The 72089-nt window shown below is 41.2% G+C and overlaps 2 protein-coding genes across 2 annotated transcripts; both read right to left on the bottom strand.

The window, feature by feature from the left end:
• Window positions 1-33747: 33747 nt before the first annotated feature.
• LOC118569000 (arylamine N-acetyltransferase 2) lies at window positions 33748-43708 on the bottom strand. Its single transcript, XM_036166619.1, has 2 exons — window positions 43672-43708; window positions 33748-35408 (listed from the first exon to the last, which is right to left on the bottom strand). The coding sequence occupies exon 2, from the start codon at window positions 35400-35402 to the stop codon at window positions 34530-34532; it is 873 nt and encodes a 290-aa protein (XP_036022512.1). The 5' UTR covers window positions 35403-35408; window positions 43672-43708; the 3' UTR covers window positions 33748-34529.
• A 1985-nt stretch (window positions 43709-45693) lies between these two features.
• On the bottom strand, window positions 45694-51448 carry LOC118597652 (arylamine N-acetyltransferase 1). Its single transcript, XM_036209275.1, has 3 exons — window positions 50600-51448; window positions 49923-50000; window positions 45694-47340 (listed from the first exon to the last, which is right to left on the bottom strand). Exon 3 carries the CDS (start codon window positions 47332-47334, stop codon window positions 46462-46464), a length of 873 nt encoding a protein of 290 aa, XP_036065168.1. The 5' UTR covers window positions 47335-47340; window positions 49923-50000; window positions 50600-51448; the 3' UTR covers window positions 45694-46461.
• Window positions 51449-72089: the final 20641 nt, after the last annotated feature.

Genomic DNA, 72089 nt, shown 5'->3' with positions numbered 1-72089 from the left:
CTGAAAAAACCTGTGCTTCACAAAACTGGAAAATCTAAATGAAATAGACAAATTCATAATAGATACTACTTACTAAAGTTAAATCAAAATCAGATTTAAATAGACCTATAATCCCTAATAAAATAAAAGCTGTCATTAAAAGTCTCCCAACCAAAAAAAACAAAACAAAACAAAAACAAAAATAAACAACAACAACAAAAACAAAACAAAACAAAACCCAGGGCCTGACAGTTTTAGCACAGAATTATACCAGACTCTTTTTTTTTTTTTAAGATTTATTTATGTATTATGTCTGCATGTGTCCCTGCAGGCCAGAAGAGGGCACCAGATCTCATTACAAGTGGTTATAAGCCACCATGTGGTTGCTGGGAATGGAACTCAGGACCTTTGGAAGAGCTGTTGATGCTCTTAACCACTGACATCTCTCCAGCCCTATACCAGACTCTTAAAGAAGAGCTAATACCAATATTCCTCAAATTATTCCACAAATTAGAAACAGAAGGAACATTGCCAAATTCATTTTATGAGATCATAGTCACCCTGATACCCAAGCCACATGAAGATTCAACAAAAAAAGAGAATTACATGCCAGTTTCCCTCATGAACACTGATGTAGAAAATATTCAATAAAATACTTCCAAACTGAATCCAATAACATACTAATCCACCACGATCAAGTAGGCTTCATCCCAGAGATGCAGGGATGGTTCAACATACCAAAGAAGTCTGTGATTATAATCCACCACATAAATAAACTGAAAAACAAACAAACAAACAAACACTATCATTTCACTAGATGCTGAAAAAGACTTTGACAAAATCTAACACCCCTTCATGATAAAAGCCTTGGAGAGATCTGGGATACAAGTGACATACCTAAACATAATAAAGGTAATTTACAGCAAGCCAACAGCCAACATCCAATGAAATGGAGAGAAACTCAAAGCAGTTCCACTAAAATCAGGAACAAGACAAGGCTGTTCGCTCTCTCAATATCTATTCAATATAGAACTGAAGTTCTAGCTAAAACAATGAAACAACTAAAGGAGATCAAGGGGATACAAATTGGAGAGAATTCAAAGTATCTCTGTTCTCAGATTATATGATAGTATACCTAAGTGACTCCAAAGTACCAGGGAACTCCTACTGATGATAAACAACCTTTTGCAAAGTGCTGGATACAAAATTAACTAAGAAAAAAAGAATCAGTAGCCCTCCTATATACAAACAACAAATGGGCTAAGAAAGAAATCAGGGAAACAATAGCCACAAATAATATAAAATATCTTGGGGTAACTTTAACCAAGCAAGTGAAAGACCTAAAAGACAATAACTTCAAGTCTGTGAAGAAATAATTGAAGTTATCAGAAGATGAAAAGATCTCCCATTCTCATGGATCAATAGGATTAGCATAGTAAAAATGGCCCTTTTTCCAAAAGCAATCTAAAGATTCAATGCAGTCCCCATCAAAATTCCAACAGTTCTTTACAGACCTTGAAAAAACAATGCTAAACTTCATATGGAAAAACAAAAAACTCAGGATAGCTAAAACAATCCTGTACAATAAAAGAACTTCCAGACTTGCATTAATGGCATACATCTTTAAGAGGCACAGGCAGACAGATTCGAGGCCAACCTGGTCTACAGAGCAAGTTCCAGGACAGCTAGGCCTGTTACACAGAGAAACCCTATCTCAAAAAGACTAAACAAAACCAAAACAACACCCCCCCAAACACACACACAAAAGAACTTCCAGAGGTATCACCATGCCTGATTTCAAGCTGTACTACACAGTTATAGTAATAAAAATAGGCATAAAAACAGACAGGAGAATTGATGAAATTAAATCAAAGACCCAGACATAAATTCACACACCATGGACACCTGATTTTTGATAAAGAAGCCAGAAATATACAGTGGGAAAAAGGAAGCATCTTGAACAAATGGTGCTGGTGTAACTGGATGCCAGCCTGTAAAAGAATGCAAATAGATCCATATCTATCACCCTGTACAAAACTCTAGTCTATGTAGCTCAAAGACTTAAACATAAAACCAGACACACTAAACTTGATAGAAGAGAAAGTGGGGAATAGCCTTGATCGCGTTTGCACAAGAGAAAACTTCCTGAACAGAGTGCAGCACAGGCACTATGACTGATGATTAACAAATGGGAAAGCCATAAAACTGAAAAACTTCCGTAGGGCAAAGGACACCATCAACAGGACAACACAGCCGCCTACAGAATGGGAAAAGATCTTTCTTCACCAGCTCCACATCTGACAGAGGGCTAATCTCCAAAATTTATGAAGAACTCAAGAAACTAGACATCAGAAAACCAAATAATCCAATTAAAAAATGGGATACAGATCTAAATGGAATTCTTAACATAGGAGTTTCAAATGGCCGAGAATCACTTAAAGAAATGTTAAACATCCTTAGCCATCAGGGAAATACAAATCAAAATTACTCTGAGATTCCATTTTATACCTGTCAAAATGGCAGTTCACATATGGCAGTTCACACTAGTAAGGATGTGGAGCAAAGGGAACACTCCTCCATTGCTGGTGGGAGTGCAAACTTGTACAGCCACTTTGGAAATCAATATGACAGTTTCTTAGAAAATTGGGAATCAATCTACCTCAAGACCCAACTATATCACTCTTGGGCATATACCCAAAGGATGCTCAATCATACCACAAGGACACTTGCTCAACTATGTTTATAGCGGCTTTATTCATAATAGCTAGAAACTGGAAACAACCTAGATGTCCCTCAACAGAAGAATGGATAAAGAAAATGTGTTATATTTACACAATAGAGTATTACTTAGCTGTTAAAAAAAATAACATCGTGAACTTTTCAGGCAAATGGGTGGAACTAGAAAAATATCATCCTGAGACAAGGTAACCCAGATCCAGACAGACCAACATGATACTCTTACAAGTGGATATTAGCTGTCAAGTAAGGTGTAATCATGCCACTATCCACAGACCCAGAGAGGCTAAGTAACAAAGATGACCCAAGGGAGGACACATGGAGCTCCCTGGGAAGGGGAAATAGAGTAGATTTCTAGGGTGGACTGGGAGCAGGTGGGGATGGGAACAGGAACGATTGAGCCAGGGGTGTGGAGGGAGAGTGCTGGGAGAGATGACTGACAGTGGGGGTGTTTAGGGACGAGGTAGAAACCTAGTGCAATGGAAACTCCCTGCAATCTACGAGCATGACCCTAGCAACTCCTAGTAATGGGGGATGCGGTGCCTGAACTGGTCATCTTCTGTCACCAGGCGAGGCTTCCAGAGGAGTGACTGGGACACCAAAGCAGCAACAAAACCTTCTACCTACAAATTGTCCTGTCTGCAAGCTATGCTGGGATAAAGGATGGCTCAGAACCTGTAGGAGTGGCCAACTAAATAATGACTGGTTCATTTTGAGACCCACACCATGAGAGGGATCCCATGCCTGGAGGACCAGGAACCAGAAGCTGAATATCCTGGAGATCTAGGATAGAACCAAACATGACTGACAAAAAAAAAATGTCAGTGAAATGATCTTGATTCCTAATGACATTCTATTATACTCATAGACAGGAGCCTAACATAATTGTCACCAGAGAGGTTTCATCCAGCAACTGATGGGAGCAAAAGCCAAACACTAGGAGGGGCCAGAGAAACCCCACAGAAGAAGGGGAGAAAAGGACTATAGGAGCCAGAGGGGTCAAGGGCACCACAAGAACAGGGCCCACAGAATCAATGAGCCAGGGCTCATAGAGACTAACAGAGACTGAAGCAACAATTCCAGAGCCTTCGTGGGTCTGACCTCGGCCTTCTAAATGTATATTAAGGTTGTGTAGAAATGAAGAAGAAGAAGGAGGGAAATATCTCACCACCCCTTTCACTTTTCTGGAGAAGTATGGACTATAACATGAAGATAAGCTACTTGAGAGAATAAGCATTTTTCCAGGAACTTGAGTGTGAGAATCTGGGTCCCTCCACCCCAGGAATGTTATACTTGTCATGAACAGGGTTTTCTTTTCTTGAGAACACAGCATTCTCTTTTCTAGCCAGGCTTATGGTCAGTTACTGACTCCTGGAATCAGATAATAATGATGATGACGATGATGATGATGATGATGATGATCATCATCATCATCATAATAATAATAATAATTTTTAAAAGCTCACAGGACTGCAGGGTGACAGCCAGGCTCTGAGTATGAGAAAGAGAACAGAATAAAACCGGATGGAGCCACAGCACACACTGAACTTTCACCTCGTGCTCACTCTGTTGACCTCTCTACCCAAAGGCAATTTGTAATGATTGAAATGGGTTCTTGGATGTGAGAGGAACATGCCATACCATTCTGTTTAGCTTGTGGTTTGGGTTAACATTTGTGATATTGCTCTTTAACTATTGATGTTCCATAGAGGCTTCCCTTTACACTATTTTAAAGCTTGTCTTCATGATGCAGCTGACGCCTTGTGCTAACCCTCTGGCACCTACTATTCCAGTACACCTCTCTGCTCTGTAGCCTGGGACGTTCTAGAACAGTGGTTCTCAACCTTCCTAATGCTCTGACCCTTTAATACAGTTCCTCATGTTGTGGTGACCTCCAACCATTAAATTATTTTTATTGCTATCTCATAACTGTAATTTTGCTGCTGTTGTGGATCACAGTGTAAATATTTTTGGACATAGAGGTTTGTCAAATGGGTTGCACCCCACAGGTTGAGAACCACTGCTCTAGATGAAGGTGCATATTGCTACATTCTTGAACAGGCTGGATAAGCCTTCAAATTATGCTCCCTGGGATGGCACTGCAACCAGTGATGAGAATTTTACCTGCTCCAGTTGGGCAGCCCAAGGCATGCCCCAGCATTGTCTCCCAGTGTTGTTCAGACTTATTTTGCTGCCTTTGTTCACAGGTAACCTGCCAATCATGCACCCTTTGTGTATCCTGGGACTATCTTAAACCTTTTATTCCTTCTACTCAGACCAGGTGTTTTATGTATAATTACTTCTCCCTAGGATCCCCACCCACACACCAGTATTGCCCAAATGTTATGTAAATGCATCAATACCCACACTGGCAACGTAACCTGTTCTCTGAGGAATATTTCATTATTCCAGTATCTGCTTTTATTTTTTTCTTTATGATGCTCAGAGGTTGGAGAGAAGATGTTATCCGATAGCAAGCCTGCATTTTAACATGCAGGAGCTTGGATAATGAAATCCACAAAGAGAAAATCTGGGCAATAGGTAAGCGAGACTCAGTTTATGAAGCAGAAGTCATGTTCTTAGGTTGTAGGCATTTGATATGTTATCAAAGGATGAAACAAGAAACTGATCATAGAGTCAGAATTTTAGGCTCAAGAGAAATAAAACACAATGGGAGAAAGTTGCCATTAGCTGCTCATCTGCTACCCAATGCCCTACTGACCCCATCCATTCAGACGTAGAACAGAGTTTCCATCTCCTGAGGAATCAAGGCTACAGACTTTCTCCAGAAGACGCAGTAACGAACGGATATACACGAAAACATCACCTTTCCCGTCGAATAACAATATACCAAAATAAGTCAAAGGATTTAAAAGAAAACATGAGAATGATGGGAAGTTTTGAATCTACGATTGTGCTTGCATAGGTGAATTGACAATAGGCATGACTCAGCAGAAGGACACAAAGCCCAGTCCGAGCCGCTTCTGCTTCCGCTTCCGGAGAGGAGTGGAAGCCAAGGGCAGCACTGTAGCCGATTCTTCCAGAGTTTAAGGGTTCCAAAGCTCGAGCTTCTAGAGAAGGGGAGTTGACCCAGGCCCTCTAAGAGGGTGAACTGCACAACAGGTAGATGTGGGCGTGTCACATGCAGGGCTTCCCAGGTAACAGATAACCATGATGGCCTCGACTTTTTCCCAATGTCAGACCCCCTATTCTCCGTGCTGGGAATGGCTGGGAGAAAGACAGGCAATGTCTAGAGCGCTGACCAGGAAGACAGAAAGCAGAATCAAGGGCGGCAGGAGGCAAGGAAGACGGGAAACACCTTGGTTGTTGAATTGTCAAGACACGGAATCAGTTTTGATAAGCAGGAGAAGCGGAGATTAAAGACATCTTACTGTGGGTGACTGTGAGAAGATGCTGCTGTTGGGACAGGTTTGTGGGGAGGAACAGCTAGCTTGGGGCAAGTTGATGAAGTGCTGGCTTTTAGACATGACATGGTGGATATTCAGGTTTGTATGGGTGACAGATTTGTAAGTTACATGTCCCAAGTTAGGGATTTAAGATTAACGCTTGGGACATGCGTTTGAGTCCACCTCATTCAAAATCTCTGTGGGAGAGAATGGCATGGTGGGGTCCCAAGTCAGGAGGTAAGAGAAGGGATTACTATAAACAACCATCTGGTGTGGTTTCCGGCTGCTTGGCCCAACAACATGAAACAGAGGTCACAACAGATGGTGATCTGTTGGTGTTGCTGTGGACATAAAAATGAACAAATTTATTTTCCTTCGTCTATAATGATATTAAAAGGAATAATATCATCTGGAACATCACTGCTCTCTACGTTTTTACTTTGCAAAGTTAGATGCTGTTTCTCAAGACAACAGTTACAGTAGGAATTATAGTGTCCAGTGATATTTTTAGAGATAACGAACATTCTACCCTTACACATAAAGAAAGGAAACCCATATAATCCCTGAAATTTGGATTCTGTAAAAATCTTTGACAGACCTTCTCCAAAATACTACGTTCTTACAAGAAAAGCAAACTTGTGCACATATGCAAATAAAATAGCCTCAATGCTTCAGCAGGCAAGACATTATGTGTGGCTATGGTCATCTGCAAAGCTCCGAGAAGCAGAAAAATGTACAGTCTATGAAGACTTCCCTCATCCTCCTCCCCGTTACCTGTTCTCTGACGTTCTACTCTGTGTTCTGAACATGCCTTCCTTTCCAGAAGTTTCCAAATGTTGGCAGTATTGACATTTGAGGATGTAATAGACATTCTGAGAGGCCATCTTGTAGATTGTGGGACATTTTGCATGATCCCCAATCCCTGTCTTCTGAATGCCAGTAACACTGTCTTTCCTCCATGCCCTGTGCCAACTAAAGTGTCTGTACACATTATCAACTGTCCCAGTGGAGGCTGCTTTCTACCATTAAGGAATGGCTGCCTTAACAATGAATAGCCTGTGGGCTGCTTCTTGTCTCTGTGCAGAAAGGAACAGAGAAGGAACACATGGTCAAAGCACTGATGCCTATGGGAGTATTCATATAGGAATATAGTGGAGAAGGTAAGAGCAGGAAGATCCACACTGGCTGTGGAGAACAAGGGGACACCACACATCTTGCTATGGGTTGAGGCAGGGGCATTGGCATTTGTAGACAATTCTGTCCTGTGTGGGGGCATAATGACTACATTTATACTACCTCAGCTTCCCCCTGGGTGGGACTGGTGAGGATTTCTTGGCTTACTTACATGTCTCTTTCACTGTGACAAGAGGAGTACATTTCATGAAGGATGAACTCTGAGTGGTAAACTTGGCCATTTCTTGGAGGAGATTTGTTTTTGTTTTTGTTTTTTCAAGACAGAGTTTCTCTGTGTAGCTTTGCACCTTTCCTGGAACTCACTCTGTAGCCCAGGTTGGCCTCGAACTCACGGAGATTCACCTGCCTCTGCCTCCCAAGTATTGGGATTAAAGGTGTGTGCCACCACCGCCCAGCATCTTAGAGGAGATTTGAAGCTGAGAGTTGAGGATGAGCTAAGAGTATGATGTATCACAAATCTTAAAAGGTCTTATTAATAAAAACAAACCTAGAGCTAGGCATTAGGGTAAATGTTGAAAGATCAGAGAAACAGAAGAGACCACAGCCAATCTCATCTGGCTAATTCCTCAGCTGATCCTGTTTCCTCTAACTGGAAGCCTCTGTGTCCTCATTCCAAATGGATCTCAGCTGAACTGCTGCTCAAAAGTCTAAAAGCTTAACCAGCCTAGCTCCTGGTCCTCACAATTTATATACCTTTCTGCTTCCTGCCATCACTTCCTGGGATTAAAGGTGTGTGCCACCATGTCTGGCTCAGTTTCCAGTGTGGCTTTGAACTCACAGAGATCCAGATGGATCCCTGCCTCCAGAATGTTAGGATTAAAGGTGTGTGTACCACCATTTTCTGACCTCTATGTCTATCTAGTGGCTGTTCTGTTCTCTGAGCCCAGATAAGTTTATTAAGATGCACAATATATTGGGGGACACAATATATCATCACAGTATGAGTTGCTTTTTTTTTTTTTTTCTCTTTTGTGCTTAGTAACACAGGAGAGGACAGAGATAACTTGAAGAAGCTACTGTGAGGTGAAAAAGAACCAGAATGCGAGGATTTGGGAATTCTTTGCCTATTCATACTGAGAAAGATGAGGAAGTATGTTCTGGAAAGAACACAAAGGATATGCCCAGATAACTGTGTGATAAGGAAATAATGACTGTAACTCACAGATACAATCAATATCTCAGTACCACTTTCTTAATGTCAGTGGACCCAGTAACAGCCTATAGGATAGGCAACATTCTGGTGAACTACAGGTTAGTGATGTGACCATTAATGATGCTGAAGGACAGAAAACAGAGAAAAGAAGAGGATTCATTTTTGAAGCATCAAACCCAACGGAGTTTGCTTTGGCTTTGAATTTGCTTAAGGTACATTTGTTCTTTCTGATCCTCCTTTTTAAAATGGGAGTGTCTACATTGTCACCCTTTGTGTAGCAAACAGTCTGTCTGATTTTATGGGTTTACAACTGAAGTGGAATTTTGTGTCAGGTAGAATCATGCCTCGATGCTACCATATTTTAGATGGTAGTTCCTTACATGATACATTGGACTTAGCTTTGATTTGGGCATGTGTTGAGAATTCTGTGGCTGTTAGAATATGGTGAATAGGTTTTGTAAACAAGAAGATAATGAGGTTTTTTGGGGGGTGGGCACTAGAAGGCAAACTGTTATGTGTGGAATTACGACCGTGCTCAAATACACGTGCTGAAGTCGAATCCAGGCCACCTCAGAACCTAATGTTCTTTGATTTAGGTCTTGAAAGAGAAAACTAAGGCAGAAGAAGGTGATATTCTGGACTGTAGTCCAATGCCACATGTGTCCTTAGAAGAGGAGATTAGGATGCAGACCACACCTGGATTGGCAGTGATGACGTGAGGGCAATGAGAAGTAAAACAGTCCAAACACAGCAAAGAAACCTCAGGAGATCAAGCCTGCCAATGCCCAGGTCTTGGACTTGTATTGTCTAGAACAATGTGCTAATGTATTTCATTTACTTTAGCTGTCGTGTGTGTGTGTGTGTGTGTGTGTGTGTGTGTGTGTGTGTGTGTGATGCCTGCCTGCAGGCAGACATGGTGCTGGAGAGGTAGCTGGGAGTTCTACATGCAACAGGAAGGGGACTGAGACTCTGGATATGGCTTGAGCATACATGAGACCTCAAAACCCATCCCCACAGTGACACACTTTCTCCAATAAGACCACACCTACTCCAACAAGGCCACACACCCTAGTAGTGCCATTCCTCTTGGGGGTCATTTTCTTTTAAACCACTGTACATGTATAATAGCAAACTACCATTTGAAATAACCACCGGATCTGACTTATCAGAACAATGCATAGCTTGTTCTGAATATGGGGCTTCACATGATCATCTAGGCCCTAAGATACTATTGATATCCAACTTTTTCATAAAATCAGCCCATTAGCATTCTTTCCTGAAATCTCAGCATACAGAGAAGTTGTGTACAGAAGAGAAGGCCAACTCAGAGTTTGCTTTAGAAATGGCAGCTGGTCCTTCCATCAGTAAACATGCCGACACCTTGATATTGATGTTGTCAGGCATCTGCTCATTATGTCATTGATATCTCATGGCCTGATTAACCATGAAAAGATTTAAATGAGTTCCAGACTCCAATTAATGAGAATATAGCATTTTAAAGTCTTTACTTAGAAAAAAAAAAAGAGAGAGAGACAACATCCAAGGATCGGAAAGCAAGCAGTAAGCTTAGCTACTGTTCAGACAAGTATTCATGTGGATGAAGAACTTACTGGCAGCTTCCTAGAGGGAAAGTGCTAGGAACTGGTATGGCTGAGAAGGGGTGGATGGCTTTGACTGTGAATCAGGTTTTGACCCTTTCTGGCTGGCTAACATCAAAACATTTTGCGAGTCTTCATTTCGTTGGTTAAAGCAAGCTCTCTGATTATTCATCTATAAAATTAATCCATTTTGGTGCTCCTTAGCATGGAGACGGCAGGGTTTGTTTAAGGTTTGAGGCAGAGTTCACAGTGGTTTATCATTGTCAGCTGACTAGAACCAGCTTGTATAGGTGCTGTTTCTTTCACTGGCAATTGTTGCTCTGAGTGTAATGCTCATTTCTTAAGTTCACTAACCCGGCAAGTGAGGAATGTGTGCTCATTTTTTACAGTGTCCTTCAGTTTTGTGCCACAGATTAAGTACTTTTCTACATTCAATACAGATAGAATCACGTGTGATTTTTATTTGTGTGTGTGTGTGTGTGTGTGTGTGTGTGTGTGTGTGTGTGTGTGCAAATGCTCACCGTGGCCAGAAGAGGGCATCAGATCCTCTGGAGCTGGAGTTACAGGCAGTAGTGAACTGCTTGACATGGGTGTTGGGAACTGAACACAGGTCCTCTGGATAGCAGTAAGGGCTCTTAAGTTCTGATCCATCTCCCCAACCTCCATATATGATTTTTGTTCACTTAGATTAATGTTTGGAAGTTCAACCACAGTGTAGCTAGTATATCACATTCTTCTTACTGACAAAAAGGCATTGAAGTATATAGTGCGTTTGGTCTTATATCCATGTAAGGAAGATGCATTCATTTTTCTAGTCTTCAGCCAAGTACATGCTAGATATATGGTTGGCACTCAGTAAGTGCCAATCAACAGAATCTATTCATATAGGAGTGACAGATCACATAAAGCAAGCAAGTCCATAGCAGACCAGGACAGATCTGCAATCACCACACATATCAAGTGCAATTGGAGGACCAGCTGAAGAAGGAGCTTCTATTTCTGCCTGGGAGACCTGGAAAGTGTTTCTGTAGGAAATATACATTTTGGTGTAAAGACGAAAAAGACTTTGAATTTGGTTGTATTTTTCTGTGCCAGTGATGCCTTTTTTATGACTCTAGAGAAACAAATTAGAATCAAGGCTGAGGACTGATTTGGGGTGAGTAGAGATGGGTGGAGGGGTTGCAGTATGGAGGCGGCATTCTGTGAGGTTATAAGCAAGGATATAAATGTGGGTCCAGGCCAGATTGGATTTCAGCCAAACAGCTTGGACCATAGTAATCCTCGGGGCTCAGATGTCACATTTCTGTAGAGCCACCTCTGAAGTACCAGTCAGAAGTAATCCTTGTTGTCTGCTGGGGAGGGGATAAGGCTGTGTGTGTTCCAATAAGCAGCAAACAGAATGCGTTCTGAGGCAGCAGAGCTGCTGGTCTCCCTGTCGGCTTCCTCGCTGGAGAAGTGGCGCATCCTCCTCAAACTCTCATCTCTCACAGGACCCCCCAACACGGGAAGGTACCATCCATCACGGACTGCTGAAATAACGTGAAGAATGAGCATTGCTCTGAGAGAGGCGGTCTTTGTGTGTTCCTTAGATTTGCCAACTGTGTTCTCTCCAACGATGTGATGGCCAAGCCCGTCCATCTGGCTCTGTGCTTCCAGGTCTGGGTTCCCTGAAAGCTGATAATTCCCGTGACAAGAAGCAGAAGCAAAGAGCAACCCCAGGGGCTCTTTGCCTTTTCTTCTTGTCTATATAATACTTGTATACAGTATAATCTCCAATCTTTAGACTAAAAGCCTGTTACACGGTGTCTACTGACTCCTTTACTTCAAAATTTGGAGTTCGCCACAGTTAGGCACCTTGGAGTCTGTTTCCTCTGGTGAGAACTCCCAGGGGAGGTTGACTTTGTTTACCCTGTGGCCCAAGGAGGTCCCCCTCCTTCACTATTCTTCCCCAGCTTTAGGTCTCCCTTTCCCACCAGCGATGTCATACAGAGCATGGTGAGGAGCCTGGGGTGTGCCAGCCGTGTCCTATACGGTGGCGTGATCAAGCAGCCTCAGCCCAGACTTCATTTCATCCTCTACCTGCTTAGGGACAGAATTCTCTTGCTGGCTCTGGCCTGGGTTTGTGGAAAGAGCAGAAGTGACAGGGTCCAACCCCATCAAGGTAAGGGCGCAGCCTGGCGATCTCGGAATAGGAAGACTTATTTATTCATTTGCAAACTGGTGGATTAGGATCATTTATGCCTAGAAAAATCTCCCTTTCACATTTGCTCCCATTCTGTGGTACAACAAGAAGAAACTACAGGGCAGCAACAGAAAGTCAGCAGGTCCTGCCCGGGCAGAACTGTCTGCAGATACAGATGTGCTTTATTGTCAGGAGGCTGAGTTCAGGCAAGATACTGCTTTATAACAGGTGCCTCCTTTGCTATCTTATTTATGCGCATGCATGATCATTTCTGCCTTATCCTGCACAAGCTGCAAGGACTAGAGGCCCCACATTGCTGACAGGTTGTGAGATGTTTTAGGAGTGGCCGGACAGGTTGGTAATGGATGCAGACATTTCAGAACTATATGTTGTAATGGATGACAGCTGATTGTTCTGATGGCTCTTCAGAGGATTTGTCTTCTGAGTTGTCTTGTTTTCCTGGGTCCCTGGGAATCCATGTGCTAGGACACTCCTCTGACATTGGTTGGCAAGTAAGTCAACTTGTAATAATTGGGGAGCTGGCTTGAGTTTGAGTTACCTGTAATAATCGGTGAGCTGGCTTGAGCTTGAGTTACCTTTGTGGCTACATTACTAATGATACCTATGTAATCCTCTGTTTCACTCCTTGACCAAAATGAAGAGGTCCCTTTCCTGGCAAGTGTTCCTTACCTCCCTGAGCCAAACCATCCCCTGCTCCTGGGGTGCTGTGGTGGGCTGATGGTGCACTGGGAACACAGATCCGCCCACCCTGCTTTGCCCACACCTTCTTCAGCCAGCAGACTATTCATTGTCTCAACCTCTTTCAAGCCCTTCATTTGAATTCCTGTCACTAGCTGATTCCAGAAACCTCATTTTTATTTTGCCAACCACATAAAAAAACCCCACTACATTCACTAGAACTCTTTCTTTCTGTACCTGATTCTTTCACTTCTTCTAAAATTACCAATCTAGTGGTTGGAGATCAAGGGGGCATGCTGTGTCTTGAGGATAATGGATACAGATTGTCTTCTCTGGTCAGTGGGGATGTTGGAGTGGAAGGTGAGTATAGCAACCCTGTTTGTGCATTGTTGAGGAGGAAGAAATGAAAAATGAAATGCCCACTTGCATCTAGAATCCAATTGGTTTAACTGGTCTTTTGTTCTAAATAGCTTGAATGGCTGATTGTGATGGAGATGGTGGCTTCCCTGTAGGCTGTTAGAAGTATGCCCACACATCAGAGGTGACCTATCCCTGACTAGCCTTGATTATGGAAAGCAACACACTGTGACTATGCAGCTTCCTTGCTGACATGGCTGAGATGCTTTCATATTGACAGAGATCAGATGTCTCCTCAAGTAGCAGAGACAATAGCAATGGGCAGCTGCATCTGTGTATGTCCAAAAATCATGCCTGACCGAGAGACAAAATGAGAACTTGGATTTTTTTTTTTTTTTAGAAAGGAGATTTTTGTCAATATATTCTAAGTGCTTGTACAAAAGGAATGCTGAGAATCAACCTCACTTGTAAATAAAACTCGAGTATTGGAATGTGGGGACATTGGCAAGGGGAAGGCCATTTCTTCGGGTGTCTCTCTGGTCTGCACAATAAACTTTTCTCTCAGAAAGTGTTGGACAATAAGCATTCTAAGTAGCAATTGAAATTCACATCTCACCAGAATGATAGATTCTAGAGGCTGAGAGCTGGCTCAGCTAGTGAACTGCAAAGAAAAAATTTACATACTCAGAATTAGCATTTCATTCATGCATCTGTGGCCAAAACTATTAATCAACAGACTGCATTTATTAAGTACCTGGGTTTTATTTTTTCGTAGAAGGCTTGCTTCTTCCCTGACTTACAGCATAAATCAAGGCAGTCAGTCACACTGGCCACCTTTCCTGTCATTTCCATAGTATTAGCATCACTCCGGATCATTGCGACTATGATGCAGTTTATCCTTGCCTTGGTGAGGATTGTTTTTTTTTTTTTTGTTTTTTGTTTTTTTTTGTTTTGTTTTTTTTTTTTTTGTCTTGGAGGAAAGCAAAAATAGAAGGAAAAAAATAGACAGGAGATGAGGTTCAGTCACAGAGTGCTTTCCTAGTATGCAGGAAGCCCTAGGGTCAATCCCCAGCACTACAAACAACCAACAAAGATTCCCCCAACAACAGCAGTAACAGCAAATAGCACTTCTGCTGTGCACACAACAGGATTTTGACTTTTCTTATTATTGGTAGTGGAGAGTTTTGGCCTTGTCAATCACCCCTATGGGGAGCTCCCCTCCTCATCCTGTTGGAGTAGGTGGAGACTGTAGACATGCTGACTGACGGGTTGCATAGAGCACCTAACACTATGGTGGGGATGTGGAATGGAGAAAGGTTGGTGCCATTAAGTGCAGGCTCCCTTCCACCAGCAAAGCATGCATTTATTTCTATCTCATGCATCATTCAACAAGCATATTGTGAACACTGCTATCTGTCAAGCACTGCTAGTCAGAACTGGGTGCATTCATCCATTTGTTTAGCAAATATTTGCTTAACATCTATAAGCTCAAGGATGAATAAGGCAGAGTCCCGGCTTGATGTGAACCTAGTTGATGCTCCCTTGAGAGGAGAAACTCTTTCCTTGCTTAGCAATCTTCCCAGAGCTCTGCTTGCTGTACTTGAATTATGTGTGAACTGCATATACTTATGAAGCCCCTTGAAGACTGTATGTATATGCTCAGCAGGCAAAGTCATTCTACCCTTCCTATACCCCATGTTTTAAAGCTTATATGTAGGCATTTTGTCATCTCCACCAATTTTGGTGGTTAAGATAGTCATCCATTCCAGCTCGAACCTCCCGCTCCTCTAAGCTATCAAGCCCTGTTCCTTGCCCTCCATTATGCCCCCTTTACCCCCAGTTTGCTCATGTAGGTCTCATCCATTTCTCCATCGCTGGGCAATCCATGCACTCTTCCTAGGGTCTCCTTACTAACTAGCCTCCCTGGATCTGTGGGTTGCCATCTTGTTATTCCTTGCTTTACATCTAGTATCCACTTATGAGTGAGTACATGCCATGTTTGTCTTTCTGAATCTGGGTTACCTCACTCAGAGTGATATTTTCTAGTTCCATCCATTTGCCTGCAAACCTCATGATGTCATTGTTTTTCTCAGCTGAATAGTACTTCATTGTGTGTATGTACCACATTTTCTTTATCCATTCTTCAATTGAGGGGCATCTAGGAACAGAGTGGGAGAGCAAGGAAAGAGATACCATGATAAAATGAAGACACCATAAGAATATGGAGAAGCAGAGTGCTAGGGAGGTTCCCAGGAATCCATAAGGATAACTCCATAGACTACTGGCAATAGTCGAGAGGGTGCCTGAGCTGACCTACTCTGGTGACTGGATGGCTGAATACCCTAAATGTCATCATAGAAGCCTCATCCAGTGACTGATGGAAGCAGATGCAGAGATCCATGGCCATGTCCCAGGTGGAGCTCCAGGAGTCCAATCCATGAGAGAGAGGAGGGATTCTGTGAGATATTGAGACCATGGTTGGAAAAAGCACAGGGACAAATAGCCAAACTAGTGGAAACACATGAACTATGAACCAATAGCTGAGGAGTCCCCAACTGGATCAGGCCCTCTGGATAAGTGAGACAGTTGATTAGCTTCAACTGTTTGGGAGGCACCCAGGCAGTAGGACTGGGACCTGTCCTTAGTGCATGAGCTAGCTGGGACTTATGCAGGGACACTTTGCTCAGCCTAGGTGAAGGGAGGAGGCATCTGGACCTGCTTCAACTGAATCTACCAGGCTGAGCTGAATCCCCAGGGGAGTGCTTGCCCTGGAGGAGATGGGAATGGGGAATGGATTGAGGGGAGGAGGGGTTGTGAGGAGGGAGGACAGGGGAATTTGTGGCTGATATGTAAAATTAAATTAATTTAATTATAAAATTAAAAAAAATAAAAGCCTCACAGGATAAGGCCTGTGTAGTTTGAATAAGTGGTGGGAAAAGAAAGAAAGAAAAGTAAAGAAAAAAAAGGAAAAAAAAAGAAAATAGAGAAAAAAGATAGTCCTCCAGAATCTTCTATGCAGCTCAGTGGTTTGGGCTAGTGTCCCATTAGTTAGTGCTACAATAAGATTAAGCTACCAAGTTAGATCCTGTGGAAGAAGAAAGAGATAAAAAAGAACAACAACAGCAACAACGACAACAGAAAAAAACCCCACAGATTCAATGCCCCATTCGGGAATTTACCCCCTTCAATGTAGATCTGGACTATGTTGAATTTTTTGCAAAGCACTTTCAGGATAAGTTCAAAATGTGAAAAGAACTACATAATTTAGAAGGTAGCACGGTGACAGTATAGTACTAATGACTCAAGGACAACTATCAGAGCCAGTCTGAAAAACACCCAGAAGCACAGCAGCTGAGTGATGGACAGGCAGAGCCATTGGGTGTTACAGGGGTCCCAGAACAGAAGAAACTCTGGTTTTGTGAGGACTTAAAGACAGATCTTTTTCAGGCCATAATCCCTACCCAAAAGCAAAATGGCAGCCCCGAGAGAAGTTCACAGGCTCCTTTTATACAGTTAAATGAATTCTAAAGGAAGTGAGGTCATTCTATTCAGGATTGTCTTATACTAGTGACAGTCATATTAGTATGTTCCTGATTGGTTAGGGCTAGCAGACGTTGGCTAAGGGTATAGTTTTAATATTTGGGGGCAAGTCTGGACAAGTCCCTGGCTCTGTCCTTATTTGTTTATTGCCTTGGCATACTGTTGGGGCTGGCAGGCTTGGTATGTGTAGTTCCCCTCATCTTTACTGTGTGTGGGGATGGGGGGATGATTGATTGATTGCTCTTTGTTTGTGGTTCTTTAAGAAATTACTTACTCAGTCTCAGGAAACTGAAACTGAGGCCTGATCTCTAACAGAAGACTGAGCAGCCTGTTATGGCATCTACTTGGCCCTCTCATTCCCCCCTTGAGTAGTGTATCGTCTCAAATCCTGGAGGTGTTTCTTCTTGATTTACAGGCTTGTATTGTTGCCTTAAAACCATGAGTTGGACTGTGGAGATATATCCTTTGAGAAGCCCGACCAAGGCATTAATTATACATGGTCCATAGGTCAGAGCCAACAGTAAGAGGACTAAGGACCCAGCTAAGGCTGATGGGAGGTAGTTAACCATGATGACAAGTTAAAGGGATTCGTGCTATCCTTCATTTTGTTGTCTTTCTTGTTGTTTGTCTTGCAACCTCTTTCTAAGCAGGGCCATGGAGTTCTTAGTAACCCCAGAATAATTAACACAAAACGAGCGTTGCTCTCCTAAGGCCTTGCCTAGGCCCCCTTGTTGAAGGAACAATAGGACAAGGCCTCTTCTATTTTGGAGAATGACTTCAGCTAGAGAGGAGAGTGGTTCTTCTAAATGTTCAACAGATTTTAGTAGGGCAGCAACATTGGCATCTGTTGCCATTCTCAAGGCTCTGTAGTCCTGATCTTGAAATACCAAGGCTGAAGTTCTGGTACCTATGGCCTCAGCCAAGCCGATACTCAGGAGAGTGGATACCAAGATGGCTGTGATGATTTCTAGTTTTTCCCATCCTGGTGATGTTTCTAACAGGTAAAAGCTTTTATTATCAGGGTAGTAGACTATTCTGGGGTCCAAATGGATAGCACAGAAATCTTTGATTTGATTTAAAACCTGAATGTTAACACAGGGGGTCAAGCCAGAGGCAAATGCCCAGGTATTGTCTGTCCAGTGGGATCACAAAATCTGGGTGAGAGTACAAATAGTCATGTGGAGGTTGGTCTAACAGGGACCATTTCCTGTTACTAACGACAGAGTGAACCTCCCTGTATTCGGTTGTTGCCATCTGCATGTTTGTGTGTCATGGGTTTGGTCCAGGGGCTGATATTGGGATTTTAGCATCACCAGCTTAGTGGCACTCAGACAGGAATTATCATTTAGTGAGGACATCAGTGATGCAAGAGCTAATAGCAATTAGCAGAAACAGAAGGGCCAAAGGCCCTGTGATGGTTGACAGAGTTTCTTATCTCGAAGGAACCTGGTTGTTGTTGTCAGGGCTCTAGAAAGCCTGAATGTTAGTCAAAGGCAAAGAGGGAATTTAGAAAGATCTGGTTCACTGACCATCTGAAAAGACAGCATTTACATCAACTGGATTGGTCCATATCAGCTTTCAGCAAGTTCAGGGTTCACAGTCATTTGGAGCAGGCTGTAGTCAGCAACTGATGCTTGGATGTGTCTGTCAGCCAAGTGGAAATCTGCGGAGAAAGATATAGACTATGGACAGAAGTTACAACTTAGGAACTTACAAACCTTATAGTAAACACACAAAGGAATTCACAGAGGTGGTCTGGCAGGGCCAGGACAGTGACACCCCAGGAGGAACTCCCAATGGGAGCTCTCCATCGCTGGTAATTAGGCGCTGATGGGTGCCTCCTATGGGCAGACAATCCCAGAAGGCACTCATTTATACTCCTCATAAATCCCAGTGGAAGATAGCCCATGTCATCAATAACCACAGGCCTACTAAACACTCTTACTGGTTTTTTTCTTCCCTGTCCCTAGCCTGCCTATCAGTATCATTTCCCAAACTACCATGTCCAAGTCTCTATATGTTACTATATCTACCCCCTATTTCCCCCAGTAAGCTTAGTTTCTTGGCTGGCATCCCAAATCCCACTCCCTGCTTTCCACTGAAGCAGAAGGTGGTTTGGGTCCCAGGGCACTAATCTCTGCAAAACAATGCCTCACTCTGTCACTACGCCTGTTTACTTGCATAACCTTTTAGTCATTCTGTTTGTGATCAAACTCATTTTTGTGACTTGGTGTCTGGGATAGCTTGCTATCTCCTTGGTTTGTGGATGGAAATGTCCTCACACTAGGGGTGTCATTTGACAAGTCACTCATCCTATTAGCTCCCACTGAATTGGAACCTCCTAATTAGAAAATAGTTGTGGCATTATCTTTACCACCCAAAAAGAATGTGACAGGGCACATGCGGTGAATCCTGAAGCCCAGCAGGAGTTGGAGTGACAGCCATGGAAACAACCCCCAGAGATTAAGAGTCAGTTCTAATCAAGGAATGACCACATGGACCCAACTGGACTTCAGAACTATTATGGGCTGGTGGGTAACAGATGCTCCTGGGTTGGTTCTTGTATGAATGAAAGTGTATGTGGTAGTTACGCTTGTTTTATTATTGTATTTTGGGTGTTTGGAGGGAAAGTAATTTGTGCCAATAGGTGACAAGGTCTGAGGTCAAGAATAATGGCACTTAAGGTTTGAACTGACATTACCACATTGGAGAAGTCTCCTTCTCTCCTTTACCTGGTGATGAGATCCTGGCCTTCCAACCTGAGTCTCCAGCCATAATGCAAGGGAAGGGACATTTTAGAGCTTGAAATGAACAAAAAATATCTTGCATATAAAAGGAATGTAAATTGTTTTTCTGAGTAGATGATTATGGCAGGTTATCCCAAATATGATCTGAAAAATGAAGAATCTAGAACCTTCTACTTGCACATCTAGAATCTGAAACAGCTTATGGACGTAAATCCAACAAGAATGTAACAGAGAAGGTACATTGTGATTTTGAAGCTAGGTTGTAAAAGGTGTCCAAACTCTTCATGGGCAAAGAATGGAGGCAGCGGGGAATCCTAGGTGCTTTAAATATTTTGATTTTCCAAATAAGAATAGATTAGGTTCTTCTATAAAATAAGTAATGAAATGGTTTTCTGGGATGTGAGCTTTATCACAAATTAAAGCTAAAATTGTAAGTGTTAGAGAGATGGTTCAGTGCTTAAGAGTATGTACTGCTCTTTGAGACAACCCAGGTTCAGTTACCAGCACCCACACTGGCAGCTCACAACTGATTGTAACTCCAGATTGAGGGAATCTGATATCTTCTTCTGCCTCTATGAGCTTCTGAGCCCATGTGCAAATACCACATAAAGACAAATATAACATAATTAAAAATAAAAAATAAAAAATTATCAATTACAAAACAGGATAGAAAAGTAGAAGGTGTAATAGTTGAGGAAAAGAGGAGAGCAGGAGTGGGCAGAAGAAAAGAGAGAGCCGTTGGGATAGGTGCAGTACAGTATACATTGATGACATAGTCCAAGATAATTAAAAATGTGATTTATTTTCCACATTGTAGGTAGAAGCCTCACACCCAGAATCTAGAGTTTCCCTGCAAGAAAATCCAACCAGCCTGGGGCCAACATGGAGTGAGGACCCACACTAGTCTCATCCAGTTCCACTAATGTCTCTACAGATGCTTGCAGACAATTAACAGCTCACTCTTACCACAGAAATCCTCTGCCTACAAAAAGCTACTAGGGCACAAAAGTGATGTTCTTTGTGTTCTTTGAAATTTCAGACTCAAATTAAAAAAAAAAATGTGTGAGGGAAAACAATAGTTGTTTCAAGATACCAAATTCCAGGGCAACTTGTTAAGGATCAGAAGTAACTGGATTCAGAATCATTCATCTGTTTGATCACTCATTTACTTGTTAAAGTTTTATTTTATTGTAAAATGATAATAATTGTGCACATTTATTGGGCAAAGGTACTATTGTATTAAATAGACGTTGTGGAGTTATTAAATCAAACTAATACACATCTTCATCTCAAATATGTATCATTTCTTTGTGATAAAAAGATTTAAAATATCTTCTAGCTATTTAGAAATATATAATACAAGGTAGGTATGGTGATTTGAATAAAAATGACCCCCATAGGCTCACAGAGAGTGCCACTACTAGGAGGTGTGGCCTTGTTGGGGGTGTGGCCACATTGTAGAAGGTGTGGCCTTGTTGGAGAAGATGTGTCATTGGGTGAGGGCTTTGAGCTTCCAATGCTCAAGCCAGGCCCAGTGTCTATCTATCTTCCTGCTGCCTGCTGATCCAGATGTAGAACCCTCAGCTACTTCTCCAGCACCATGTCTGCCTGCATAATGTCATGATCCTGCCATGATGATAACAGACCTCTGAACTTGTAAGCCATCCCCAGTGATATGTTTTTCTTATTAAGAGTTGCTGTGGCCACAGTGTCTCTTCACAGCACTAGAAACCCTAACTAAGACAGTAGGCTAACTGCAGCTCTTCACCTTTCTCTCCTCTCCTCCAAATCCAGTCCCCAGTCTTATCCCCAGTTCTGTAGCAGAACACTTGCTGCAGTCACCCCTTACTCTTGACCCCAATGGGTCACTTAAACATCCTCCCCTGAACTTCCAGTACCCAGCCCATCCCATTATCCCAGCCTCCAACAGCAACAGGCATTCTTTGGGAATCCTTAGGCCAGTCCTGCCAGGGAAGCAGGGAGGCTAACTGCAGATCCTCACCTTTCTCTCCTCTCCCTCAAATCCATTTCTAGTTTGGTCACAGCTTTGCAGCAAACCGCCTACTGCTTCCTCCCTTTCCTCCCTGCCCCCACCACATATCATCTTCTCCAAACTTCTTTCCCTTGACTCATCCCTTTATTACAGGACATATGACCCAAACACAAAAGAATATACTTCCTTTCAGTACCTCATGGAACTTTCTCCAAAACTGACCACATACTCAGAAACAAAGCAAGCCTCAACAGATACAAGAAAATTGAAACACCACCCTACATCCTATCTGACTGCCATGGATTAAAGCTATATACCAACAACAGAAACCACAGAAAGCCTACTCATGGAAATGGAATGACTAATACTGAATGAAAACTGGGTCAATACAGAAATTAAGCAAGCAACTAAAGAGTTTCTAGAATCAAATGAAAATTAATACAAAATATACCCAAACTTATGGGACACAACGAAAGGGATTCCAAGAGACAAGTTTGTAGCACTAAATGCCTACAAAAATAAAACTGGAGAGATCTCATATTTGTAACTTAAGACCATGCCTCAAAACTCTAGAACATAAATGAAGAAATCACACCCAAAAGGAGTAGGTGGTAAGAAATAACCAAACTCAGGGCTGAAATCAGTAAAATGGGAACAAAGAAAAATACAAAGAATCAATAGAACAAAGAATTTGGTTTTTGAAAAATCAATAAGATTAACAAACCCTTATAAAATGCCAGGAGAAATGTCTGAACTAACAAAAGTAGAGATGAAAGAGGGACATAACAGCAAACACAGAGGAAGTCCATAAAAATTCTATCATAAAACTCCTACAACTGATAAACATTTTCAGCAAAGCATCTGGATACAAAATTAGCTCACAAAAATCAGTAGCACTCCTATATACAAATGACAAACAGACTGAGAAAGAAATCAGGGAAAACAACATCTTTCACAATAGCCTCAAATAATATAAAACATCTTGGGGTAACTCTAACCAAACGTAAAAGACTTGTATGACTTTAAGACACTTAAAAAGAAATTGAAGAAGACATCAGAAGATGGGAAACTTTCCCATGCTCATGGATAAGTAGGATTAATATTCTAAAAATGACCACCCTACCATGACTATTGTATAGATTCAATGCAATCCCCATGAAAACAAAATTCTTCACAGAGCTTGTGATAATTTTCACCTTCATATGGAAACACACACACAAAGAGAATAGTTAAAACAATCATATTGCTAAAGGTATCACTATCCCCAATTTCGAGTTATACTACAGAGCTATAGTGACAAAAACAGCATGGTAATGGCACAAAAACAAACACCTTGAGCAATGGAATTTAACTGAAAATTCAGGTGTCAAACATACCTACTGACTCCTGATTTTTTATAAAGAAGCCAGAAATACACACTGGAAAAAAGAAAGCATCTTCAACAAATAGTGCAGGTTAAACTGGATGTTAGCATGTAGAAGAATGCAAACAGATCCATACTTAACATCCTCCACAAAACTCAACTTCAAATGGATCTCAACAAACAACTAGATATACCTGATAGAAGAGAAAGTGGGGAACAGGCTTGAATACATTGACATGGGAAAAGACTTTCTGAACTCAGGCACTAAGATCAACATTTAATAAATGGGACCTCATGAAACTGAAAAGCTTCTATAAGGCAAAGGACACTGTCAATAAGACAAAGCAGTAGCCTATAGAATGGGAAATTTTATTTTAAACCAACTCTACATCTGATAGAGGACTAATATCCAAATATATATAATAAATGCTAAAAAACTAGATATCAAGAAAACAAATAATCCAATTAAAAGTAGGGTACAGATCTAAACAGAAAATTCTCAACAGGGAAAACTGATATGGCTGAGAAAAACTTAAAGAAATGTTTAGCATCTTTAGCCATCAGGAAAAGGCAATTCAAAACTGCTTTGAGATTTCATCTTATGCCTGTCAGAATGGCTAAGATCAATAACAGATGTGACAGCTCATGCTGGTGAGGAAGTGGAGCAAGGGGAACACTCATCCATTGCTGGTGGAAGCACAAACTTGTACACCACTATGGCAATAAGTGTGATGGTTCAGGAAGATGGGAAATGACCTACCTGAAGACCCAGCTATTCCACTCCTGGCCATATATCCAAACAATACTTCATCCTACCACAGAGATACTTGGTTAGCAATGCTGCTCTATTCATAATAGCCAGACATTGGAAACAACATAGAAATCTCAGATGAATAGATCTAGAAAATGTGGTAGATTTACACAATGGAATATTACTCAGCCATTTAAAAAATGAAATCATAAAATTTACATGCAAGTGGATGGAACTAGAAAAAAATTATCCTGAGATAGGCCCAGACCCAGAAAGACAAATACGTTATATTCGCTTACCTGTGGATATTATCTGTTAAGTTAATGATAATCATCCTATAAACTGTAGAACCACAGAAGTTAGGTATAAAGTAAGAGAGTAGTGGGGGGCAGATCTCACCAGATAGGAGATATGGAATAGATAGTTATGAATGTGGGGGAGCTGGAAAGTGAGGATCAAGTGAGGAGAGGGAGAGGAGAGGGGTATGAAGGAGGGAATATGGGAAGCAAAAGCTAAACTTAAGAGCCATTTGAGTGGTAGTGTGGACACTTAATACAGTAGAAGCTTCCTGAAAACATATACACATATAAAGTTGATCTAAATGAAATTGCCTAGTTATGGGGGAGACAAACATCCAACTGGACATCTCTTCATCTCTTGTCACCAAATGAAGATTCCAGTACTGGGACTGTGTTATATATAATTGAGTTTTTGGCCAGAGGGGTCCTGTGGGAATCCCAAAACAACCCAGGCTACTTCCAAGGCTAGAAGTTGTTCTCCACAAACAGATGGCAAGGCCCCATTGCTGAAGATAACACTGCACAACTCATTGAACATGGAAAAGTTAATCTGGTGCCCACATAGAGCCTTCATCCCTATGTGCTAGTCTTTGGTACAGGAAGGTACTTTGCATGCTACCAAAGGAGAAATGTAAACAACAATTCAGCCAAAAATCCTTTGATCTACAATGATGTCCTCCCTGCAAGGTATGCTAGTACAATTGTGGCACAAAGCTTGGGGGAATAACCAGTCAATATGATTTGACTTAAGGCCTACTCCATGAGATGGAACCTGTGCCTGACAATGCTTGAGTGATCAAGAACCTGAGATTAGATATCCCAGGGACCTATGGCAAAACTGTAGTTGAAAGTTTTCCTGTGTTCTGCCCCATGTGCAGCTGCTCAGACACAAGTAAACATACAGAGGCTTATATTAATTAAAACTACTTGGCCATTAGCTCAGGCTTACTACTGACTAGTTCTTACACTTAAACTCAGCCCATTTCTGTTAATCTATATGTTGCCATGTGTTCTGTGGCTTTATCTGTGTACCATTACATGCTGCTCCCTGGACGGTGGGCTGGCACGTCTCTTCATTCAGCCTTCCTCTTCCCAGAATTCCTCTCGTCTGCTTATCCCACATATACTTCCTGACTGGCTACTGGCCAATCAGTATTTTATTAAACTAGTGTACAAGGGCATTTTCCCACAGCACAAAACCAAATACTACAGTTGTAAAAGAAACAAACCAAAACAAACAATAATGTAGTACTTTTAATGACGTTCTGTACCCATAGATCAGTGCCTTGCTCAGGCATCATCAAATAGCCTTCCTCCTACAGTAGATGGGAACAAATACAGAGACTCACAACAATACATTATGCACAGAGTGAGGGACCTTGGAACACTCAGCCCTGAATGAGATGTGTCCATCAAATCCTTCCCCTCAAGGATCAGGGTGCCCTGCAGAAGAGAAGGTTGAGGAGTGTACGAGCCAGAAATGATGAGAGATACCAAAAGAACAAGGCCTTCTAAACCAACAGGATTGGTACACATATGAACTCACAAAGACTGTGACAGTATGCACAGGACCTGCACAGTCCTGCACCAGCTGGGGTCCTAGAGCTAATAGGAGAAGTGAACATATGCCTCAAGCCCTAACCTAGAAGACATTTCCAAATAGTAACCACTTGCCAATGAATATTTAGTTTCATCAGTGTGATCTCCCTGGGGAAACAAACTACTCTTAATTTGTTGCATGCCCAGCAGTAGAGGGCCACTAGAAAATGAACTCAACAGCATCTTTGAAGGTTCTTTTTCTCATAATATCATGTCAGTGCTTTTCTTTTGTCATTTTTTTTCTTAATTTTTACATTTTTATTCTTTCTTTTACTTCTCTCCTTTTACTGTAGAGGTCAGTTTAGTGTTTTTATGGGAGTCATTAGAGTGGAAATGTGTGAATCTCTTATGTCTTTTCTTGGGATCTCTATGTTTGTTTTGTCCTGTTCTTCTTAGTTTTTGTTTTCTCTTGTTGTTATATTGCATTATATTTTGTTATTATCTGTAAGATGCCTGTTGGTTCTCTAATGAGACAGAAAGGGGTAGATATAGATGGGAGCAGAGATTGGGAGGACCTGGGAGGAATAGAGGTAAGAGAAACCCTACCAGGTTATATTATGTGAGAAAAAATTCTGTTTTAAATAAAAGGGAAAAGAGAAATTACAGCACAATGTTATTAGCTATGATCACCACTCTATGCAATAGTTCCCCATCACCAGAGTCTATTTTTCTTCTCTGAAACTTTGATGATTGGTATCCCATCTCTCCTGACTCTCAGCACCTGAAAATTAGCATTCTATTCTATTTCTATGCATTTAACTATTGTGTATGTTTATTTTTAGTTTGTGAAGACATAATCTTACCATATTGCTCAAGTTTAGCTCCAACTTGCCCTGTATCCCAGGCTGGCCTCCAATGTGTGACCTTCCTGCCTCAACATCCAGAGTGCTGGGAATATAAATGTATGCCATTATGACTCTCTTGACTTTCTTAGATTCCATAGATTAAGTGAGATAATAAATGTTGTTTGTCTGTTCTTGGCTTATTTTGCTTAGACAGTGTCTTTAAGGTTCATCCATAATGTAGCAAGTAATAGAATTTTCTTTTTCTGTAAAGGCTGGACAGTATTTGTCTATGCATGCCACATTCTAAAGGTTCATTTGTCAATGAATGGGCACTTGGTTGTTCATTTTTTTGGCTATTGTGAATAACACTGTAATGAACATGAGAGTGCAGACATTTTTACAGCAGACCAATTTCAATTCCTTTGGGTATGTATGCAGAAATGGCATTACTGAATCCTAGAATAACACAATTTTCAGTTTTTTGAATTGTATTTCTCTGATGTCTTCTTTTGAGCTTGCCCAAGTCATTTGCAAGTTTTTTTAAATAGGGTTATCATTGATCTTGTTGTTGAATAGTTTGCCTTCTTTATATATGTTGGATATTAGTCCATTATATGACATGTGATTTGCAAATCCTTTATTCCATTGTGTGTGTTGTCTCTTTACTTCGCCAGTTGCTTTTTTGCACTGTGAAGTCTAAAAATCCAATATTAGCTTATAGAGATGCTATTAAGTTTTTTGAATTTAAAGAGAAAATATTGCGTTTATCATTTTTCCCCTTTTAAAGAATTTATGGACACTTGAATGCCTCCTTCCCCATTTGTCATAGTGCTGTGATGCTATATGTCAAATCTAATTACAGTAAGCACTATTACTTCTTTTCTTTCCTTTCCTTTTTTTTTTTTTTTTTTTTTTTTTACATTTTGGTCACTTTATTAAATGACATTAAATAGTTTAAGTTTCAGCTACTAAACAGCACTTTGGATGGTGATTACACAGACAGTATATTGTCATACTTGAATGTTTTCCTTTTAAAAACACTATTACAGTCCTTATATATATTACAAAGGAGGCTTAAAGGAAGAAGTGACATCTTCTCTACAGTATGTAAGATACTCAATACAGAACTGAAAAGCAGTCTGACAGGAACCAAGGCAAGTCTTCACAGCTGTATGATTTCAGCAGCCCAAGCTGGATGATGGACTGAAACATTACTATACAACTGGGACAAACCATATACAATATCACAATTCTAGGCCAAAACGCTTTACACCCAAAGAAATAAAACAGGTTATAAAATGTGGAGAATTTAGCAGGCAAAACTGTATTACAAGCAACATTATAAATCGTCATTTTAAGCCATTACAACTATTTAAAACATCTAAAACAAATATAAAAATGAGCTTTTTAGTATCTTATGTGATTTTTGTCTTTAAATATTTGTTAAAAGTTGATGGGGCTTACTTAATAGATATATTATATAACCAACTGTAAAACTGGGATGGTGTTTGGAATTTATTTTTTCACTTTTATTAAAAATAGATTCTTCCCTTGTTGTAGGATCCTAACTGCTCCTGATGTTGCTGGATCCTATGATGGGTCCCTCGGGGGAGTGGGTTAGAAGGCATGGCATCAACGACACAGACACTGGGGGGCCAGTTGAAGGCAAACAGCAGACTTGTTTATTCAATAACAGAGAGGACCTTATATACCCTCCTCCCAGCACCCAAGCTGTGTCCCAATCTGGTGGCATTGTGTGTTCATTCCTCATTCACTGAGCATAATCAGAAACTCTGACAACACCTGTTGCTAGGCCCTCAGGCAGACTCTGCATGATCAGGAACTCTGACAGCACCTATTGTTAGGTGCTCAGGTAGACTCCACATTGGCTCATAAGGAAGTACATTACATACATGCTTTGGCAACTGGTTTAAGCCAATTTCCTTGACCCTATGGGCCTGTCCTACTTACTACATTTTGTCATACAATATATCCTGATTACAGTTTCTCCTCCATCTACTCCTCCCAGTTTCTCTCCACCTGCCCTTCTATCAGGATCCACTCCCTTTCTGTCTCTTGTTAGAAAAGAAAAAGCTTCTAAGGGATAATAACAAAGCATAACAAAACAAAATACAAGTTAAAACAAAAACCATTACATCGAATTTTAACAAGCCAAATTGGCAGAAGTAAATGAGCCCCAAGAACAGGCACAAGAATCAGAAAATCACTCTTTCACACACTCAGGAGTTCCATAAAAACACTAAACTGAAAACTATAATATATATGCCAAAGACCTGGTGCCACCCCATGTGGGCCTTGTGCTTGTTGTTTCAATCTCTGTGAGTTCCTGTGAATTTTGCTCAGTGGATTTTGAAGGACTTGTTCTCCTGGTGTCCTTCATCCCCTTTGGCTCATACACTCTTTCTGTCTTCTCTTCTATGGGTTTCCCTGAACTCTGGGGATGGAGTGGGGAGATTTTGATGGAGGTACCACATTTACAGCTGTATGTTCTAAGTCTCTCTCTGTCTATTGTCTGGTTGTCAGTCTCTGTATTCATTCCCACCTGCTACAGAAGGAAGTTTCTCTAATGATGGCTGAATAAGCACTGGAGATGCTATTGATTTTTAAAGATTACTATAATATCACACAAATTTACTGAGTTTATTTCTAAGAGTCTCAGCTGGGTATGATGATACACATCTTTAATCACAGCTTTTAGGAGGCACAAGAAGGCAGATCTCTGAGTTCAAAGCCAGCCTTGTCTACAAATCAAGTCCCAGGCCAGCTATGGCTACTGTGAAACCCTTTCTCAAAACAAAACAAAACAAAAAACATTTTTTGTTTGTATGTGTGTAGAATGAAGAAGAAGAAAGAGAAGGTGAAGAAGAAAGACAAAACTCTTTTGTGGAGGATTTCATATATGATCACACTTAGCAAAGACAAAGGATTTCACTTCTTGCATTCTCATTGAAACTTTCTCCTTTCCTCTGGGACTATAGTACCCCACAGTAGGTTGAACAGAATGGGAGTGAGCATGCTTGTCTCACTGTTGACCTGAGAGAGGAGGCTGTTAACGTTTCACCTTACGTTGTAATGTTATCTGTGAGTTTGTCACATGTGACTTTTCTTCTTTAGAGGAACATTCTTTCTGTGCCAAAAGTCATTGAGGAGTTTTCAATCAGGAAAGTAAGTGAAGTTTTAACAGACATTCTTTATACATCTCTTTCGGTGATTATATAGCTTGTATACTGTTAGTATGGAAAATCACATTAACTGATTTTGTGTGTATTGAGCCTTTCTCTCATCTAGAGGATAAACCCTACGTATCATGTTAATGACCCTTTGATATGCTATTGGAAACAGTGTCCTTGAGGGTTTTGCAACTGTCATTAGGAATACTGGACTGTTGTTTTCTTTTCTGGGAACATTATTGGCTTTGGTCGGTGACATAGGATTAGAAATGTGCCTCCTTCCTTCTTCTGTTTGCAGGAAGAGATTGAGAAGTACTTTTACTAATTTTTCTTCAAATGATTCAGCTATCAAGCCCTATGGTTCTGAGTTTTTCCTCAGTTAGTGACTTTTAATGAGTAGTTCAATGCTCCTTCTCATTATTGGTCTATTCAAATATCCTATTTCTTTCTGGTTCAGTCTCAGTACATTATATGTTTCTACAACCTTTTCTTTAGTTGTCTAATTTGTTCACTCATTCATTGTTCATGATAATAATTAGAAACCTTTGTGGTTATTGTTAGTTATATGGTCTCCCCCTCACTTGTCAGTTTTAGTACTTTTAAATTTCTATGTAGTCAAGATAATAGTTTCCCAGTACATCTAACTTTTCCAAAGTCCAACTCTGTTGCTGATCTTTTCTACTGCTCTGTTATTGTGCATTCTGATATTTTGCTCTTATCTTCACACCTGCTTCTATTTAACTTTGAAGTTAGATAGCTCCTGCTTTTCTAGTACCTGAGAATGTAGTGTTAGATTATTTATTTGATATTTGCTCCTCATTCAATGTAGACATGTTACTATAAATATCACTCATAGAACTGCTTTGGCTGACCAGGGCTTTTCATCCTCAGTGGTCCTAGACCACAGAAAATGCAGATGTAAATATGCAATGAACCTACTTCCTGTGGTTTCCTCTCAAGAATTAAAAGGTGAACACTTAATAAAACTAAAGGGACAGTGGTATTTGACACAGTTCTTCTGTCTGCATAGTACAGAATAGGATATGGGCTTCACTTGGCTCCATCTTAAAGACAGAAGGTACACTTCATTATTGAGAACTGTTCCAGACATATCCATGGGGTCAGGCTTCTTTTACCTTATTAGCCTAGAAACTTTGACAGAAGCTGGCATATCCTAAGCTCTATGGGGTTGCCAGAAGGACAGACAACAGTTTGGGGAACCACAAAGAATGGAGATTAAATCTCTGGCTATACATTTTGGTGAGATTCTCCTTTCTTTATTCATTTAAATTTTATTTGATAGAAACTAACAGTGTGAAATCTGCACTCAAGTCTTGATGGCTACATTTTGTTTCTATCTCTATCTTTTGATATATTTTTGCTTTCCCACATAGTGGAAAGCTTTAAGGAAAAGCAGCTGGATGGGGATTAGGGCACTCACTGTACAGATAACTCCACTGAGAGTGTTCTAATACCTCATTGTTCTCCATGGGCCACATTTGGATTGGTTCTGTGTGTTGTGTCCATGCCATGATCTCAATCAACTTGTGGAATTCTCTTCTGCTCAGAAGTACCAGAAAGACTTGATACTGGCAATGAGAGCAGGGGAGGAAAACAAAGCTGTAATTGAAGTTTTTTTCTGTGTCCTGCCTGGTCTGCAGCCACTCAGATGCAAGTAAACACACAGAGGCTTATAGTAATTAAAACTGCTCAGCCATTAGCTCAGGCTAACTATCGACTAGCTCTTACACTTAAACCCAGCCCATTTCTGTTAATCTATATGTTGCCATGTGATTCGTGGCTTTACCTGTGTGCCATTACATACTGTTCCCTGGATGGTGGGCTAGTGTGCCTGATTCAGCCTTCCTCTTCCCAGAATTCTCCTTGTCTGCTTATCCCACCTATACTTCCTGCCTGGCTACTGGCAGTGTTTTATTTATCAACCAATCAGAGCAACACACATTCACAGCATACAGAGCGATATCCACAGCACAAAGCCGAAGAAGGGAAGCGGGAAAGCCTCATCAACTGAATCATTATTTCATTATTCACTTTTACTCAGGGTAGGCCTCTTGTCACACGCTACCTAGAACACACACAACTCCCCTGTATCTCCATCACTACATAAACTATATCCGTGGAAACCTGCTAGCTTAAAGAATTTTCCTCTACTCTAATACTGCTTCTCACAGCACATTTCCTTGATAGCTGAAGAGAGAAAACTTCTCTCACAAGTATGAATTTTACATTCTATCCCCAATAGTGGGGAAACACAATAGAAAATGTGAGATATAGAAAAGTCAACACTCGAAGCTTGATGTGCTAGTCATACTCATAGGTCTCTAGGTCTGCTATCAATCTTCCATCAGGGATAAAGCCACTGGTGATAGAGGGACAGGATTTCAAGCTAGAGGGAAATCACACCAAACAGAAGACAGGACATTTGTGGGGTACACTAAAGCAAGATGGAAGAGCTTTCATTAAAACTCTCCAAATATACATACACACAGATACATATGCACACTCACCGACACAGATGCACACACACATTTTCAAAAATTTAGAATACAGAAGTCTCAAAAATATCCAGAAGCATGTCCTGACATATTGATATGTCCTGACAGCTGGGAACTGCCTGTGATTAAGAATTATGCTAGTGCCAATGGGGCAGCCTGCCCCAGGCACTGAGTAGAAAACACAGGCCCACCTGGCACCTTGTGGCTGCTGGGTTGTCAGACACTGTTGTAGAGAGCAAATGTATGGTGTGGTATGGGAGAGAGAGACACAGAGAGACAGACAGACAGAGAGACAGACAGAGAGAGACAGACAGAGAGAGGGAGACAGAGAGAGACAGAGAGAGAGAGAGAGAGAGAGAGAGAGAGAGAGAGAGAGAGGGAGAATGGTTCAATTCCTGTGGGGAGAGGCAGATCTGAAGGGATGACAGCAGTGAGGAACAGGCTGAGGTGGCTTCTTGTCTCCCACACAGGGCTGTGATGTCCAGGCCTGGGACCTCTGCACCCACTCCTCACCATGGGCATGGGCCTCTTGTCTGAGAGTAGGATAATCCCAGTGGCCTCGACTGACCAACTCAGCTACCACCCAGACCCACATCTTAGGCCTTGGGTTGGCCCACCATAACATCTACCCCATCTATGACTTGCTGGAGTGAGTGAAGGGACTACTGGTCAAGAGGAGTTTCGGTGAGGGTCCAGTGATGATGGTGTGCCAGATACCTTGAACCAGACCAATGAGCCATTGAAATGGACTTTTTTTTTTTTTTCTGGTGCTGACTGGATCAAAGTGTATACTGTGTGACACACTGCAGCTCCTGATGTCACTAGGATGAATGAAGGGATGTTGGAAAGATGGAGAAGCAAGGTGGTTTTGTCGTTTTGAGTTAATTTTAGAAGAGTTCTTTTGGAGGGACATGTTGCAGGGATGAGGTGTAGATATGGAAGGACTGGGAGGTGAGTGGGATTGGGGTGCATGATATGAAATTCCCAAAGAATCAATAAAGAATTATGTTTAAAAAGCTTCCTTACTGTCATAATTATTGACTTAATAACATTATTCATGCACCCATCTAAAAGATATTTACAGATATTTATTTAGTATTTGCTATAGGCTTGGAACTTTCTCTTTCTCTCTCTCTCTTACACACACACACACACCCCTAAATCTGTGGCTGATTTGTCACAGATAAACAAGTACCACCCATGTATACTTTAGCTCATAGTTTGAAGGCTCAGTGATAGCTATAGATGTGAGAACACGAGGCAGCTGGTCACACTGTGTCATAGTCAGAGAACAACTGAATAAACATTGCTCAGCTCACTTTCTCATCTTTCCCCATTTTGTTCAGTCCTGGATCTAAACAAGGGCATGGTGCCACCCACATTCCTTCATCAGCTGGGTCCTCCCTCTTCAGTCAACCGTCTCTGAAAATACTCACAGGGATGCCTAGAAGTCGTCCATGTGATTACAAGTCTAGTCAAATCAGGAGGAAAGATTAATCAGCATGACTGAGGAATAAAATAAATAGAAGACTCCCCTGGAGAAGACACCAAGTTATGTCCTAACTCCTCCAGACAAAACCTTTCATTCACACTACATTAGTCAACGTGTTTTAATATACCTCTTTGAAAATGTTTTACATACATATTTCATCATTTATATTATTTTAGACATACATTTTTATATGGAAGCTCAAATTTCTAAATATTGGTGTTTGTTTCCACAGTAAGAAAAACAGCATAAAAGGAACTGAATACAAAAACAACACAGAAGGAAATCATTAGGTGTGACTGGTCCTCTTTAGTCCTAACCACATATCCCTAAGTACTGGGATAAGTCATATACTGAAGACTACATAGTTAATTGGAACCAGCATTAACACCCATTCTTCTTTGCTGCAAACAAATCCTAAATTATACAGATAATATCTCATAAAAATTAGATATTGGATTCACGCTGGTTAAATTAAGGGGAATGCTTTTCTCACTACTTCTTTTATGCAACTATTAGCACAAATTCCGCATGAATTTAGCAGTAAGCCAATGTTGGGTGTTTTCTTGTACACATCGGCATGGTCACCAGTGTATGCATGTCATCAATAAAGAACTCTTTGAATGGCTAGTTTCTAGCTATGTCTCATTCAAAAGCCATGTAACCAGAAGTGCTGATATTTTATGAATGAAATGTCTAGTTTTCTTTTGTTAAAATATAGGCACAGTGGCAGTATCATAGCCAATGAGGTTTATCCAAGATGCAATTATTGCTGTTTAAAATATAGGAGTAGAGAGGATACAACAAATTATTAGTTACCAGTAACTGGTAAGCTAGGGTATGAATGCAAAAAGACTCACGTGATTACATATACCATACATATGCTTGAAAATTTATCATAAAAAGTCCAAGTACATCGAGAGACACTGAAAACTTGTACTGCTGCTTATTCTAAATGGTAAAAAATTTATCACCATGCCTGGGCACAAGTTTTCTCTCTAAAGAAACACCAAATATAGTTTTCAGTATGTCTTCTATTTCTTCCTCCTTCAGACTCTTAAATTCCACAAGATCTACATTGTCTTTATAACTGAATCTCCTATAGGTGAGGGTGGAACCCACCAAACAGTGAACCCCTTCTGGGGTTTGCAAGGAACAAAATGATTTGCTTGTAAACACAGATGCTGGCGATGTCTGAAGGTAGGTATTCATGGACTCAAAGTCCTCAATAGTGCGGGGTTCAAGAGTAAAAGAATAGATTTTTCTGTATTTGTTTTTCTCAAGGAGATCTGAGTTAACAAATTCTTGGTTTGGGACATCCTGTTCTCTTCTGATTTGGTCCAAGTACCAGGTTCCGTTCTCTTCTGTCAAACGGAAGATAGCCGGCACCTGAGGTTGATCCTTCCCTGATGCTAATTCCAGAGGCTCCCACATCTGGTAGGAACGTCCAAACCCAGCATCAACAATGTAGTCCTTGTCACTGATGGTCACCTGTACTAGTAGGTGAATCATACCACTGCTGTACTTGTTAGCTGGAGTGTTAAAGACATATCCTCCCAACATTGTGGTTTCAAAGCCCATTTTGGTCAGAGCCCAGTACAGGAGATGATTAACCTGGAGACACCACCCACCCCTCTTCTTCCTCACAATTTGATCAAAGATGGCCTCTAAGCTCAGCTCCATGGATTCCCCACAATGGATGTTCAAGTTTTCAAAGGGAATAGCTCGTATCTGGTGCTGAAGGATTTCAGTTAATGTTTGCAAGTCCAGTTTGTTCCTGGAGTTCTGATAGCCAATTCTTTCAAAGTATGCTTCAATGTCCATGGTCCCCTAAGGCAAGGAAAACAATGTGAATTAAATATTACTGCTTTTGCTTGTGGATTTACTGGAGTGAGATAACTACAGTTGAAATTCATTTCAACATATAAACACAGACAATGCTAACAACTATCTATGTCAATTTTGCCCCTATTATATGAACTGACATACAATCAATGTTCATAACACTTAGACAAGTGCTGAATAGTCTCAGTGACCCAGGAGGAATGTTTTCTCATTTCCTTGAAATACAGGTTAAATGGCGATCCAGATACATAAAGATAATAAAATGTACGACGCTCTGTAGTCTTTCCTGTATATACTCAGTTCAGGGACCAAGTAAAAAGCCAGACAAGATTAAGTAACTATAAGATTCCAATCAGAATCCATTAAAATAGGCTTCTCAGCAGTTGCTTACAGAATCAGAACTGTGCAATACAGTACACAGTTGTCAGGTACCATTTATACAAGTATTAAGCATCTCACACTCAGAAAGAACAAATGGAATTTAGATGTCCCCAGCACCTGTTTGGCTCCTTACTCGGTATTTGCATTGAATCGATGGGGAAGAGAGCAGCAGAGTGGTGGTTTATACGGACGGGACTAGTCTCCTGACTGCTGCTTCCCCTGGGAAGCAGAGTGAAACAATAACACAGAGGATGGACTGGGATAAACACCTGCAGCCAAATTACAGGCATTACAGTGAAGAAACCAAAATATTGCTATAAGCAACAGTCAGACTTTGTGTTTGTTTGAAGACCAAGTTTTGAGTTGGAATTTAGATTATCTGTAGATTCATTATAAATAAGTCAGTTTTTGCTATGGGGCTCAATACTAGCCATACATGGTAAGCAAATCATACCTGGGTATTCTGTGGCTAAATATATTTCAACTGTATACTGATGAAGTTGGGTAAAATTCTGTGAGTTCCTGGAACATAGTTGGCAGGGAAGGAGATGAGTGAAAATATGATTAGTTTCACACACAGGCTAGCCGAGTCTCTATGTGAGGATAGACCCTCTCTTCAGCATGATCATCAATATAGACAAGACTTAGATAAGGCTGGTGAATATAGTTAGATCCTTTGAGATTTCTTAGAAAGTAATTTTGTATATGTGTCAGTTCAAGAAAGTTGTTGGCTTTAATTCAAAGGTATTAGAAAGTTTCTTCTTCCTTGTACAAACTCAGAAAGGAAAGTTTAAAAATGAAATATAACATGGGCTGGGAGGATGTCTTAGGAGAGTACTTGACTCCAAGCTTGAAAACCTGAATTTGATCCTCATAACTTGGAAGGTGGATGAAGAAAAGAAGTTCCCATAAATTTTCAGCCCTACACACCATAGAACACAATTCCCAAATAAACATAAAATACTAAATATAATACTACTTTTCTTGAAAGAAAAAGGGTAGTTATATGTACCATAAATTATGAGGAGTCACAGGACATCACAAACACAGGAAGCAGACTGCACAGAAGTGAACATTTGAGCTACCCAGGGAAGTCTATAGAAAGTATGAAGTTGAGAGATGGTAGCATCCTGATAGGTTCTAAGCCTGGGACTTCCAGAAGTAGCTGCATGTTCTCGTAAGTACAAGGCCCAGAAGCAACAATACACATCATTAGTTGCCACAGGAACAGCAAGGTGTGATGAACCATGTTTGACATCCCTGGTTACTATCTAAATATAGACTGCACACAGAAAGCAGTTTTTATAGGAGCCTTCCTTAAGGTAACAACTACAGCAGGGGACTAAGGGCAGGAAAAGAAAGTGGCAGTCTTAATGTGGACTGCTGGTGGTGGCCCTGTCAGAGGAGCAGCAGGGGGCAATTGAAGTCCAAGGTGTCAGCACACCAGGAGGAAACTCCCTAATGTGTGAATCTCCATTAGGCAAGGCCCCAAGACCACAGACCCCCCCCCCAATGTCTTTTGCTTCTGCTGTGCCTTTGCATGTTTGCTGTTGCCATCTTTCTCTGGTATCTGGTATGGTGTGAACGGTGTGGGGAGATCCCCACTGCCTGTAATGTAGTGTTTACCTCATGGAAACATCCCGTTCTACTGGGCATTTTTACCTGTGGATTACTATGAAGATGATTCCTTCCTAAGCTATCCTGTCTAATTGATAATAATAATGTTAGTTTATACAGAGTTTTGATGAATAAAAATAAATACAAGGAAATGTCACACAGCTAGGACCTATGGTTTTGTTTTTTGTTTTTTTTTTTTAAAATGATTACTTTAAGATTCCTTATAAGATTACCTTTCACAATAAGTAATAAAGTAATTGGCCCTTTCTTTGAAACTGCAAAGCTGAAGCTTGCCAATAAAAAACCTGGCTAAGAAGAATATCTTGTTTGCCTACACTGTTAATCTATAACTAATTGCTTGGGTATGGATGAATGTGGGTTCTTGGGATAATTTATTTTTTTTACCTGTAATACATAAAATGTTTAATCATGTAAGGAATGAGGAAAACAGGCTGTTTTTTTTTTCTGTTTGTTTTGTATTCACTCTTAATCATTCACTTGAAAAACTCAGAATATAACCACATTGTAATTCCGATATTGTGTGAAAAACTCTGTTGGGGTATATAAACTATAGAGAGAAAATATACAATAGAAAGAACACAGAAGAACAGGGAAAGACAGAGAATAAAGAAGGAAACCATCAAGAGACTGTATAAGTGTCTTTTCCCCTAACCCCCTCAGATAAAAGTCTAGTATGTGTTGACTCTGTGGATTTACCTTTGAGCCCTGTGCTGCTGGGGGCTGGTCCCCCAGGCAGTGATAGTGGGTGCCATTGGAGGAGTGGGACAACTTCTGTGTAGAAGACATGCCATCAAATAATCTCCTGTTATATTTGATTCTCTTCCCTCTTCCAAAATGATTAAGTCCAAGCTCAGAGCTATATGGACATTTCACCAGTCAAACTAAATTCAAGGAAGAAATTAAGGGTAGACTCAATGTTACACATGCATGATTAAAGAAAGTGAAACAACAAATGAAAATATACCAAGAGATTGGTACTAGGGGGTAAGACATGGCATGAATGCCAAAAAGAACCAATAGAAAAAGAAACTTTCTAGAAGTTCTTCAAAGAGGTGACAGATACAGTGACTGAACAATGTGGTTTATGCAAAGAAATATTTCAAACTTAGAAACTAAGGACATAAAGCAAGATATTAAATTAATTACAATGAACAGCACTCTATAGATAGAACAAAATAACACATTAGGTATGTAGAAGGATCACTTGATATGGAAAGAGAAAGCCATGTCAAAGCCAATTAAATTCTGACAGATATAAAATGCAACCACAGTTGCTTAAATGGAATGTACACAAATTAGAATAGAAAAAAATATGATATAAGATGTGTGCATATGAAAATTCTGCAGAAATCATATCAGAAAGCAAGTGAGACAACATTCCAGGAAAAATTGAATTCTATGTACATGACATATGACTGTATCTATTTAAATTGTTTGAAATCTAAAATTACAAAGAGCTACTCAAGCATCTGGTAAAGAGATAACTAGTTCTTCATCAGGAAGACATCAGCCTGGAAACAGATGTTTCACAGAAACATGCAAAGGTAAAATACTGGAATATTTTTACTTAGCACTGAAGGGACACACTAGCTGCTTGTTATTCTGTTAGCATCCCACTGAATTAGAAAGTCACTAGGCATGTGAAGAGACTCTCAAATGTGAAAGAACTTGAGAAACAACTGTGAGCCATCCTGGTCAAGTGCTTCCTCTTTACCAGCCAGTGGAGAGGTAGATGAAAAGAAGAACCAAGAAACAGAGAGGGCAGCATGCTAGGAAGTACAGGCATTGGCTCCTTTCCATACAGGGAAGAGTAGAAAAGGGCTACACATTATGACTCCCAATCAAGCCATTTTGTCTTATAGAGAAATAGATAGACATAAGTAAATCATAAAGCTAGACTTAGAATCAGCCAGAACTAGGAAGACCTCATGGACCATTACAAAGTCAACACAGGAACATCTGATTTTGCAATGGCTAATGTGAACTGACAATTCATGGGTTAGACAGCACAGACCTCAACTAGTTCAGTGTTTCAGTGAGGCTGTGGCTGGTGAAAATTTTTCTAATACTTTACCTGACAAGAACAATGACTGTGTTTGATGAGCCAATGTAGAAAGTCTTCAGAGATTGGTTGGCAGCTTCTGGTAGCAAAGTCTCTGTCTTTCATTTATTGTTTATCTTGTGAACCACACACACTGGAGTCACCCAGTCCAAAGGCCACATTAAGGCTCTGTAAAGGACTGTAGCTGGATGTTTCCCTGTGTCCTTCCCAGTCCTGCAGCTGCTCAGACCCAAGTAAACACACAGAGGCTTATATCAATTATAAATTGCAAGCCTATGGCCTATAGCTTAATTTTCTTGCTGGCTAGCTCTTATAACTAAACTCAGCCCATTTCTATTAATCTATATGTCACCACATGTTCTGTGGCTTTACCTGTGTGCCATTACATGCCGCTCCATGGAGGGTGGAATGGCATCTCCTCTGCCTTTCTTCTTCCTGTCTCTCACCTGGATTTTCCACCTGCCTCTAAGCTGTCTTGCCATAGGCCAAGCAGCTTTATTATCAACCAATCAGAGCAATACATATTCACAGCATACAGAAAGACACCCCACAGCAATGGACAGTTAGTTATTTTCTGTTGTCATGATTAACAAGCAAAGAATAAAGACTGTGTTGGATGAGCTAAAGTAGAAAGTTCTCAAAGATGGGTTAGCAGCTTCTGATAGACAAAGTATCCAGCTTTCATTTATTGTTTATCTTATAAACCACACACACTGGAGTGATCCAGTCCAGAGGCCACATTAAGGCTCTGTAATGGAGAGTTAGCTATTTTCTGTTGTCATGATTAAATAACAATGCATTTTAATGCATGTCAAGCAAACAACCTGAAGGAAGAAAGCTCCATTGGATTCTAGTTTCTGATGAGCCAGTCTATAGTGAGCTGGCTCCATTATTGTGGCTCTGTATTGAGACAGAAGTATTATGGTGACAGGCATGACAAGGTAAAGATGTTCATCTCATGGTGGTCAAAAGTAGAGACAAAGATGAAGGAACTGGTGACAGAATATATCCTTACAGCACACCTCCAGTGATGCACTTGCTCCAACTAGGCCCTACTTCCTAAGAGCCCATGCAGCTGTGAACTCAGTCCATTGAAGAGATGAGCACCCTCACAACCAAATCACTGCCAAATGGCACCAGCCACTGGGGATTGGCCTTTGACATTTGAGCTATTCATGGGGACAGTCTGTATCCAAACCTGAAGAAGAAATGAACCCTTAACCTAGATCATTTATTGACATATGAGGCAGAAATGCATGCAATAAAATAAGGAGGGACAAAGCCAAAGAAGAGCTGGACTACACTCCTTCCCTAAAATGACAAAAGTATATTTAAGAAAATATGGGGCTGGTGAGATGGCTCTGTGGGTAAAGGCACTTGCTGAAAGAGAGACGATCATAATGATAATAAAAACAAAATAAAGTTAAAAATACACCATGATTCTCATGAAGCCCCTTTCACATACTTCTTTCCCACCTGAAGAATAAAGAACATGGCATGCTTGTGCACTCAGAGAGGGCACAGGAACCTGGAGAAGATTTAAGACCAAGGTGAGCTTGTGAGGATCCTGTCAGTACAGTAATTCACTCAGATCTGTAGATTCTTTTTACCATTTTTACATTGGTGGCATGGCTTGTGTGTGTGTGTGTGTGTGTATCCCTACACCCCGTATTTTATTTGGGGATATCCTAACAGCTTCTGGGGCTTCCTTGCTTCTTTGCTAAAGGCTGTAAATGCCAAGCTATAAATCCCAGCACAGTTCTGGGCCAAGGACTCCTTGGCACAAGGTCTTGAAAGTCCAGCTTCCTTGCTCTTGTGGGGACAAACCTGAGAGTTATAATCTATACAGGCAGAGCAGCATTTGCCCAGCCCTTCCTTAGTTCACTCATAACTTTGCCCCAGCATCTGGTTTGGGGGAATTTGTATTTGGCCATCTTCAAGTGTGCTCAAGTCCATAGAACTGTGTGTAAGAAAGTTAAAATAACAAAGGGAGGGACTCCTAGAGGGTCTTCAGTGCCACAGGAGTCTGCTTTCTGCAGATCACAGGAATATTTATTTAGTCTAATGATCAACATGCGATGGTTATACCTGCTGCTGTCTTTTGTCCCTAAATGAACGGCATCCCAATCACAGGCTGTCCCTTTTAGATACTCCACCTCCCCACCCCCCCAGAGAACAGGTTGGTACACAGAACTCTTGTTGTTTAACTCCCGATCTTTAGAACCTCTGCATCTTTCATGAAAAAGAGTGATTTTCAATTGCTGAGGATCGAACCCAGGGCCTTGTGCTTGCTAGGCAAGCACTCTACCACTGAGCTAAATCCCCAACCCCTCATTTTTTTTTTAGTAAAAGAGCTTCTTATTCTTTTCCCAAATGGAGTTGTGAGAAAGAAGCCAACATCGAAAAGCTAGAGATGAATCTGGCAGGAGAATGCCTCTGATATGTGAGTGGCATACTGTCAGGCTAGAAGCAGGGTATACCGCCGAGGGACCACGATACTCGTTCATGGATTATTGGTAATACTCAGTGAAGAATTATAATGAGAACTAATGAACCACTTGTAATTTTGTACGTGCAGCCCCCCACCCTCCTTCCTTTACTTTTCTCTTATTTTTGTTCTGAAGCCCACAGCATCCAACAACCCCTATAGCACGAATCTTAAAAGGTCTTCTTAATAAAACCAAACCTGAAACCAGGTATTGGGGGGAACGCTGGAAGATCAGAGAAGCAGAACAAGCCACCGTTTCCTCACCTCGCCAGTTCCTCAGCTGATCCTGTTTCCTCAGACTGGATGCTTCTGAGTCCTCATCCTAATGGATCTCAGCTGAACTGTTGCTAGAAGCCTAAAACCTTAACCAGGCTAGTTCCTGGTTTTCATATCTTATATACCTTTCTGCTTCCTGCCATCACTTCCTGGGATTAAAGGCATGTGTCACCATGCCTGGCTGTTTCCAGTGTGGCTTTGAACTCACAGAGATCTGGACAGATCTCTGCCTCCAGAATGCTAGGATTCAAGGCATGTGTGCCACCGTTTTCTGGTCTCTATGTCTATCTAGCAGCTGTTCTGTTCTCTGACCCCCAGATAAGTTTATTGGGGTGCACAATATATCGACCACAAACCCCAAGCCATCTCTTTGATTAACTGGATGGAAGAGACTAGACTTGTTAGCCTGGCCATATGCAAAGACCATTAACTAGTTGCCCTTAGGTTACAGGAAACCTCTGGGGCACCCATGGCTTCCAGTAAAGGCCTCTAGCAGCCAGGCAAGGGCAGGGGATCCTACCAGGAAAACATAAACAAAGGAAAAGAGATAGGACTGCAGAAAAAATGGCATGACCACATAGTTAGTCTTTGGCGGGTAGCTAATAAAAAAAAAGTTGCATTTTTTTAATCTTAGTTTTTCTCTTTTTGAAAGACAGAGTGGAGTCAGTTGCCTTGAGTCTGAGGCAGTCAAAGGAGGGCCTAGCGAAAGGGAAGAACTGTTATCAGAAACGAACCAAGCAACATGGTTGTTGACATCGTGCCCGCAGTCAGAGCAAAGTCCAGAGCAAGAGGGCCCACCGGCCACTAGCTGCTGGGACTCTTGCATAAGCTGGCACCTCGCTGCTGTGTAATCTAGTTGCCGTGTATGAATGTAACAGTCTACATTCAGAGGTAACGTCTCAGTCTGGGTTCACAGGAAGTAGTTGATTTCTGGTGTTATCGACAGTTCCTAAAGACCCTCCTGACGAACCCTTCTTCAAGCATGACAGAGTCCCTCCATGAATTCCTCTAGACGTGCAGTGACTGGCACTGTTAAAAGTAACCAAGGAGGGATTCAATTAAGGATTTCCTAAGCTGCTAATGTATCTCTTTAATTCTCACACACCTTTTAAGTTAAGCACCATTTCTGTGTGTTTGTGACTGATAAGGAGACAGGAACTCAATGACTCTTGTAGTCTCTCTAACAGAACGTGCTGTGGCTGTCACCCACTTGAAAACATTTGTTAGAATCACCTGTGTACTACAAAGTATTTATAACATGGGTTCCAAGTATGTGCCACCCAAACTTTCTCAACAACCTGACGACTGGAAACTCACGGCAGAGTTATGTTGTTATCTCCTGGTGTTCCTCTTAGGGGAGGAGGAAACCCGAGTTCCAAGTCTATCCCGGTGGCCCCACTTACCCAGCTCCTAGGACCACGGCCAGCAAGATCAGGAAGCAGGTGGAGATCGACTCCAAATGCTTTCATTGGCTGTCCAAGTTGATCCGCCCCCTACGCCTGGGTAACACCTACCCTAGGATCTCTGGGAAATGTAGTTGTAGGGCCTCACTTGCCCTGGGAACTCTCTCTGAAGTCCTTTCTTTGAAAAGGAGTAGGGTATCTTGTGAAGGGCTTTGATATTTCAGAGTTTATGCGCTCCCAGAGCCTGTGGAAGCTCAAAGCTTGAAAAGGACTCAGGCAAAGCAGATCCAAGACTTAGAGGAGGAAGAGACGGCCACATCTCGTTCACACTCTTGAGTTCATGAATCACCTTCTATCAATCTATGTTTTTCTTTTATCTTTCTTTCCCCTCTCATCTTCAATACCTTCTGCTTCTATCCCAAAGGCACTGTGGAATGTGTAAGATGTAAACAGGACACATGTCATACAATTTTATTTCTTCTGTTATTGATTTATATTCATGACAGTGGCAGATAATGTTTGGGGCTTTTTAGCTGTTTCCCTGTACACTATTATTTAAAGACTCTTCATGACAGAATCAGTCCTTTGTGCTGTCCCTTTGGCACATACTATTCTGTTGTTTGTTTGTTTGTTTATTTGTTTTTTGGTTTTTCGAGACAGGGTTTCTCAGTGTAGCTTTGCGCCTTTCCTGGAACTCACTTGGTAGACCAGGCTGGCCTCGAACTCACAAGATCCTCCTGGCTCTGCCTCCTGAGTGCTGGGATTAAAGCCGTGCGTCACCACTGCCCAGCTGGCACATACTATTCTTATATTCTGGGTATTTGAAAAGATTCTTAAGTTTAGGCTTCTGGGGGCGGGGCCTCAGGGGAGGTGGGGTGAGTTATAGAATCCATATCCTCACTTTCTGTCTGTTCAGCTGGGTCACTCTGAGGCATGCACAGTGATACATCTCTCAGTGTGGATGCGAGAGATTTTTCTTCCTTTGTTGATAACAACCAGTTGTTGCCAAGCTGCGTGTATATTTTTATATCTGCACTAGCACTTCCTGACTACTACATTGCTACAAATGAACAACCAAGACAAAAACAACGGAAAAACAGCTATGCTGTGGCCATCAAGCATGCAGTAGGCAGCTCACAATATGAACAGGATTTTAACAGTAATGAAGTCAAGGAGGGAAAGACTTAGAAATAATTACCAACATTACTTACTCACTCAAGGACAAAATACTTTGTGTGTGGTAATGCTGTAAACAATTCTGTATAGTATGAATCTTAAAGGTTCTTATTAATAAAATCAAACCCAAGGCCAGTTATTGGGGTGAATGCTGGAAGATCAGAGAGACAGAACAAGCCACAGCTACCTCACCTCGCCAGTTCCTCAGCTGCTCTTGTTTCCTCAGACTGCAAGCTTCTGAGTCCTCATCTGAATGGGTCTCAGCTGAACTGCTGCTAGAAGCCTAAAAGCTTAACCAGCCAAATGCTTCTAGTTTCTGGTCTTCACGCCCTATATAATCTTTTTCTTTCTGCCCCCACTCCCTGGGATTAAAGGCGTGTGTCACGATGCCTGTCCTCATGTTTAATATTGTGGCCGTCCTGTTCTCTGACCCCAGATAAGTTTATTTTGGGGAACACACGATATTTCGGGGAACATAATACCACCACAATTCTGGGCTTCCAGTGTACTGGACCAGTAGTCTAGTGCTGGGAACTACCTCCCTACCCCTACAGTGGTGGTCTTTATGTCCGGTATGGAATATATATGTCTCAAACTCAGTTTTATTTCTTGAATCAGATCCACAAGTTTACCCAGTACTGTGCTCAGGGTTTGAACTCCAAGATCCACTAAGAAGCATGTTTGCTTGCTTGCTTGTTTCCTCTTAAGCTAAATTGTAGAATGGAGTAGAAGAATATAGCAGGGATATTAAACTAGGATGAAAGGAACACACATCCTACAGACAACAGCAACCGTGATCATGTCCCAATACCTCCAAGAAACCTTTGACTCGTATCCTGTCAGCCATACTATTTTAATATAGTTAACAATTAATGTACTTCACGTCTCCCAGATAACATGTATTTTATGAGCTTTAAAGATTATTACATGAGGTATAAATCACCTAATTCCAAACATCAGTGTTCCCATAGCTTTAAAAAAAAATCAAATACAAACAGAACTCTGTCAGCAAAATTAACCCTGGAAGAAATTCTAAGCCATGTCATTGTGTTGGCACCTACTCATAGAGACCCATGCATTGGTTTGAATTTTGTCTTGAGGTCTAGGAAGTTTCCTAGAACTGAAATGATGGCTCATTCTTGTTCTCTTTATTCTAATCCTAAATTGTGAAGGTGGTTTCTCATAAACCTTGGGCATCAGATTTATTCTGGCTGAATTTAATGCCCGCAGTTCTCTGTTAATTCATAGTCAATGACTAAATAAGTTTTATATGAGTTCAACAATAACATAATGTTTGAAGCTTTTCTATTACAAATGAATATGGCTCCCAAAATAACCACATCTTCATTAAGAATTTTTATATGATTAATCTTGAAAGGATTGTGGTTATATCCATTAACAGTTTTATTTAATTATAACTGATGATATTTTTCTTGGTGAAATGATAGGACAGCTAGGATTTCTTTTCTATAAAATGTAGGCAATAGAAGATACAACAAGTCATCAATATCGAGCTGGGTGATGATTCTTTAAGGCTTGTTATGGATACATTTGCATATGTTTCAAATGTTTAAGAGCATGAAATAATAATGAAAAACAGTTTTGCATCTCATCCTAAATAGTAAAAGATAGGTTACCCTTTTTGGGCACAAACTTTTTCTCCAAAGAAACGCCAAATGCAGTTTTCAGTATGTCTTCTATTTCTTCCTCCTTCACGTTCCTAATCTCGACCAGATCTACATTGCCCTTATAACTAAATTTCCTACTCGCAATGGTGGAGCCTATTAAACAGCACACCCCTTCTGTGGTCTGCAAGGAGCAAAACGATGTATTTACAAATACAGATGATGGCGATGTCTGAAGGTAAGTATTTGAATATTCAAACTCTTCAATAGTGCGGGGTTTGAGAGTAAAAGAATAGATCTTTCGATATTTGGTCTTCTCAAGGAGATCCGAGTTAACAAATTCTTGGTTTGGGACATACTGCTCTCTTCTAATTTGGTCCAAGTACCAGGTTCCATTCTCTTCTGTCAAACGAAAGATGGCAGGTGCCTGAGGCTGATCCTTCCCTGACACTAATTCCAGAGGCTCCCACATCTGGAGGGAGCCTCCATAGGCACCATCAACAACGTAGTTTCTGTCACCGATGGTCACCTGTACTAGAAGGTGAACCATTTTGTTGCTATATTTACTGACTGGATCTATGTAAACGTATCCTCCCAACATTGTGGTTTCAAAGCCCATTTTGATCAGAGCCCAGTACAGGAGATGATTAACCTGGAGACACCACCCACCCCTCTTCTTCCTCACTATGTGGTCAAAAACGGTCTCTAAACCCAGATCCATGGCTTCTCCACTATGAATGTTAAGATTCTCAAAAGGAACTGTTCGCATCTGGTGCTGAAGAACTTCAGTTAATGTGTTCAAGTCCAATTTATTCGCTGATTTCTTATAACCAATCCTTTCAAAATAAGCTTCGATGTCCATGGTCCCCTAAGGCAAACAACATGAAACCAAACAAACATTATAACAGTTCCTGTGGATGTCCTGAAGTTGGCAAACTATAGGTAGAATGTACTGATAACATGTATATATGAACAATACCCATAAATATCTCATTGAAAATCATATTGCATCTACTGCATGACTTGCTTTTACCTACAGTTCTTTAAATATTCTCAGTGACCCTTGAGGGAAATTTTTGTTGTTTCTTATATTTTCAAATTTTTGATGGTTAAAAAATGAGATTAAAGGATCAGTCAAAAGACTAACTGTTTAGATGTGGTCTTCTTAATAGTAAATGGTAGACATTGCCATTGGCATCTATAAAATAAACTTCTAAACAGTTGTTCATTGTTGTGGTTTGAAAGAAAAGGACCCCCAAAGGAAGTGGCACTATTAGGAGACATGGCCTTGTTGTAGGAAGTGTGTCACTGTGGAGGTGAGCTTTGAGGTTTTTTTTCTCAAGCCTCTCTCAGGGTGACAGTCAGTCAACTTCCTGCTGCCTTCTGGTGAAGATGTAGCCAGTACCACACCTGCCTGCACACTGCCATGCTCTCTGTCATTATGATAATGGATGATTGATCCTCAGAAATTCTAAGCCATCACGTTACAGTTGCACTGGTCATGGTATCTCATCATGGCAATAAATACCCTAACTAAGACATTCATGAAAATGGGAGAATTATGCAACGGGAGAACACAATGGCCATGCTGAGTGGCCCACTCCATCACTCCCTTTAGCTGAATGTTACATAAAGCTACTTAATCAAAGGTTTACAGTGATTACCCAATTCATCCCTTCATTCAACAAATGGTTTAATGAATACCCTCCAGATACCCACCATTGATCTAGCATTTCCCTGTCCTCTAAAATTTTTCATTTTAGTGGGTATTAAAATAATACATAAAGTGAACCAAATGAATTTATTTTTAAATGTGGTAACTGTCCACAGGATAACAAAAACAAGGAAAGAGGGAGGTACAGGGAGAGTTTACTGTAAAATAATGTGGGTGAAGCAAGCCTCACTCATAACTGAAGGATGCTAGACACTGAGCCCCGTGGATATGTGTGAAGAAGGTGGTTCCTGGATGAAGGAAGAGAAAGTCTTCGATAAATGTTCTCGAAAGCCAGGATGACTGGGGCAGGTGGGTGGGAAGAGTGACTGAGATGAACTCCCACTGCTACCAATGTCTTTATGGCTAATGGAGACACTGTGAGTCTTGCTAAAATGAGATGAAGAGCGTAAATGACAGAAAGCTTAGAGGACTGGCATACTGTGACAACATTTGCTGCAGTCAAAATCAGCTTTCGGGCTAACTGACAGATAATGGGTTGTCTATATAAACCACTATCAATGATCAAATGCAGTCAGTCATTCCCATTCAGAACATTACTCTCCAGAACCAATGTTTGAGTCATGACATGCATGTGGTTCAAATGCATCAGTGAGATGTTGTTGAGAGACTTATGTTCTGCAGCAGAGGCAAATCTATTGAAATGATGGGGGAAAAAGCAACACTAACAAAGACTATGCAATGGAAAAGTGAAGAAATTAGTGATAGGTAATATGAACTCTCCACTCCCTAAAATCACTTTAATCAATCTATTTAGAAAGTGTTTGGTAACCTGCTACCCAAGAGCCTGAATTTACTGAGACTTTGACTATGATAGAAGAACACAGACCCTGAGATGAACACTTTTATAATGAAGAACTTTCTGAAATGACACGGTACACAGGGCCTGGCCCTCAGATCTATGGTGACAACTTAAATATTTATCTTTCACTTCCCTACAGCATTTTTGTTGTTGCACAGCTGTCCTGCCCACATTGTCAGGGTTTACACTTTCTCCGATAGTGATGTCTGCAACACTTCTCCTAAACCATTAACTCTGTTATACCATCACCCTTCTTTGGCATTTAGACAACTTCTAAAATCTATTATTCAGTCCTAGAAAGAACAAGTGGTGTTTTTCAGAACATCTAAACTCCCCCTGGCCGCCATCCCAGAATCTGCACTAACTATGTTAGGAAGAGAGAGGAAGATTGAACCAAATGGGAACAAGTTGTTAGCCAGCATGCTTTCTATTAGGAAATTATATTTCTCTGTAAGTGCTATATTTATATGAAAGGTTTTTGTTGTCTCTATCCCGGTCTACTCCCCTCTTTCCCACTCTTTCTCCAGGCATCTTCTCATCTTCTTTTTCATTAACAAAAGTCCCATTTAAGATAAAATGCCAAACTGCAAAGTATTGATTGAATGAAATTTGCTAGGGACCTCGATACTAGTACCATCTTGTAATCAATCCATACTTGGGGTAGCCTGTGCCTAAGCATATTTTAATTCCATATTATTGAGGCTGAGATTTAAAATGAGATGCTGAAAACACTTATAAACTAGTTGCCCAGAAACTCCTTAGTGAAACCCTGCTGGATCCACATGATGACCTGCAGCATCTCTGCGCAGCAGCAGACTCCTTCCTCTCCTCTGCAGCACCAATACAGGGAGACTGAAGGGATGGAAGAGACACATTAAGGGAGTCAGTCCACCAAGAGCCATCCGGTGCTTTATACCTGTGCTGGTAAGCTTAATGTAGGCTGATTGGCAGGTTTAATTCAGATGCCTTAGGATGTTTCTTCTTCTTGTGAAAACTGTAGAAATAATAAAAAATAACTTCATATATATGTATGTAAATAAAACATGGTTTTTCCTTTTAAAAACATGGTCTTTTTACCTATGTGTGTATGTGTATGCCTGCTTGAGTGTATGTGCACCACATGCCCACAGGCAGCTACAGAGACAAAAAGAGGGCATCAGATCCCCTGGTTGTGAGCTACCTGATAGGTGCTGGGAACTGACCCAGGTTCTCTGCAAGAATGCTAAGTGCTGTTAGCTGCTGAGCCATTTCTCCAGCCCCAAGACAGCTTTTCTTAAAAACAAAATGGTAGCTTTATGTGGACCACATGTTATGAAAAATCCCAAAATATTTTGAACAGATCGAGTTTGCAAACTAGTGAAGTGAGCATCTGATATACACAGGGACATTTACTCAAAGGGTTGTTACAGGAGCTGTAAGCACCATGACAGACTCTAAATTGTGAGGTCTAGAAGTCATGAGTCATCTGGCAGCCAACCAGATGACTAATTGCCATGGGGCAGCAAGAGTGGACACCAAAACCAAGAAGCAGTGATAGCATCTGCTCTTCCTGCAGGAGATGATTGTATCTGGAAATAAAGAATAACCACTTACACAGAGAATCTCCACGAAAAAGTCTCTTGTCAAATTCATTCTTTCCCTTCCTCTGGCAAGATTGAAGGGTGTGAGCCTAGCAACAGTCAGACATCACACCAGTCACAGCAGATTTGAGAAATAAATAGACATGGAGTTAGAGTTACAAATATAAGACAAAAAAAATGAAAATACACCATACACCATGTTATTTGGGGAGGAAGACAAGACATACATAAAAAATTCCAACCCTAGAAAGACAACCACTAGAACCATTAGAAGAAGAAACAGGACAATAGGAAGAACCTCCTTATGGATATTTGATGGTACAGAATCCTAATAACCAAAAGTTAAAAATAATTCAATAAAATAATGTGTTTGGAGGGTAAGAGATGGTTCAGTCTGTAAGTACCTGCCACATGCATAAGCATGGATTTGAGTGCAATTTCATAGCACTGGGAATGAATCTGTAACCCCAGTTACAGGGTGGGGTGGAGTAGGGACTAGAGGTAGGTGTATCTCTGGCAAGCTTAACCAAATCAATGAACTCTGGTTTAGTGAGAGACCTTATCTCTAAAACAAAGGTTGACAATAATTGAGGAAAACACCTGAGGTCAATCTCTGGTCTCCACATGCACACAAGCACTCACCCAAACGAACACAGACATAAGCAAGAGGGAGAGGTCATTTTGTTTAGCAGTTAGGACTTTGCCACCCATAGTCCTATTGATTTGAGTCTGTGGTGGCAAAATGCAATGTGGCAAGGTCATGCTGTGTGCAACGTGACTTAATTTGTTCAACATGGAAAGTAAAGAATGAGACAGGAAGGGACCAGCCTCCCCAAATGCTCTTCAAGAGTGCACTCTCAATGGCTTGAAAACCTGTGACTTTCAAATCATAGCACAAACTAGAATAAAATCTACAGCAATTTACTTCTGGACAGTCCTTATTCAAACTGCAGTGGTCTTCCCTCAGTCCCACAGGTTTATGTTCCTCTAAAACCTAAATTTATTTACTCCATATCCAAGACGTCTAAAGTTTAACTGTCCAGTATCTCTCAAAAGTCCAAGTGAAAATTCTCCCCTGAGACTGAGGCTGGCTGAGCTGGGAGTCTCCATGCAAACTTAAACGAGTTACATGCTTAAACAATGTCCCTGTTCAACGCTCTCATTCCAAGGGACGGAGACAGAGCAGTGATAAGGAAAGACGGCACCAAAGTGAGAGGAGACTTCCATTGGGACCAAGTGTAAGCCCCAACGTTATCGTCAATCACACGCGGCGATATGATGTTCAGAGCTGAGTCACAGGAAGGAAATCAGGTTTTCTTAAGATACACTGGCCTTTAGATAAGCACAATACTCTCCTGAATGTTAAACACTATGCTTTCTTTTGGTCAGAGGACAGAAAGAGCACATTCTGGTATAACAAAGGTTTCCACCGATGATATGCAAAGGTCACAAGACCCACCAGGGTTTTGAAAACTAAAGAAATTCCACTAATTGAGGTACTGTGACCAGTGTTTGCACTTCCTTGTCCAGTTTGCCTGCAGTAGTTGATTTGATGAGTTTTTTAAGTTATTGTAAGAAAGCTCTTTCAACAGAAAAGCTACATAGTCATGAACACTTGATGGTCGTTTTGGCCACTCAGGTAAATTTTTTTTTCTCTTCAGTTATCTAACTCTTTGGTTACAAATGGCCCTCATGTCCTTGGCCCCATCCTATAACCTGTCCTGTAATATTTTTGACAAATACTATTTTTATGCAAGTCAGACATTCTGCCTTTAATTACAGAGCATCACTGGCAAGTCATTGGCTACTCTCTGGTGTATGAAGACCAGACTTTTCCCGGGTTTTTTAAAAGACTAAGGAAATGTTACTGGTCAGGACACCTAGGGCAGCCTTTCTGCCTCCTTGTAGCCATTTGTTGGAGTAGTTGACTCTATCGACTACCGACTAATATTTTAGTCATTGTTTACAAAGCTACAATATTGTGCGAAGAATTGGAAAATAAGAGGCAATTTTACAAAGGAGAGCTAATTTCAAACAAGGTGCCCTAACACACAGTGTTAACTCTCTCCTACAGTAGGTCTCTATATCCAGGATGAGGGTGCCTCAGACTCGAGAAAACTCACTCCTGTGGTTTTACTCTCTGGTCCACACCAGCATCTCCTGGAGCATCTCTGCCACTCACAGGTATTTTACAGTGCAGCTTCTCTAACTTCCGGGGTGTCCAGTGCAACCAGGCTCCCTCTAGCAGCTCTGTGAGTCAATCTGCTATGCTCTGCATACACGATCCTCCCCTTCCATACACTACCTAGCCTCCCAGGACTTCCTTTGAAATCTGACTGGAAATCTTTATGCCTGTGACTCCTCTGCTGTTTTTGTCTTTAAACAAGTGTGTGTGTGTGTGTGTGTGTGTGTGTGTGTGTGTGTGTGTGTGTGTGTGTGTTGTGTACCTGTGGAAGTCAAAGGACAACCTGAAGGAATTGGTTCTTTCCTTTTACCACGTGGTTTCTGGGATGGAACTCAGATCATCATCAAACTTTGTGGAAGGCACCCCTCCCCAGCCACTCAGCAATCTTGCTAGCCCAGACTCTTACATTTTATCTGAAAGACCAGCAACACCCGCAAGAATCTAAGGTCTGCCACTGGTGCCCATCAGACCCACAGGTAGACTTTTTTATTGGTAGCAGCTTAAAAAATTCATGAGGTTCCAGAGAGGTACATTTCCTTTCTTATCAAAAGATTCTGGCCTAGAAAATATTAGAGGCAATTTTTCACTTTTACATCTTTGAGATTGAGAAAGTGGAGACTTAGCTCTTTCCAGGGGTGCCCCCCAAGGCATCTATCCTATTGTCCCAGTGATCCGATTGGGCTTGGCTTCTTTATGAGACCAGAGAACTGTACCTCTTATTCAGGAAACTTCTTATGTGTGCCTGTTATGGTCAAATTGCAAGGTTTCTGAATCTTGCCATTCTGTTCTCGTTGAGCTCAAATCTGACTGTCTGGCTGCAAACAAGCATAATAAGCATAATATGTATGTCACCCCCTGAACTCTGTGCTGCCTGGCAATCTCCTCTATCCAGTGAACAATCATGTCACCTTCAAGCTCATCCTAACACACAGCCTTGAGGAATCATTTGGCACGGTGTGACATGGATGGCCTCTCATCCAATTCCCAGTAGATTCTTCCTTTCTATCTCAAACCCCAGGAGCACATCACTGTCCACATTTCCATTTGTATTTGGCTCTTCTAAGACCACAGTCATCACAGGTTAAGATCTGCTTGGAGATCTCTTGGCATTCTCTGGATGCATCTCCAAACTCCCTGAAACTCTTCTGTGAAGCAAATGCAAGGGCTTCTGAAACATACTGGCATAGTTACAGAATGAATCCTCAACCCTGGAATTCATTTTCTCTTAGCCAGTTTTCAGCTACTATAACAAAATACCTGAGATAAGCAATTAAAAAATAAAGGATGCTTTAATTTTGTTTCCTAGTTTTGAGCCAGTGGCCAGTTGTCCCCGCAATGTTTGGGTCTGTCAGGAGACAGACGAGCACTGTGACAAGCATGATGTGGTGGAACAAGCATTTCTCTTCATGTCGTTAGGGAAGCCAGAGAAAGAGAAAGGTGGAGGTCTCAGCATCCTGCTTAAGGGTGTGCCCCACACTCGCACACTGACTGTAAATCTGCCCCCAGGACTCTACCGATTCCCAGTGGCAGAATAGGCTTCGAACCGAGAATTTAACACATGCACCTTTGGAAGACCATAGCATCTCATGTTCAAGAGAAGCTTGATAATTACAGGGAAGGCTAAAAAAGAGAACTCTGTTTCAGGGTTAGAAGATAGACAAAAGAGGAAAGACAAGCCCCTCCACACCCCCCAGGAGAAGAAATTAACAGGGGGCAGAAAACGTATATGAAGAGAAACAAGTGCATATCAGAGATGGGAAAGGAAGTGGACAAAGTTGTGCCTGGTAAATAAGAGCGACACACTTCTGGAAAAGCTTGAAGCTGAAACACATTTTCTACTACATTTTTTTCAAATGCAAAAGGAAAGAAAACTGCCTGAGCCTGCAGCAGAGAGAGAAAGCACTTCATAAGAAAGAAATTCTCCATCTGGCACCAGAATGTTCCACAGGCATATGTGCAGGTGAAATAATAAAACTAGGTCTCCAAGGAACTGAAGGAAAGTCGCTGTCCTCAAACAGTGCATTGAGTGCTTCATGACGGAGAGGGGCAGGCATGCGAAGATCTCAAATGTAACAAAAGTGATAACAGCAGTAGTTGTAACTACCCCGGGAAGCTCTTCTTCCTCATGGCAGGGACCACAGCCAAGGACCGCTGGCAGTGGGGCGGCCACTATGCCTTCTGACAAACCTCTTTGTCTGTTAAGGAACAGAGAAATAAAATATTGGGGCAGGAGGGACTGGTAAAGACCACTGGCTGCTCTTCCAGCGGATCTAGGTTCCGTTCCCAGCACCCACCCAGCCACTCAGAATCATCTATGGCTCCAGTTCTAGGGCATCTGAAACTCTCTCCTGACCTTAGCAGGGTCCAGGAATGTACTCGGTGCACAAATATACATGCAGGGAAAACACCCATAAAATAAAATGAAAAATCAGGGGCTAGCTGTATAGCTCAGTTTGTTGAGCGCTTGCCTAGTATGTACAAAGCCCTGGGTGGCATCCCCAGCACTGTAGAAACAAGGTGTTAGAAACTGATTCCTGTGATGCCACCACTCATGAAGTGGAGGTAGGAGGATGAGAAGTTCAAGATCAAATTCAGGGAGCACAAGGCCAGCTTGGTACCCATGAAACCCATGCCCAAGCAACCAAACAAACAAACAAAATAAAAATTGAAACCTGAAGACCACAGGAGATCAGAACTAGAAATACCTGGTCCGGTATGGTCAAACTGGAACTATCAACAGATAAATGCAGGGACATTCAAATTCAACAGTTTGTTTGAGCAGATAGCAATAAAGAAAGCAAGACAGCAGCATCAGATCCCATGCCAAAGGGGCTCTGGCTGACAACTTTCATAAAACACGGACAATGCAAAGAAAGAAATTTGATTACTTAAAGTAGATGGTCCTCAGGCTCCACGGCTCAGAGGTTAGTTGGTGGCTTCTGACTGGAACCTCGAGAAGCAAGCAATCTAGTGGCTTCTCAAGGGATAGAACTTCCTCTGATTAACTGCAGTGCATGGTATGAGTGCTTAGGTATAAGGAAATAGGACAGTTGAAGCTGTCGACAAGTTGGCGAGGTACATTCCTTGCCCAAAGCAATCACAAAACACTAAAAAGGCAACCAGCCCGACTCACATGAAACCTTTCCGACTTGATGGCCTCTGGGACCACCACAGACACAGTTGGTAAGCAATCAAGCATGTGGATCCCAGGCACTGAGGACACCAGAGAGATTGGGCAGAATTCAGGAGAGACAGCGTGGATTCATTACTTCCACTGGGAGGCGGAGTGGAGGATGGGAGACAATGACACCACACAACTTAGAAAAAGAAAACATCAGTTCAGAAGAGGCCCCAATAGCTTGTTCTGGTGGCCATCCTGCCCATGAGCCAGAAGCAGCCCTGAGCTGAGTACATGGACCCCTTACTCTGTGGCTCCGTGCCTTGGAAGGCTCCTGGCCGCTAAAGAATTCTGGACTGTGTTCAGGGCTCGCTCCATAGTCTGACTGAACAAGAAGTAGATATGTTGTCATTGACTTGCTCCTGAAGGCCCTTTCCACTGCTCTTTCCAGCATGCTAGACCTTCCACGGAACACGCGTAGATGCACTATATAAGGAGGCTGGACATTTGGGGCCACTGGGATATTTTTCCTCAGCTACTGCAGATTGAGCTACAAGTGTTATCAGTTTGCTCCCTGCACCGTTAACGGTGCCCTTTAGGACTTTCCTGTTGGGGACAGAGGACTGGTGGACATCAGGGTCAAAAGGTACCCTGAGGGAAATAACAGTTGTAACCGTACTCTGTCTGTCTACCTACTTAATCCTGGAACCTTTTAAGTAAGCACCATCATTAGCTCTCATTTTACTGCTGGAAAACAGGGTTTTAGACACCCTGAAAGAGTTACTCAAATTCTCACTGGTAAAATGTGTCCTGGCTGTGGCTGTCACCCGGACCGTTTGAGCCAAGCATCCCCCATGCAGGTTGTTCTCACCCTTCCTAATGCTGCAACTCTCTAAGAGCTCCTCATGTTGTGGTGACCCCCAACCATAGAATGTTTTTTTGATGCTATTCATAACTGTAATTTTGCTACTGTTATGAATTGTAATGCAAATATCTGATGACCCATTGGTTGAGAACCACTGCCTTATACCCACTCATGCTCTGTGAAATATTTACAGCATGAATTTCCAAGAATGAACCACAAAACTTTCTGAACAACTTTAGAACTTGCCGTTCAGGCCTGGGTAGAATTCAGCCTCCTGGTCTTCCTATGAAAGGGGTGAAGCCGGGCTTCCCAAGAACTCTGCAGCGCAGCGTAGCTTACTGGGTCTATTAGACCTGTGACCAGGAAGTGGTGGAAGGCTGTCCACGCCTAGCCAAGGTCTGCAGAGGGAGTGCCTATTGGCTGTCCAACTGCCCTGCCCCCCAAGGCTGCTTAGAATAATCCCCGGGCTCTCTGGGAACTGTAGTTGCAGGCACCCGCCTCACGCTGGGTTTCCTGCTCTAGTCATTCCAAGCGAAGGTGCTGAAGGTTTCACTGCCTGGTGATTCTCTCATGCTCAGGTTGTGAGGGGCTCTCTGCCATTCACGTTGTTCCTGCCTGCTGAGATCCTGAAATCATCTGTGCCTGTGTTAATGTGAAAGGTCAGAGCATGGGAACGTCCTGCAAAGCAGAGGCAGGAGAGGCTGGTATATTTTATTCACACTACCAGCTAGGATAGATAGTCTTATTATTCCAGTTTTCATCTTTCTCCCCAGTCTCGAACTCACTCCCGTTTACATCTCTACCAAGGCACCAGGTAACGTCCAAAATATATCTATGGATGTGACATCAGTGCCAGTTTGCCCTGCTTGTATTTTCAAATTATAGTAAAGGTATTAGCCTACAATTCTTGATGTCTTAGACATTTCCACCTATGTTATATAGATGTTATATAGATGGAAATGTCTGTTTTGGACATAAATATATAATTTTTATATATCCTATATAAGCATATGTAATATACACATTATACTTATATAAGGTATAAGTGCAATATATCTATAATATATTTATATATAATTTAGATCAGCATACCAAAAATTAGTTTTATTAGGGCATTTTCTAATCGACATTTGTTTTTCTTGTTTTTCTTCACTGTTCTTGCCCATCTTCCTGTCCTCCCTTGTGCCCTCCCACACCTAGAAGCTCCCTCCCATCTTCAGATGACAGAGTATCTTCCCTCTCCTTTCCTCCCTTCTCAACACCCTGTGTGCCCTCATGGTCTTCTATAAAATTTCATAATCTATCCCCACTGCCATATCTCATTTACATACAGAGTCACTAACAGTTAGGATCTGCATATGAAAGAGAGCACGTAGTTTTTTATCTTTCTGAGACTGAGTTACCTCACTTAATCCAATACTTTCTATTTCTACTTATTTCCCTGAAAATGATTCATAATTCTATTTTCTTTGTATAATTCCATTGTGTAAATATACCACTTTTCATTATCCGTTCCTCTGCTCATGGACATCCAGGTTGATTCCATTTGCTTGCTGTTGTGAATACAGCATTAATAAATAAAGGTGTCCAGATATCTCTGTGGTAAGACATAGAGTCCTTTAGGTATATGCTCGAAACTGGTCACAAGGCAGCACTAAGTTTAACTTTTTGAGGGAGTTCCATACTGATTTCTGTAGTGGTTGCACTAGTTTCTGTTTCCACTAGCAATGGATAACTGTCGGGTTTATGAAAGAATTGATGCTCCTGGCATCAGATGTCCTGGACATGCTTTTCATTTCCCGGTGAATAACTTGGAACTCTCTACTACAGTACTCTCTTGTGGTCTATGCCTGGCTAGGTATAACAGACATACAAAGCTTGCCCCCCACCCCCACCCCGAGTGCACACCACACCTAAGAATGAAGTGAGCTGTAGGACACACATCCCCATTTCCTTTCTGCTCAGTTGGGGACATTCTGAGACTTGCACTGCACTTTCGCTTGGTGTGATTTAGAGAGATTTTTGCCTCCTTTGTCAACAGACAGCCTCCAACAGCACAACCCTGTAGAGTTGTTGATGCTGTCCTGGTCTCTGCGTCTCCTCCTTCAACAGTGCTTCCCTAAATCACCTTCAAAATGAGTTGCTTATTGCAAATTGTTGTGTGAGGGTGTGGTTTTGTAGGGACTACATTTTAGACTATCTATCTTTCCAATTAAGGACACTTGGGTTGTGCCCTTCCTCTACTTTCTGCAAACACTATCATGATGGATACTCTCTTACATGTCCCTGGAAGTAAGCATGGGAACTTCTCTTGGATAGACATCCAGAGTGCAATCTGCAGAGGACAGAATATAGCTCTATTTAAGTTCAGTCAGCAATAATGTAGTTCTATATTGTATAGAGCAAGCCCATTTAAGCCATGTTTTGAGTAATAGTTCATTAATTAGGAATCGGCAAGTGTCTGCCAGTAGTATATATCCAGCGTTTTATATATAACGTAGTGATATTTTACTTTCACTTCTCTGAATGCTTAGTGAACCTGCACAGATTTTTAACCTTACTAATGACCCATCTCATTTCCATGGTGTGTGTGTGTGTGTGTGTGTGTGTGTGTGTGTGTGTGTGTGTGTAGTTTTACTGTAAAGCTCAGGCTGGCCCTGAGATTCAGTCCTCTTGTCCTGTCCCACAATGTGTCAGGATCACAGGTATATGCTACTATGCTCAGCTTTTATTTCCTTGCATGAGGTAAATGGTACTATTTGGCTACTTTCTGCAGATTACTCCAGACACAACATTGATGTGGGATAAATTAATTTCCAAGCACATCTGGGCAGAAAGCCTTTCCCTAGTGTGGAGACAGAGAGGGGGCTGTGAGAAAATGTTCCACAACATATGATTGGGATCTGGACCATTTTTGACCAAGTAGTCAAGGTTTTTTGGTCAACATGTTTCAGTTATCACTTCCTTGGGTCTAGAAATATGATTCTTAAACTTTACCAACTTAAACCGACATTATCACATTTTAAAATTCTGAATTTGCATCTCTCGTTATTATCAAAGTGAATGGGACCTTTTAGAGATGATCAACAAAAGCTGATAGGAAATAGGAAGGCTGTCATCTCAGAAGGACCGTAGTTAGGGCAGCGAAAGGTCAGAGTCAAGGATCTTGGTGGCTGAGGACAGGAACGCATAGGCTATAGGCTTTCCTGTATCCTTGAGCCCTAAACTGCCTGTTGGATTAAACTTCCCAGCCGGTCTTGAGTGTTTCAGTGATTTGGATGGAGAGATGGAGTAGAGCTTCAGGGACTCAAGCTGTCACTCACATCCTCTTCACCCAGATGTGGGCTAGGGAGGGTGGCAGGGAGATGCTGGGCCTGCTGCTACACTCCTTGAATCCCAGAGTAAGGGAGGATTTTGAATCCAAAGCCAGCCTGGGCTCTACAGCAAGACCCTGTTTCAAGAAACAACAACAACTAAATGCATGAAGAATATGAAGGATGCCAGGTTTAATTTAAAAAAGAAAGAAAGAAAACACAAGGTCTTAGAATTAGTCTACCTTAGATGCTAGCATGCACTAACCTGTTTTTGTAGTAAAGTTATACAATTTTGCTGTTGTTTCATTTCTAAAGGGATCAGCATAATCCTTTTCCTTTTTAAAGAGGGAGCTGAGAGAACACAGGCTCCATGCTGAAGACTTCTTGTTCAGTACATCTAGTTTAAAATTTGCTTCCTGGAAGATCTGGTTTCCATTCCAGTGGGTGGTTAGTGGTGCTCTTCTCTCCTCAAGGAAAATACCTCAGTACTCCCTCTCCAAGCCTCACCATGTTTTCATTGAGAAGGTTTCCTTGAGTTTCTGGCAATAGAAGGAGAAAAACACGCCCACTCCATTCTGAGACAATATAGCTTAGACTGGCCCTGAGGTCATGGCTCTCTTACATCAGATTCCCAGGTGCTGGGATTGTAGGTGTGTCACATAGGCTGAAGACCAACCATTCTGAGGTACACCAGGAGCAGTCAGTTCTCCATTCTCCTCAAAGGAAATGTCAAGAACCCAATGGAAGGGAAAGAAAAAAAGGTCCACCTCCAGTCCTGCAACATTTCAGCCTCATCCCGGGGGGAAAAGGCTAAGACATACTCCTGAATACCATAGCTTAGGGTAGTGAATGATTGTCATCAGTCATAGTCCTGTAGAATGTCCCAAGCTTGCCACTACATCAGCATAGCAGTAAACAAAGCAGGAATCCTAGATGTAAACCTAACAGCCTATAGATGCAATATTTATAACCAACACATAATACCTAGCTTGTAAGAAAAGACATGCTAACACACACACACACACACACACACAAACTAAGAAGGAAAGGAAACATCAGAGGCTAACTCAAGTATGGTAGATATTTTGGAGTTAACAGATAAGGAATTCAGAATAACTATAATGAGTTACATTGATGGGAGAGGATAAGACAGTATGATATAGTAGGTCTCTCTAGTAACCCATTTCCCTCAGAAACATCAAGTTGGCTATATACTCACATGAAACTACCTTCACAAGAGCTACTGGAACCAGATGAGAGAATGCAGTACCTAGTTTTGACATAGTAGTAATAAAAGGTGTACTAAAGAGGCAAGAAGAGTTGTCTGTGTTAACACACAGCCAGCATCCCTAGCTGCAAGCAACAGTGCATGAAGCAAGAGCCCTTTGGCTTGGGTGAGTTAGTAATGAACTACTTTGAAGTTGGAACTCAGTATTAGGCTAGAGCTGGGCATAGCCCTAGAGTCACTACCCAGAAATGATGTCTAAGGGCAGTATCTTGTGCCTTGCAGTAGTGCCAGGAAGAAATCCAAAACCTTAGCTGACAAGATACTATTTCTTGGTACCAAATGCCTGTTGCTGCTCAGCTCTATTACTACAAAAGACTATTAAATCTACTGCACAAGTCTGGGGACTATTCTAGACCTGAACTATCACATATGTCAAGAAACATTAAGAAATTTCAGGGAATTATGACATCACTTACCAGACAAAATAAGGTACCAGAAACGAACCACAAAATGGTTACATGTAGTGTCTTGGTCAGGTAATGCAAAGTAGCTCCTTTTAATAACACTCAAAGAATTTCAGAAAAACACAGAGAAATAACTCATTAACTAATCATATAAACTTAATGGTAAGACAAAACATCTTTAAAAATCAAACAGAAATATTATTGCTAAAAAGTACAATAAACAGAATATCTATGCTAGAAGCCATCAATAGAAAATCCAATGAATCAGTGATTTCAAAGGCAAATTATTTACAAAGAAACAAGAAGACAGAAAGAAAGAAGGAAGGAAGGAGAGAGAGAGAAAAAAAGAAAGAAAAGAAGGAAGGAAGGAAATAAAGAAGGATGGAAGGAAGATAGATAGATGGATAGATAGACAGACAGACAGACAGACAGATAGATAGATAGATAGAGAGACAGACAAATAAAGTAAGGAGGATGAAGAAAGTATCCAGGAACTTGAATATGGGATTACAATAGCAAATAGCCAGATTATTGAAGTTCAATGGATACTTGTGAGTACAAAGAGGTAGGAACAGTATCCAAGGAAATAATACCAACAACTTTCAAAACATAGAAATGATAAAACTACTCAGGTACAAGATAGGTTAAAGGTCACAGAGAGACTGAACTCTATCAAATCTACTCAAAGACAGAAAAATTTAAAAGCAAGCAGAGTATATGCAGGCCCCAGTTCCACTGACAGGAAACTTATCAGAACAAATAGTATAGGTCAAGGAACTCAGATATGATAGCAAAGAGACATAGTCCACTGTCCCTTCCCATCCCTTGGCAGCACATCAAAGAATATAGTTCTTGCTAATGATGAATAGTACAGAAAAAAGGCACAGGATGTTTCTTAGCACTCAGTGATGAGCTGGCAAAGCCTAACACTGAAGAAGTCTGAATAGTCATCTCAGAACAATGCTCAGAGGCAAACTCTTCAGATTCATGTTGGTCCAGTGGCAAGTCCAAGTCCTTGTCGATCATAATTCTATCTCAAACAGCATCACTTTGGCTGACTGTAGCTTTCAGTGTCCCTGAGTGTGAAGTGTAAGTAGGCAGCCCATGGTAATGTGCACTTTGGTCCTGCTCTGATCTCATTGCCCTGACCTCAGCAGGCTATGTGCTCCGGGTATGACCCATCATTGCAATGTTAGGAACCATAAGCATGCCTATCCCATTCTTTCTTTGCTCCCAGTGATCCCATTCTTTCTTTGCCCCCAGTGACTCAACACATGCAGAAAGTTGCTGTCTACCTGGGGAAAGGGAGGCGTCTATTCGCATGAGATCCTGAAGAATTTCTTTCCATGGTGTGTCCCAAGGCCAGGTAGAATTCTACAAAACCTCAATACAGGCTCATGACTGTGGAGGAGCAAAGTCATCAATCAGATTCAAATCCCTCAGTGTACTCCAAGATACAGTATAACACAACTCTTAAGATTTAAAGCTAAAGAGAAGTGTCTTAGATAGCACAAGGAAACACATGTCAATGTGTCACAGTTCTCCTGTACACAGCTGTCAGCAGGAGCCTTCCTGTTAGGCCAAAGTACTGAAGGGAATAAACTCTGAAGCAAAACCACGGTGTCTACTAAAGCGTTGCTTTAGAAATGGAGAAGAGAAATGCATTCCTAGACAAAGAGTAGGTGAGAGATTTGAAACTACCAACGGGTCTTATTAAAAAATGCCAAAAATTCTTCAAACTGAAATAAGAGATAATAATGAGTAAGAAAAAGTTACCAGAGGCTTAACATTCCTCAAAAAGAATATATAGGTTTTGAAAGTTTTCATATTTTAACCATAGTGTGTTTTCAACATATTTACTACAAAGTCTAAAGATAAAACCATTAAAATAAGTATATTAATACCTTCGGAGATAAGCAATGTAGAAAGATATAAAGTGGGGCTTCAAAAATTCTCAGTGTGGGATTGGAGAGACAGCTCAGCACTGAAGAGCACTGGCTGGCACCTCTTCTGATCCACATTAGCGTTGTACCACATGTGGGGTGGCATACACACACACACACAAAAGAAAAGAATTTTCTTTGAAAAAACTTACCCCTTTTCATGGAAACTTCTCAGTGCAGCAGACAGAGACCATTACAGAAATCTACAACCAATAAAAATGCAGAGTTGAGCCCAGTTCCAATGAATACCTCTACAAAACACTCCCATACCTAAGGCTCAGGGAACATTATGGAAGAAGGGGGCCAAAATGGGCTAGAGAGATGGCTCTTTAGTTAAGAGTACTGACTGCTCTTCCAGAGGTCCCAGGTTTGATCCACTTGATCCACTGAACCCTCATGGTAGCGCACAACTGTCTGTGACTCCATTCCAGATCTACTGCCCTCTTCTGACCTAGAGCAGCAGGGATGTGTGTGATACACACACACACACAGACACAAATGCACATATACACAGGCAAAACACCTCTATGAGTAAGAAAAAAAGAGGTTGTAGCAGCTAGAGGATCAGGGAGTTTGCTGTTAGATTGTGTGTTCTAGGAATGTCAGCAGAGTCACCCATGAAATTCTACCTACATGACTGCCAAGACATGAGCTGAACAGGGACAACAACAATGGACATGCCAACGTGGACAGGGAACGTCTGGATGGTCTCAACCCTGCATGAAGAACTACAAGGACTACAGAACACAGGCAACCAAAGATTGCTGGGAGAGGGAAAAATAGTCTTCTCCAGAAGAGCACACCAATTGGTTATCTGGTACTGAATAGTCAGGCCTGAAAATGTCCACACAAGCAACATCATATAGAACGAACAGGAAGTGTGTGTGTGTGTGTGTGTGTGTGTGTGTGTGTGTGTGTATCTATACATACATAAATTAAAAACAGGACAGGCATTTGAAAGACAGCAAGGAGGGAAGGAAGAGATTTGGAGAGAGGAAAGGGACAGAAGAAATTATGCAATTCTATTATAATTTCAAAAATATTCCAAACGTGGTGAGGAGTGGAGCACAAGCGTAGAATTTTTTCTGCCAGTGTTTTTAGTTTGGTTTTAGTTTCAGTCTTTACAACCAATGTCAATTATTTTCAAAACACCTTGTTTTAAAAAAATCTGGGCCAGGCAGTGGTGGTGCATGCCTTTAATTCCAGCATTTGGGAGGCAGAGGCAGGCAGATCTTTGTGAGTTCGAGGCCAGCCTGGTCTTCAAAGCAAGTTCCAGGAAAGGCGCAAAGTTACACAGAGAAACCCTGTCTCGAAAAAAAAAAAATCTGGTAACAAAAGGGCACAAATTTGTAATAGGAACACTAAAATAATAAGGAAGTAAAATGCCCTACTAAAGAAAATTTAACCACAGGGGAGATTGTAAACAGGAAGAGAAAGAAGACATCCATAGTAAAACTTGAAAACAGGTAATGAGATAGCAGAGGAACAATCTTACCTAAGCACCTTGAAAACTAATAGATTAAATTCTTCAGTTATATGGCGTAGCATGACTGACTAGATAGGATGATCTGACCCACTGTGTGCTGCTTATATGACACTCAGCCGCACCTCTGAAGACAGAGAAAATGACACAATGGAATAAGCTACTCTATTGGTATTCACAATGAAGCGAGGGTAACCATACTTACATGAAATAACTCTAAATGAAATGCAATAAAAAGGACAGGCAAGGTTGTTATGTGATAAAGCTGATAGTTTAACAAATGTGCGTAACCATTATAAATCTTTGTACACCCAGTATCACAGCCCCTAAACTCATAAAGTAAATATTGCACTTGGTGGAATTTGGACTCTGTTCCTATTGGATGAATTATCCCTTCTATAGTGTCTGGTAGGCCAATTGAGCCTAAATGTAGTTTATTTATTGATTTTCTATGCATATGACCTGATCCACGTAGAGTGGCATGTTGCAGCTCTATAACATCATTGTTTTATACCTTTATATGCTAGCTTGGGAACTTTCGCCATTTGGGTGAATTGGTGTTTAGGTGTTTCAATACTGGGTACTACATATTTATAATTGCTATAATTTCCTGATAGATCTACCCCATGTATCATTTTACAATGTTATTTTTTCCATTTTTTATAGTTTTAAGAGTATTTTATTTAGTATAAAGATAATCACCCCTGCCCTCTTTTAGTTTCATTGACATGAGAAATATTTTCCCATCCCTTCATCTGCAATGTGTCATTAGAAATGAAGTTAGTCTCTTTATAGGCAGCAAGTGCTTGAGCTCTTTTCAGAATCTATTCATCTACTTGATGTCTTTTTCTTCACCATGCTGGAGTTCATGCTAGGGTCTTGCTCATGCTATGAGCAGTTTATCATGGAGCTGCATTCCCAAGCCCATTTCATGCCTCAGTCTTGAGAATAATCCTTTTATTTTTTCAGGGTAATTATTATTAGGGAAGGACTTGACACAAGCACTTTAGTGACTTTTGGTTAGTATGCACTGTCCATTTTCTCCTTCATTGATATCTTTATGGATCGATGAATTTCTGAATATGTGATTTGCTTTGAATCCATTCCTTTCATCAATTGTGTCTACCAATGGTTTTCTTTTGTGGTCCAATCAAATGTGCCTAAGACATACTAATTTACTGGCTGTTTGAAGCTAATACCAACTTGGCTTTGGTTCGTCACATTAACTCCACACAGTCAAAACCCCTGAGCTTGTTTTTGATCCACACATTACATTGTAGTGGATAGCCATCCCAGCATTGGCCTGTATTTCTTGTCTGAGAGTGTAGGAATTTTAATCTGGGTGTTCCACTGTTGTAACAGATCTTGGCCCCATAGATTTACTGCTACATTTGCTACATATGGCTTCAGCCTTCCTCTCTGTCCTTCTGGCCCTATGCATTCAACCCATCTTGAACTCTGTTTTATCTGAAATAGGGTGCCAATTCCTAAAAGTTGGACATCTACCTCTTGAAGAGGCCAATTTGGATGCCATGATTTTGGTGTAATTACAGTCACATCCGCACCTGTGTCTACCAGGCCCTCCAGAACCAAGCCATTAATTCGAATTCTAAGATTTGGTCTTTGTTCATTTATGGAAGTCTGCCAAAATATTTGTTTTAGTGTGTTTTTTTGTAAACTGTGATTCACCTATCAGAGCTGTTTTATCATCCATTGCAGTATTGGTTTTTACATTAGGCATTGGTTTATTCAGTTGTCCTGGAGAGGAATGTCTTCCACAGTGGCTGGGAATGTTCTTACCACATTTGATTTGGGGGCCTGCAAGAGGCCCCCTGAGGCATTTCTCACCAGTAAAGGGTTGCCTTGTATATCTATTTTTGATCTGCACTCACTGGTCCAATGTCGGCCTTTGCCACATCTTCTACATAATCCAGGAGGTGGTTGGGGTCTCCTGTTTAGGCTATTCCTAGAAGGAGTATTACTTCTAGGATTACCCCATGTACAGTGTTTACTTATATGACCTGGTGTACCACATTTAAAACATTTGGTACCACGGGGCCTTCTTACACCTCTGGGATTTGTCTCTCCTATCCAAGCCTCATTACTGTAGTTAAGAGATTCAACACTATTAGTATACTGAATCCATTCTTCCAAAGGAGCTGACCTGATCTTTAATGGTGTAAGTATTCTTTTGCATTCTGCATTAGCATTGTCGAATGCCAAGGACTCAGTTAATACTTTTCTTAATTCTTTATCTGATACAGCTTTTGTTATAGCTGTGTTCAGCCTTTGTAAAAAATCAGTGAAGGGTTCATGTGGTCCCTGAAATATCTTTGTGTATACCTCAGTTGCTTTTCCAGGTTCTGGAACTTTTTCCCAAGCATTTAGAGCTGCTGTACGGCATAGGGATATTGTATGTTCATCATAAATGGCTTGTACATTCCTGTCAGGGAAACATCCCTCACCAAGTATTAGATCTTGGGAGATCTCAAAACCTCTGAGTTTACCTTGTTGTTCTAAATTTCTTGCCTCTTCTCTCAACCAGCTTTTCCACTGTAACTGCTGGCTATATTCTAGAACAGCTGAAATTAACTGATGCCAGTCATCTGGAATGATTCTTTGTGAGGTAGACCACGAATTTAATATCTGTTTTACGTATGTGGAGTGTATCCTATATGTAACTACTGCTTCCTTTATATTTTTAAAGTCCTTGGTTGTAATGTATATGTCGTATATGGCTCGGGGTATGTGTCATCTGCTGGCTTCTCCTGGATGATAACAGGATAAGCCATTGTATGAGAGCCATTTGGAGATGTTACAACCTGCATGGTCTTGCCCTTCTGCTTATTAGGTCCCTTGTCATGTTTATTGAGAGTTTCCTCCAGGGCTTGTAAACAAGCACCTAGGGTCTGTTCCAGGGAGTAAACCTCCTTTCTTGTAAGGGATTCCAGATTTTTCATGGAATCATGGAAGTTTTTATGTTCTGAAACACATGATTCCATGGACCTTATCTTATCAAGTAATGATAATTTTTCTTCCTTATATAGTATCTGAGTAGCTACAACTTCACTCTGGAGAGTTAGTGTTCTATCCATTAAATACTCATATTTATTATCAATAAAAGCAATTTTGGGTACAAGCTTGTTTTGTAAATCCTGGTTAGCAGATTCCAGAGAAAGAATCTTTTTGTGTAAGCCTTCATTGCTATCTTTTAAAGCCTGTATCAGTCCCAATAATGACTCATCTTTGTTCTTATTATTAAACCAGTGTTTGAACACTGTGTGAATTATTACAATGAATGTCAAAATTGTACAGGCCAGATATGTCTTAGGGAGGTCGTATATTTCCAGGAAAATGACATTCATCATACAGGCAAAAAGGTTTTTAAATTCTTGTGAAGTAATGTTGTCAGCCATATTACAAGAATTACTCAAAATTTGTTAGTCAGTTTTAAGGTGTAAAATTATCAAGTACTTTTAATTGAAATAAGCTTACCTTTCCGTGGTTTTGGGGGGTGCAGTAGCACTTTTCAGCCAGCAGGAGGCGTTGGTATAGCTCCAAAGCAAGGCCTGCTGGCAACCTTGGCTGGCGGCAGGAGCCAAGATGGAGAGGAGCCAGCACTCAGGGAGGAGTGGGAACGCCTCACTCACAGTGGTTTTCGCTGGTCTAGGGGTTAAGCTAGGGAACTGAGACTGGACTAGCTATTCCCTTTTTCGGGAATGGAACCGTGTAGGCGTCTCCTGGTTAAATGGAACTTTGCAGGAGGGTTTAGGTACCCGCCAGCCCGGGAGGAGGCTGAGGGAGGGGGCCGCCTAGGCCTTTGGAATTTGCCCCATGTGAGCACCAGATATTGGTGAAATTATTAAGGCCACTCCACCTAGTTAAAAGGGAGGTTTATTTTGTGGGGTAACTTACAAATGAAGGGGTAGGTTGTAGGGTCTAGCAAAGGTATGGCTCAGTCTGGCGGTGTTCTCTGGAAAACTCTGCTCAGTATTCCTCCTGCATCCAGCATCCCAGAACCAAGAGAGCGCGCCCCTCCTCTCTATCTTGGGTCTTCTGCTTCCTCCATCCCACCTTGTGGGCATGACCATTACCGAAGCCTCAATGGGGGTTGGAACTTCCAGGCCGATGCTGGGATGGCTACCCACTACATTACATCTTTGTGATTTGTATTTCTTAACCATCCGTTGTAGCTCCAGTGTTTTAATAGCTTTGTTCTTTCCTCCTTCCTAGAGACATCATCTATTTCATAGTCCTGTTACAATATTCATGACCTCAGTTTCATCATCAACTTACTTTTACTGGTATTTTTGATTTTATTATGTTTTCAGATTGAAAAATATAAACTTCATGAGCTTTTCCTTCCATTTGAAGAAATTGCCATTCTTGTAAGGGAAGTCTGGTGGTGGCACATCCCCCAGTGTGTTCATCTGAGAGGATTGAACTTTTCACACCACCAGACAGCCCTTTATAGTGTTCTTCATTCTCTCTCTGCTCCTTGAATGTGTCCTACTTGCTTTTCACCTGGAGAGTGTTTGGTGAAGAAAATCCACTCGTAGTTTTGGAGGGGTTTCCTTATCTGTAACAAGCTGCTTTTCTGTGAAAGATTTCTATTTTCTTTATTATTGGACCTTTTCCCACTGTGCATCTCGGTGTGCTTCCCATGGGATTTGCCCACTGAGTGTCTGATAAGCTTCCTTGGGGCAGGTTTATTTTCTTCTCCAGACCTGGAAGTTTCTTGCTATTGCTTCTTGAATATATTCTCTGATTTTGTCTCTTTTGATTCATTTATTTGTTTGTATTTCTCTCAGTCATGCTGGGGATTGAACCCAGGGTCTTGCGTACCCTGGACAGACAGTCCAGTATTGAGTGGCATTCTTTCACAGACTTCTTTTAAACATTTATTGACTTGGTGTGAGAGCACCTGTGAAAGCAACTTCCACATTTTCGATATAGAACTTATTTTTTCTGACCTTGGTTTCCTCATCTGCTCCTGGTTATAATTGGGCTGTGCGATCAGTGATGGGGTGTAGTGAAGACCCACATACATAGTTCATAGCACTGAAGTTACAAGCAATACTGAAGATTCAGTTTGAAACTCATGCACTTAACCTTTCAGATGGTGGGATGCCATAAAGAGGATTAAGCACCATCAAATTTGATGTCATACTCTATAGAACTGTGACTTTGATGTCTGTCACATATATAACCTAAATCTGAATTGCGTAGTACAGATTATATAAAAAGAGCAGATGATGTTAACAATATCTACCACTTTAAGAACTTACTAGATGCTTGTATTATTTAGGGATTTTCTTTAATCTAAAAATTATTTTGAAAATTATGCAGCTTATGAACATACTTATATCCATCATCTGTGCCTCTGTGAAAATGTCCTGAAGACACAGATGTAGAGGCAGGTTTACTTTGTGGTTGAGTATGCACATTTCAGCCTTGTTAGATATCAGCATATAACCAACCACCTGTGATGGGACTGTCTATCATATGTAGTCAATTATAGATTCACCTGGCAGTTTAGGTGACCATCTGTGTTAGCTAATTGGTTTTTATCCACAGGAATAGCAATGTTCTCATATATTTATGAGAAAAGTTATTTTTGAAACTTGAAGAAAAAAATCCTGCTGAAGTTAGATTCTGTCCCATAGGAATTGTGAGAAAGGGAGAATGTATTTATTATTTATTTATTGGTTGATTGATTGATTGATTGCGGTTTGTTTGTATTTATTCCTGGGCAATGGCTTCTAGAGCTGTATGAAAGACTTACTACTGGCTCCTAAAGCCAGCCAAAGGCTTATGGAGCTTCTAAAGAGATTTACATATATTTCAAAGATGCAAAAAGGGAATGTGATGTTAAACTTTGCAAAGTAAATGCTCTCAGAAATAAGGAGAAATGTCTCTTTATATTTAAACAAAGGAAATTTAGCTTCTCATTTTAACTTTTTACTTTATCTTAGAAGAATAGATTGAAATAAGTACTATCTTATTTGCCTCTCTTTTTCTAGTTCCCTTCCAGGATTCATTCTCCCTCCCTCCCTCCCCCCCCCCTCTCTCTCTCTCTCTTTTCTTTTGGTTTTTCCGAGACAGGGTTTCTCTGTGCAGCTTTGTGCCTTTCCTGGAACTCACTCTGTAGACCAGGCTAGCCTTGAACTCACAAAGATCTGCTTGTCTTTGCCTCCTGAGTGTTGGGATTAAAGGCATGCGCCACCACCACCCGGCTCCCTTCCAGGATTCTCAATCAAGTCAAGATACCAGAGGCCAAGGGTGTTGGTGGAGTACATAGCACACGACTGACTGAGGTCAAGAGCTGGGAAGAGAGGGTGGAGAGGGGATTGGAGAAAGAACAGAAGGACAAATAGGTGTCTGACACCTGCTGGAGCATGAAAGACAAGGAAGGAGAGAATTCCAAGACAAGTGAACAGAAATGTCAAATGCTCTATAAGTCAAGTGCAATACAGTTTGGAGACACATCCACTGAATTTTTAAAGACAGAGGTTTAGTGGACATCGAAACAAACAATTCCAGTGGAATGGAAAGAAGGAAAAGTACAGTGCAGGGCTTGAGACCTGGACAGAGTGTCAAGCAGTCTAAAACCTTCTCACAAAATGTGTTCAGGTGGCTAGGGAGATAGCTCAGTAGTTAGACACATCTGATACCTTCCAGAGGACCAGAGTTTGGTTCCCAGCACCTATATCAGGCAGCTTGTAACCAACCGCCCATAACTCCATCTCCTGGGGAATCCAATACTGCCTTCTGGATTTCATTAGCATCTGTACACACAGGCACAAACACACACACACACACACACACACACACACACACACACACACACACACACATCAATTAAAATTAAAAAAAAAAAACAATAAAATGCATGCTTAGGCT

Source organism: Onychomys torridus, chromosome 17 (assembly GCF_903995425.1).
Source record: "Onychomys torridus chromosome 17, mOncTor1.1, whole genome shotgun sequence".
In the NCBI taxonomy this organism is placed as follows: Eukaryota; Metazoa; Chordata; class Mammalia; order Rodentia; family Cricetidae; genus Onychomys; species Onychomys torridus.
Note: the sequence above shows the minus strand (reverse complement) of the source record. Positions and strands in the feature narration are given on the sequence as shown.

Bases quoted from the DNA above. Each gene is read 5' to 3' on its own strand.
- LOC118569000 (XM_036166619.1), bottom strand. From the start codon at position 35,402: ATGGACATTGAAGCATACTTTGAAAGAATTGGCTATCAGAACTCCAGG.
- LOC118597652 (XM_036209275.1), bottom strand. From the start codon at position 47,334: ATGGACATCGAAGCTTATTTTGAAAGGATTGGTTATAAGAAATCAGCG.